At 42.8% G+C, this 72,089-nt stretch overlaps 2 protein-coding genes and 1 long non-coding RNA gene across 4 annotated transcripts; 1 reads left to right on the top strand and 2 right to left on the bottom strand.

The window, feature by feature from the left end:
* Window positions 1-4,390: 4,390 nt before the first annotated feature.
* LOC125293686 lies at window positions 4,391-4,900 on the top strand. The gene is made up of 3 exons (XR_007193397.1): window positions 4,391-4,478; window positions 4,614-4,691; window positions 4,836-4,900. It is a non-coding gene; the product is annotated as an uncharacterized LOC125293686 (long non-coding RNA).
* A 25,946-nt stretch (window positions 4,901-30,846) lies between these two features.
* Window positions 30,847-38,638, bottom strand: LOC125293635 (repulsive guidance molecule A-like). Its single transcript, XM_048241660.1, has 3 exons — window positions 38,405-38,638; window positions 34,964-35,553; window positions 30,847-32,566 (listed from the first exon to the last, which is right to left on the bottom strand). Exons 1-3 carry the CDS (start codon window positions 38,490-38,492, stop codon window positions 31,817-31,819), a joined length of 1,428 nt encoding a protein of 475 aa, XP_048097617.1. The 5' UTR covers window positions 38,493-38,638; the 3' UTR covers window positions 30,847-31,816.
* A 9,734-nt stretch (window positions 38,639-48,372) lies between these two features.
* On the bottom strand, window positions 48,373-69,222 carry hsd11b1lb (hydroxysteroid (11-beta) dehydrogenase 1-like b). 2 transcript variants are annotated; one of them, XM_048241682.1, is made up of 7 exons: window positions 69,034-69,222; window positions 66,776-66,906; window positions 59,640-59,751; window positions 52,342-52,433; window positions 50,656-50,749; window positions 50,082-50,247; window positions 48,373-48,806 (listed from the first exon to the last, which is right to left on the bottom strand). In XM_048241682.1, exons 1-7 carry the CDS (start codon window positions 69,107-69,109, stop codon window positions 48,620-48,622), a joined length of 858 nt encoding a protein of 285 aa, XP_048097639.1. In that variant the 5' UTR covers window positions 69,110-69,222; the 3' UTR covers window positions 48,373-48,619. The 2 variants fall into 2 exon arrangements, with proteins under 2 accessions (XP_048097639.1, XP_048097628.1); XM_048241671.1 differs by lacking the exon at window positions 69,034-69,222 and adding an exon at window positions 68,418-68,597.
* Window positions 69,223-72,089: the final 2,867 nt, after the last annotated feature.

The raw sequence follows: 72,089 nt of genomic DNA, 5'->3' as shown, positions 1-72,089 counted from the left end.
CTAGAAAAAATATAGTTAGGGATAAAGTTCCATATGGATGCAAGGTTATTAATAAATTGTCTAAGCCAGTTTATTTTGAAAGTGTTATTTAAGGTTGTGAAGTCTAAAAAGTTCAACCCCCTTGATTAGAGTTCATTATAACAGACTTTTTAATATTATGTATTCTGTTTTTCCATATAAAGTTAAACAACATAGAATCATTTTTTTTGGACAAGCTACTACTATCTACCGCTAAAGAGAGAGCACCATAAGTAATAAGTAAGTCTGGATATACCATCAGCTTTTGAGAGTAAGATTCTACCTCTGAAAGATAAGTCTCTTTGTAACCATGAATTCAGTTTCCTTTGAGTTTTCTGAAAGGTAGGACTAAAGTTTAAAGAGCACCTAGTAGATTGGTCTTTGGTTATGATAATTCCTAGATAAGTGACCTGATCTCTCACAGGGATGTTATGTATAGGGGGCACCAAGCAATCTTTTACGGTCATAAGTTCACATTTTTTTAAGTTCAAGTGAAGACCAGAAGCTTTTGAGAAACCATTAATTAGGTCTAATGATAGAGGAATTTGGGAGGCGTCCTTCAGGAAGAGTGTGGTGTCATCCGCAAGTTGACTGATTTTAATCTGCCTATCAGCAATTAAGATTCCTTGCAAGGCACTGTTTGAAATATAAAGAGCCAGGATTTGAGAAGCTATTAGGACCAAGTAGGGTGAGAGGACAACCTTGCTTGATCCCACGAGACACATTGAACCTTGGCGATGTACCAAGATTTAATTTTACTGCACTATTGCCATTCTTATACAGGGTTCTAATAGTTTTACAAAAAAAGTGACCAAAACCAAACTTTCAAAGCTTTCAGAGCTTTCAAAATGAAGCCATGTTCAAGAGAGTCAAAAGCTTTATAAAAATCAAGAAACATAAGAAAACTATTATCATTGATAAGATCGTTATAGTCTAGCACATCCAAAATCAGTCTAACATTGTTAGCAATATGACGTTTCCTCATGAACCCAGATTGTGTCCAGAACGTATTTCAATCTATTAGCAAATATGATAGCCAACACTTTATAATCATTATTTAGCAGTGTGATTGGACGCCAGTTCTCTAAATTTTCCTTATCTTTATTTGGTTTGGGAATCAGGATGATGATACCTTGAGTCATATTTTGTTGGAAGAGCTTCACTATGAATGCTTTCTGAGAAAACATTTAGCAAAAAGGGAGATAGTTCTTTGTCAAACATTTTATAGAACTCAGAGGTAATACCATCACATGGGCTTTTATTATTTTTAAGACTTCAATCGCTTTCAATACCTCATCATTAGAGATATTATAATCACATGCATCCCTATCCTCTGCGGAAATGACTCTACAATGGTTGATTGAATCTATAAATGAGTTAGCGGTCACTTCACAGTATTTAGAGGTATATAGATTGCTGTAAAAACGGTGGCAAAAGGTAGAAATATCTTTGGGATTATCAACTATTAATGGAAGTTACGGTACCGATCCACTTGCACGACACGTCATCGCGTAGAGTCGCGCTGCCTCCCCTCGTTCAGTTGTGTGTGGGCATTTTGTTTGAAATGTCAGTTACCAGCTCATACTCAGTTCGTTTTAACGTATCTTAAGTGTTTTTCCACAAATGGACCACAATTTTAGGCATGTACTTAACAGTATACAACACATTAATAACCTAAACAAACTATGCAAGCCATTTGGAAATCTTGTTTTATTTAAACTACTCAATGTAATCTCAAATCCTCACCAGAAACACCAACAGTCAATATATTCATCCAAATCCTAGTTTCGTTTGTTTTATGGACTACTAGGTGGTCGTGGAAGAGATCGTTAAAACATTATTTGTCTTGTAAGCGGAAACAAAGTTTCACAGGCACCGTTGTGGTAGAACAAAGAACCTCCAACCTCGTCCTTTCCATAGACCCGTAAAAGCAGAGCCTGTCTACTGAGAGCCTCCCCACTCTATTAATCCCATACAAACCGAATTTGGCTGCAGTTCACCAGAGTTCACCTAGATGGCGATCGTGGGCGAGTCCAAAATACATGGGGTCCTATGGAGCTACATGGCTACATTTATTGTTTTCACCTATTTAACAACTGAAACCCTCAGATTTTATTTTATTTGTCACAAAATGGATATGGATTATCAATCAAAAATGAAATAATCCGGGAGTCATGTCCTTTCGTTTTCTTACAGGTTGGGTCGTTGTTGCCCATAACATGCTAGCATTGATGCTATGCTATGCTATGATCATGCTAATGAATGACGTCATTGACACATTTGAAAGGCTTTTTAGAACAATTAAGTGACTTTAAAAAATATAATACTCAACCAAGTGTATTGTCTTTGCCTCCCCTTTCGAATACAATATTTAAATTACTTGAAAAAAAATTATATCCCGAGAAAAGTGGATTTTGAGGGGTACAGCTCCATAGACCTCCATTCATTCTGGACTCGCCCGCGAGTGCCCCTAGATGCAGTACCACACCGGAACTTGGTTCCACACCGGTGAACTTGGGAATTTGCCGTTTTTGTCACTTGAAAGCTGCATATCTTTTTTTCACAAGCGTCTTACACTATATTTTAAGCAAATACAGTTGTTTATTTAGGATTAGTGAGTGTATGTTTTAACCTTTGTTGTGGCATCTGTGTTTGTCACACATTCCGACAGCAAAGCACATGAACACAAAGTAGCCACGGGGGCGGTCCTTGTCATTCCCAAGTGCCATGAATGCACCATCAACCCCTAATGGTAAATTAGGCGTATTCGTCTTCATGCAGATCTGTGCAGATCTGACTTGATGTGATGCATGCTGGGTTGAACACAATGGAGCCTATTATGTACTTATTTCCGGAATTGACGTCACTTCCTGGACTCGTCTGAGGCTGGTCTGAGGTCTCTAAATGACTTAACCCCTACTGGGGTGATACTGCAGACTCGTAAAATTAGTTAGAAAATATGGCAGAAAAACGACAAGTTTCCTCATGCTGCTTCCTTATGTTGGAATGTGCAAAAATGTACAAACAGTCAAAAGAATGCCTTCTTGTATGTGATTTCTGCAATTGTGATACTGAAAACATGTTGATAGTCTATAGTTGTTGATGTTTTTGCTGTAAAAAGTAGGAGTCCCAAAGTCTAAATTCGCCAGTAAGGAGCTACTTTTAGCCTTAAGATTCTTTGGGAATACGGCCCCAGATGTAAAAAAGATTTTAAGTGCAAGCTATGAAAATACTATGCAATTTTCCAGTGAATATACTTAGGGCTATGTCCCAGTGCCGTGATATTCCGAGATCCCTGACTGTACCTTTAATTAATAAATAATCTATCAATAGTGATACTCCATACCTGCTGCTTTGTAGAGCAGCCAGTCCCCCGTTAAACCCCTCATCTTAGGGTACTCCTCCATGAGGACTCTGGAGATCTACATTAAGAAATAACATTACATAGAAACCCTGATTCAGAGCAGGTTCAAAGAGCACTTTAAGTACATTTTTGTTGTTGAAGTATAAATGTATAATGTAAAAAATATATACACAAAATAGAATATAAAAAAACGGACTAGGTCTGTGAAATACAGATAAAAAAAAAATGACTGTTGCATCCGTGATGGGGCATCAAAACCCCATTCTGTCTAATTCTAGTGATGGCATGCTGCATGTTTAGTTTGTCTGAAAACCAGTAGTATAAATAACGTATGGTAATACATTCAGAATAACCATATTGACCAATCCATACACTAATCCACTCCTAATTTTTTTGACCGAATGTGGGAGAGCTTTGAAGAAGTCGAGAGGACACCTAAGACCTATTTACAAACAATCTTAAAGGTTGATACAACCTTTAAGCAGCTGTTTGTAGCATTTAACGCCGTAATGCTACAGGAGCTCTTAAGCATGAGGGAATAATTGTGCATCGTAACTAAGGGATGCAATAACGCCGTCAACAACCAAAACCATTCATTGTCAACATGTAAACTAAATGTAAAAGCTTGTGCATGACTAATGATGTCAACCATAGCAACGGAGCTCTTCTATTATGTTAGGAATTATAATTTTTCCTTACTAAGAGTAGGTCTGAGCGGCTTTGTGACTAGGTTTTAAGAGAAAACGCCCTAAAACTTCTAGTGCAACTCTAACAGTACTCCTAGTGGCAAGATAAAATGCTTCCTGAATGCGTCCCCTGAAAGATCCTTCTTTAAAATGATACAAATCTTTTCTGTGAAAAATTGTAGGTGGCAGTGGACAGAGGACCCAGTCACTTCTACCCCAAGGGTCTCAAGGCGAACACGGGCAATGGAAAAAAACTCATATATATTGTCACGCTGCAAGAGACCCTAGACATGACTCCCCTTGCCCCTGATGCGGATGAGTTCAGAAAGATGCCTAAGTCTTGTTGCAAAAATTGCGGGGTGAATATGCCTATCCAGCTGCTGGTGAGCCACATTGGTGCATGCAGCCAGGTAAGTATTTTGTGCATAACCCAACATCAAATATTAGATAACATAATATATGTACTATTACACTGTCATAACGTGTAAATGTTATGGATAGTCCCTATATGGTTGTATGGTTTAATATTTGTACATTTCAAATAGCAGTTATGTTGCCAGGAATCAGCCTCTGACCAGGAGGAAATGGACTTACCTGATGTCTATATAGAGGAACAGGCAAAGGTTAGTGGATAGTAAAGGATGCTTACTTTTTGTTGTATTGCAGTACTATGAACTGTGACTAACGGTACTTTGCATTTACTACACTCACTGTGTATGATACATATATATATATTTAATCTGATTCGAGAAAACTCTTCTTTTCAGTGTACCTGTCCAGTTTGTGGTGGGGAGTTTCCAGTAGAGCTGTTGCCCTATCACGGAAGTTCATGTGGTGAAAGGTAAGCAGATGTAAAAGCCAATACAATTTGAAGTCGGTGTTGAACTGTCAAAATGAATACATACAGGTAATATATTCTATTTAATGAAATACAACTGTTTCTGGTTTAAGTGCACCTGAGGAGCTGCCAAGTACATCCAGCACTGCAGACAGTGTTTCAATGAGTGTAGAGAGACAAGGAGGTGCCTGATCATGTAGAATTGAGTATTTTGCTATTTAAAAGGATATTCCTGAGGATACTCCTGGATGATAATGGTTATGATGAATTACAGGTGCAAACTTTGTTTGGGAGCAAAATTACATTAATTTGTGGAGTTTTGAGCAAGGCCGATGTTTGCATTAATAATTAAATGGCTTATAGTAGGGGGGCCTATGTGTCTAATTTGGGGGCTTGTGGGATTCGCATGTTAATTTTTGGAGAGTATTATATCTTTGTTCTAGGGGTTCTTAAGAGTAAAAAAAAAACATGTCTCCATTTTTTTGAAAGTTTTGAAGGACCCAAATCAAAGGTCAAATTCAGAAAAGGTCAAATTTGGTGTTTTGTCCATAAACCTCACATTGCTGGTATTATAGTATAGGGTTTGGTGCCAAAAAGCAAAGATATTCTACAAGGTAGTGTGCAAAAGTGGACCACATAAACAATACAACATTACAAAACATTTTTAGGCTGATGATTGATCTCTTTAAAAAGAAATTGTGCCTAAAATTCTCGAAATTGTCCGCTTAAAAAATAATACTACAATATCAATACTATCAATTCATGCCTATTAGTGTGCTTGAGTGTAGGTCTAGCCTGCTCTGACAGTTCTTGTCTACACCCATTCAGAGCGCAAAGTGCAGAGATCTCTGTTAAATCAAGTTTAATAGACTTTTACATCTAGTACCAGCTGAAGTCTGTAAGGCCTTCCGTAGCCTATGTAAGTGTGAAGAAAAGAAAAGGATCAGATAGACAAACAGACAGGTGAGTGTCTGTGTGTGTGTGTGTGTGTGTGTGTGTGTGTGTTAGAGAGAGTAAGAGAAAAAGAGACACTAGCAGTTGGCTGTTGATGGCTGTCCGTTATAGATTTTAGAATATCGAATAACCTGAAGCACATAGTGCTCTGTTCTTTATGGTTGGTGATATTAGTGACCTTCTAGCCTTCTACATTTGAGCAAGCACATTTTCATAGTTCATGGTGGCACAGTCTAGTTAGGTTATATTCTGAGGTGTGTCTTTCTGTTAGTCAGGTGATGGCACACATATTCTAAAAGAAACAGATTTTGGGCTATGTATCCAGTGGACAGATATGTGTGGACTTGTGAATGACCCATCACTAGAGACATATGGCAAATTTCTTGTTTTTTGTCCATGAGAGAGTATGGAGATGGTGATCACAGATCAACCAACAATTACAATGTTACAGTGCAGTTATTTTACAACAGAACAAAGCAGTTTGGCACAGGAACTGCTACAAATCCACCGGTAACAGTTAGAATCTGCAGAGTGCTAAGATTCGCTACTAGAAATCATGTGAAGCAGGCAGGACTCAGTGTCTTCAGAAAAGACGTGGTAGACCATCTTCTGAACCTGCACCAACACCTGCAACTGCATCAAGTCCATCTAGAGGGACTACACTTGTTCAGCAGCAGCTGCTGCCAGCATAGATAAGTGCTTCTTCTGTCAGAAGCAGACAAAAGAGCGTCTTCATGAGGTGTCCTCTTTCAATGCAGGCAACCAACCAAGATATAAGTAATATTTTAAAGTCAATGACTTTTAACAGGTAGCCAGTGTAAAGATGCTAGGATGGGGGAAATATGTTCATATTTTTTGTGTGTGTGAGCAGCTGCATTTTGTATAAGCTGTAAGCTCTTTAGACAGGTATTATTACAGCCAGCCTATTGCAATAGTCTATCCTGGTGACAAAAGCATGGATTAATTTCTCGGTATCTGCTAAGGATAAGGACTTCCTTATCTTTGAAATGTTCCTTAAATGGTAAAATGAAGTTTTGGTGATTTGTTTTATGTGATTATTTAGTGCTAGGTCCTGGTCAATTACAACTCCTAGGTTTTTAACACTTGTGGATGAGGTCAGTGGAAGATCACTATATGTAGCCTGTGATGTGGATAGGATATCCCTCATCTATTTAGAACCTAAAACCATGACTTCTGTTTTATCTGAGTTCAAAAGCAGGAAATTATTTGTCATCCATGTCTTTATATCTCTTACACAGTACATGTGTCAAGTTTAGCTAACGGGGTTATTCATCAGGTTTTATGGAGAGGTATAGTTGTGTATCATCTGCTAGTACTGAGCTTTGTGGCACTCCATATGTTACCATAATCTGGGTAGATGGTTTATGGACCTGTACAAATTGTTGATGGTTAGGAAGGTGTGATCTAAACCAAGCAAGTGCTGAGTCTTTGATGCCAAATTTTCAAGCCTAAGTAGTATGTCATGGTCTATGGTGTCAGTCCAGGAGGACCAGTATTGATACAAGGCTAGGTTTTTTGAGGGAGGGCTTAACAGATGTCTTAAACGACTGCGGTAGGGCTACATGCCCTGATAGCATTGAATTATTTGTAATCTAGAGCAAAACATTATCCAGGAAGGGGAGACCAGTCTTAAGAAGGTGAGTAGGAATAGGGTTTAGTAGACTAGTTGTAGATTTTGATGAGGAAATTGTGGAGATGAGATCTAATATGTTGTGTATATGTAAATGAATTAAATGTTGTTCGAGGTCTCATCTATGTTTTTGCTATCTTTCAGCCATGGAGTATGTGTATTTGGTGAAACTGATTGGTTGTTGATCTTATCTCTAATTGTTTGACATACAATCATAATACTGACACACAATACTGTTGAAAATAACTGTTTTGTGAACTTTATTCAACATAGCCAGTGATTTAGGTGAAATGTATGGTGTTAATTACAGTGTAATTACAACAATTTAAAAACAATAGGGTTATAACAGGTAAAAAAATGGAGACATTGTTTTTCTCCATGTTCAATGAACTCTAAGGACAGTCCAACCACTCTCCAAAAATTAACATTTCAAACCCACAGAAACCACATAGGCCCCCTGACTATTATAGTGAAAGCACAAAGGGCAAGCTACGTAGCATGTCACGTAGCAACACATTATACCACTGAGAAGGCTTAAAATCGAATTATACTTCTGTGGTAATGTGATGAGGGTCCCTATAGATAAACCAAAGTATTGTAAACGCTGTTCATCAATAAATAGACCCCATGTTTTTTTAACTCAGTAGTATTCCTGTAAATATTATAATAATGTTTTCCAAAATGAATGTCAATGTCCTGTTTACAAGATTTTTCCAAGTCCAAGATTTTTTTCTAATGAATGTTATAAAAACTGCATAAAACGAACTTGTCCCTAACATACAGAAACAGATCAAGAATTCTTTGTCTTACACTTAAAGTTACAGGTCACAATTTTTAACTATTTCAGATAGAAAAACATCCTTTCTCCCCAAGCGGCAGCGACCCTCTTCACAAGGCAACTTTTGCGGGAAAAGGAGGCAGAACCTCCGATGCGTGCGAGTATAGACATCAGAGAGGACCAAGTATCCCAAAGTAGGGACGTTCTTATGTTCTACAAAAGGCTGGAAGTTGACTGGGCACGTCCACTACACTGTGTCTTAGAGGGTAATTACAATATGAACCATAACTTGTATTACGAACCATTGTGGCCCATGCATACCTATTTTTGTGCTGTAATTCATACTGTAGGTGATCCAGCTGTGGGAGTAGGGGTGCAAAGGCATTATTTTAGCTTGGCGATATCCACAGTGGACAGGCACAGTGACGGGGACTGAGATAGGCACGGTGAGTGGGACAATAAATGGAAAAGTGACAGGAACACAGACAGGGACACTGACTGAAACTGTGACCGGTAAGAATCTTGGAGTGAAAGTTGATTCAGGGACAAATGCACACTTGGGAGGGGAATTGGGTGGATTAGGTAGGGAAGTGGCCTTGGGGGCAGACACAGATACAGGGATGGATTCAGACACACACGTTCCCTTAGACACAGAATCAGGAACAGACAGAGACAAACACTCAGGGACAAGACACAAAAGCAGGCTTTGACACAACAGCAGGAACTGATACAGGGACGGGAACACACTCATGGGCAGAAACAGATGCAGACATAGTCAGACCCAGGTAAAAAGACAGATGGCTTGCAGTCTTGTTCAGCAGCAAGCAGGGCATTGGTTACCTTGCACCAAACACTGGCCTTGGGTGACTCGGAAGAAAAGACAGGAGCCACCATGTCATCGACTGGATGTGCAGCGAATGTGAAGTTGTCAAAGACAAGTGACATTTTGGCTGTGCCCAGGCCTGGGTCATCTGGCTTGGTGACTGGCAAGGCAGAAGTCATCTCATGGCAAGGCATAGTGAGGACCAACTCTGGTGGGTCAGACGTGGCATGAACTGGAACCGCTGGGTCTGGGCAGAATGAGACTTGAGTGGGTTCCGCCTGGTCTCTGGACTAGGCTCCAAGCTGGACATGGGCTGGCGCTGGAAGGGCTGGCACTGGAAGAGCAGACCTCTGAGAAGAGTTGGTCACTGGAGACAATGAAGAGCTGGGTTCGGGATTGGACCGCACTTCAGGGGGTCGAGGACTAGAGGATGCTGGGAGACACGGAGGAGCTGGAACTGGCGACTCCACTGAGTCTGGCTTGGCATGGAGAGACCCCTGACTGGGCATGGCTTGGACCGTATCTAGGAGCTCTGGAGTGGTGTTGGGCACGTTGAGTGGGTCAGGCGGATCAGGAGTGGGTTCAGAAAGTTCCACTGGCTCAACAGTATCTTGAGCAATCTTTTGATCGGGTGTGTCCTGAGCACTGGATGTGGCCTCTGATAGTTCTGGTGGGTGAGGCATGGCACCAGGGCTGTAGTACTCGAGTCCGGTCTTGGACTCGAGACCGTTTTTCTATGGTCTCGGACTTGTCTCGGACTCGCTAGTATTTGGACTTCTCGGTCTCTGCCACTGGTCTCGCCCAATATGGCTTTTGGTCTCGACCGAGTCCAGGTGTATTTAGGGCCATTAAAATGAACGTGTTAATCGTCGCGATTGATTTTGAAATACATAATACGTTACAAAATATTAACGCAATAGTGTTTACTTTTGTGGGGGGCTGATGTCATGTAACGGAAGCCGCAAAACCTAAAACCGCAAGCCTGAGAGTTTATTTTACTGTCTGTGGAGTTAGCTGAAGATGAAAAGAAACCAACATTTAGCCAATAAATAGTAGCTTTACTGCGTTTCACTCTTGTTAGAGAACGTTTACAATGTCAAAATGCACCAACAGCAACAGTTGGGCTACATAAAGATGATACTTTTTGGGTCCTCTCCATTAAGATCCAACTTGAACGTATGCTACTCCATTTAATTGAGAGCGCGTCTGAGCGCACACGAGAGGGAGAGAAAACGAGTGGTAGGTTCCAGCTGGCTTGTCGTTGTTGATGATAATTGATACCTTCTTTTTAATATGAAAAACGTATAAAAGGAAGGCAACAAAGACGAGGTTAGAGGAGATTGCGGATTTATCCGGTTTCCACTACTGACCAGTTATAAACTGTGAGAGCCAGGGCACTTTGACATAGGCTACTATAGGCTGCACTCACTGTGATTTGAAAAATGGACAAAAATATGAAGATTGTCTTTGCCTTTGTGTAATGGGACTGGTGAGTCTTGAAGTCTTCAATAATTTGTTTACATGAACCACATATATGCTGATTGAAACGCATTCCACTAGCTAGGTGACTGGCTCAGGCTCATCATTCACTTTTCATTGCAAACAGAAAATGTCTTGCTAGCATCATGTCATTACATGCTTCTATTTCCAAAAGAATGAAAGCTGTTTATACCAACTTAATATCATGCGTATCATTGTTAATATTGTGCAAAACATGTGGTACAGAGTTTGTGGACTAGCTATAGGCTATATTTCAATGGAGCTGGTAAAAAAAGATCATTATGAGAATGTGGCCACAATGGGCTTAAAGTGACAGCATTTACAAATGAGTTAAACAGCATCAAATGAGTAGTATTTCTTAAGAAATTAATACTTTAAAACACAATTACTGTGTCAGTATTATCATTTAAATAATATAAAAGTGTTTTACTTAAACCTTTGTGGTTACTCATTAATTTTGTGATTTATGTTGTATTTAATATGCCATTTAAGAAGCTTTAGTCTTTAGGAACTTTTTAATTGCGGTTAATCGAGATTAATTCATTTAAAAATATATTTTTTTAATCGTTTGATAGCCCTAGAATAATATTGGAGGAACACACACGTGAGTTTTCGCTCTACATCGTTGGTGCTGTTAAATTGAGTCCACAAAACTTGAAAAATGCTCTGCACTTCCTCTAGTTCCTTAAACTGGTCACTTGTATATGCTGGGTCAATGATGCCTGGATTATTCTGTCACGACCAGCAGGTCAGGGTTGCAAATTGGACCCAAATGCAGACTCAGTGAAACCGAAGTGGACTTAAACAAGATTTTAATGTGTCTTCTTTCACACATAAACTTCTCAGAAAAACTAAACCAAAACACAAACTCCAAACCGTGACAGATTTAGTGAAAAAGGTTGCATGTACGCTCTATTACCTAAGCGACGAGGGACAGCTAAGGAAGACGGCCAACGCATTCGGCTTGTCGCTATCGGCTGTGTCCGTCATTGTAAGACAGACATGCAAAGCTATCACCATCCATTTAGGTCCAAAATACATCAAAATGCCTTTTGTGGAGTCCGAGGCGAAAGAATTAGTTTCGGGCTTCCGTCGTGCTCATGGCATGCCACAGTGTTTGGGAGCTGTCGACGGCACCCACATTGAAATTAAACAGCCATATACTGTACAAACTCCATAGAGTACATCAACAGAAAGGGTAAACATTCCCTTAATGTGCAAGCCGTTTGCGACTACAAGTACAGGTTTATGGATGTAGCTGTAAAGTGGCCTGGAAGTGTGCATGACTCACTTTGCCAATTCCAATGTGAATACTTGGTTTAAGACTGGTAAAATACCTACGCTGCAAAAGCAGATCGTGGACGACGAAGACCTAAACTGAAAAACCAATAGGCCTAGACCTACTGTGCATTAGTTGTCAATGATTAGGACTATGCCAATGTCCATGATGTAAAGTCTGATTGGGTTGAACAAAAATAAACAAAAGACCACTGAATCTTTTACTGAATTGAACTTTTTTTTTATTGGAAAAAATTGAGCTTTTCAAAAACAACATACATAGCAGCATTAAATATTTTAAACAATAAACATGTCTATCAACAATAAACAATCTAAAGATGACTCAATGTTTTTCCTTTCTAACCCAAATAGCTCCTTGCCTGAAGTACTGCAAATAATATCAGAATATCAAAGTAAACCTGACCAAAAGCTAGATTTTTTCCTATGAACAAGCAGGCTAGGCGGATGTCTCTTGGCTCATATCCATTTCAAGTAATACGAGATAGCTTCACTTACTTAGGTGTTACAGTGACGAGTAACTTTAAAGATCTGTATAAAAAAAAAAAACTTTAGGGCCTTGTTAGATAGCACAAAGAGCGACCTGTCCAGCTGGGCCTCCTTGCCTTTATCATTGGCAGGGCGAGTTAACTCTGTTCTACCAAAATTTTTGTTTTTGTTTCAGACACTACCTGTGTTTATTCCTGAGGCATACTTTAAAGATTTAGATCAGTTATATCTTCCTTTATTTGGAACAAAACAGTTCCACGAATCAGGAAAGAGTTTTTGCAAAGACATTAAGAACGAAGGAGGTTTGGTCCTCCCAAACTTTATTAATTACTACTGGGCCGCCATTAGGGTTGCCACCTGTGTCTGACAAAAATTCTGGACATTTTGACCATCTAATCGACCTTTTTGTTTGTAAGCAACGGCGCCTTTCACACATCTAACCCAAGATAAAAACCGTCATTCTAAGCGACAATTGTATAGCTAAAATTAGTAAGAATGACAATTTCTAGTTATTTGTTTAGTTAATTGCTTTATTTAATAGCAGACCTTTATTATTTTGTTATATTTTCAACAGTTTTTAGTTGTGGACACCTGGGGGCAGTATTGAGAAAAAAGGGGGAATACATAATTAGGTTCTGCTTTTTTGCTTATGTGGAATGAACTTTCCTTTCTCTGTCTCTCCTTGTCCCACACACTCTCCGTCTCCACCTTACCATTTCTAATGAACCTCCACGGTGCGTGCCCCCACCACCCATGTTATGCTACGTAATTTTTGTAGAGCCAATAAGGCTGTGCATATGTTTATGGACGTAGGCACGCTTCAATTAAACTGAAATACACATTTTATGATCATGTGTACAAAATCCGGGACATTCAGTGTCCAGGATTTTTATTTTCCTGGACAGACCATGAACATCCTGGACAATCAGGAAAATCCTGGACAGGTGGCAACCCTACATATAGGGAGGGAAAGTAATCTCATCGCCATCTAGTGGTTGCGTTCCTAGGGTTTAACGGAGTGGATGGGATTTTTTTTTTTTTAGAAAAAATATATCTCGGTGCACATTGGGATCCTAATTTAATGCCAAAAATCCGGGACATTCAGTGTCCAGGATTTTTATTTTTATTTTCCTGGACATACCATGAAAATCCTGGACAATCAGGAAAATCCTGGACAGGTGGCAACCCTAGCCACCATTGTACATAAAATCCAATCCTGGACAGCTCTACTCGACCAGGGTTCGACCAAGGGAAAAAAGGTTCTGGGAGGGTGTTTGGCTCTGGGTCATGGTGCAAAGGACCCTAGGGTGAAATTACTCCGAACCATCGCTTTAATTCCAGCATCCTCCTCTTTATGTGTAGATCCTCTTGTACAGCAGTGTCTGCAGGAAGTTTCCTCTTCAGTCTGTCTCCTCTGTGGCTGTTCAGTCTTGCCTTGATTAGAGCAGAGCAAACATCGGTCAATTAGAAGTTAACATAAGTCTTTGCAAACATGTTTGTGCATCCTGTAGGCTAACAAATACACATAGAAGCAGGTGTAACCGATGCATCTGTCTGATGTAAGAACACGATGTAAGAACACGCTGAACATAGGCTACTGTCTGCTGGTATAACAAATATCTCAGTAAACTTAAAACCAACATACCTCAATCAAATGTCTGCGTTGTTGCACAACCGCAAAAGGTAGACCATCTTTGCTGGAGTTTGTGACTCCAAACCCGAAGAATTAGGCTCCGATGAAGGAGTCGAAGGCGACGACGTGGAATCGTCCCTTTCCTCCATCATATCACCTGATTCTAATCCTCCAGGGATGGTGGTGGTCGCAGGCGATCCACCCCAGATTTGTTCACAAAGTTCGAAAAAAATCAGGACCACACATCCGTGGCAACTCTGCCGACCAGAGTCCACTGCCTGTCTTATTTCGAATGGACAGCTTTCAGCTTCGAAATGACGGTGGGTTCGGACACCTGCTCCGGGCTGTGGGGGATTTCCTTCCCCGCAGCCATGTCCCCGGTCGGATATTGCAGACAAAATGATGTAATGTCAATATATTTCGTCTGGCACGACTCCCAGTCAACATTTTCTTGGTATTGTTTCGTTTTGTAGTCGAGGGTGACTCGCAGGAGCAACTCCACCTCATCGTCAGTCCATATGAAAGACTCCGGTCTAGCAGCACATCCATTCGCCATCCTGTTCTTCAGGTCGTCTTGCTGTGTTTGAACTGAGCGCGCACATTAACGAGGAACTCCTTTATGTGCATGCTCCACCCTTTTTCCGGGGTTTTGGAATTTTTCCGTGGAAACCTTACAAGCGCCACGTACAGGCCTGGCATATGCACTACAGCACATTTAGCCGGTTACACCTCTGTGTGTACAGGCAATGTTTTTTTCTTGCCAGTGTTGTTAAAGGTGTGAAAGCGGTAAGAGAAAATTCACCCGGCGGTTTCATGTAGACGTTCCCTAAGTCATATCTAGTGACCTAGAGGGCTGAAATGTGGTCAGAGATGCTTGTTATCCGGCAGAAAGAAAAAACAATATTCTAGCCTCACACATCACACAGTTCTTCTGAATATTTTCTAAGAAACTACAATGTCTGAGCTTTCCTAAGAGGTCAAGCATTTGATTATAGGCCAAACTAAGTGGGAACAGTGGCCTCTGAAGCAGGCGCTGTGCAATCTCAGGCAAAACAACACTGAGCAAACCAGTAGCGGCTCCTGGGTTGACAAATAGGCGGGGCAGAGTCTGATGAACAAGTTTAGAAAAAAACTGGTGTAAGCTTGAGTAATTACTATAATTACTGAATATGTGTAAAGAATTAATATCTTAAGGAATAAATTAGAAAATATAGAATGTTAGTAAATGGGGAAGTTCATGTCTGTGAGTAAATGTTTACGTCACGTGAGGGAAGTGACTGGCTGTGTGGAAGGAGACACGTGTAAAAACTGAGTCGGAATTAAACGGAACTGTTCTTGAGCATATCCATCTCTTTCTTGTGTCTATAAAGTGAGGAATCCACCTGTAGACGAACCCAGGAGTCAGGATTTAGTTTACATTTTGGTGGCAGCGGCGGTGCTTGTGGTGGATTTTTCTTTTTCACGTAGCCCACTGGATTTTGTCAACCGCGAGGCTCACGTTAATTCACGCATAGGCTACAAACGTTTTTTTCCCCTCCCCTCGTTCCAGACGACTGGTAGGCTTGGAAGTTGACATCTTCTGTTTGCTGCCTTGCTGGAGACAACGGACACTTGGATATCTGCAGTTCAATACACAGGTTTTCCCGTTTACCAACAAAACTAGATGCGCGCGCAGCCTTGAGGCAGAAGTCGCTTGGTGGCCGTCCACAACGTTATAAACTTAACCTAAATAGTCGGCTGCTGTAAGCTACAATCGGATTTTATTGTATACCCCTGTTGTCTCAATGATAATAACATCTCATTTCAGACTATATTTCAAAGTTTGACGTTCATTTGGATTATTAATATAACATCGTATTTTGTCATTTTTGGCGAAGACATGCATTCCGTTAGGGATATTGAACATATTTAACATTCTCTAACCATCGTGATTTCGAATTGGTGCAGTTTTCAGCACAAAAACTCATTTTATTCTTTTGCTCTTTTGCATTGCTCTATGCTGTATATGGTGCTTTCTGCCTCTTGGTTGCGCACGCATGTTTTCGTGACGTTCCATAGAAATCCATGTATAGCTCATTCGCTGTTTTTGGTGAGTTGTTTTTTTTTGTTTGTTTTTTTTTTCCCCTGACCTGTCGCTAAACATGTCTGAGGACTAAAGTAGCCCAAACGTTCGTCCTGCTGCTCCAAGTCAGCCAAACGTTCGTTCTGCTGCTCCAAGTCAGCCACCACTTCGTGATAGGCCTAATGTAGACCGGCCTAACAGCAAAAATGCTATGTCAAATAGCCTGAAAATCGAACTACCACCTGTTTTTAAAGGAGATGGCACAGAATTCTTCACACATTGGTCTCGCCGTTTTGAAGTTGCAGTGCATGCTATGAATCCTGAGGCAGACATGGATAGGCCTACTGTTTTGGCAGCAGTGCTACCCACATGCCTAACGGATGCTGCATTTTTGTATTGGGATACCTTGCCACCCAGGACTCAGGGAAATTATGCCCTAGTGAAAAAGCAGCTTGCAGATGTCTTTGGCCCTAAACACACATTGCCATTTTTTCAAACTTATGTGAATGCACGCCCACGCAGGCAGGGTGAATCCTTGGATGTATACTGTGCATACATCACTGGAGCTTTTCATCCAGTGATACTTGGGTGGGATTTCTTACAACAACACCATGCTCTTCTTGACCTCAGTAACAACATTCTGCAGTTATGCTCTCATGCAGCGGCCTGCTGCAATGTTACTGTGCTAGTGCCCACTAAGCTTCCAGCTATGAGTGAAACAATAATCACAGCATGTGTTGCAGGAACAACGGCTGCTTCACCTGTGCCATCCAACTATGTGGGAGTGCTCATACCAAATCCCACCAGTGATGTTGTGGTGGCGCACTCAGTCAGTGAGGTGCAGAATGGCTTAATTGTTGCTCGAGTCTTAAACACTTCTAATGATGACATTGAACTCCGACCAGGCCAGCATTTGGGTGAGTTTATTTCTGTGTCTTCCTCTGAACCCATTGTTAGGGAGGAGAGATGTTGTGCAGCCTCTCCCATAACTGACACAGTTTTACCCCCGGTTAAAATAGATGAAGCAAACTTTTCCAGCTCTCGGGCACAGTCTTTGAGACTACTATTAGAGAAATACTCTACAGTATTTAGTGAAAATTCAGAAGATAGAGGCTGCACAGAAGTGATCAAGCACCACATCCGGACAGGGGATGCCACACCAATTTAGCAAAGAGCATATAGAGTAACACCAGACTGCATGGTTCTCAACCATTGATCTCCAGAAGCATCCCCCTTCCAGACCTGAGGTCATTGGCTGGAAAACCGCAGGCCGCCGGCCGCCATACTGGTGTATGAAGAAGCGTTCGCCAGTAGAGAGAGCATTTTGGCAGGATTTTGACAGACTTACCTTTCACAATGATGTGCTTTGCCGTCAAATCAACAAGCCCTCCCAGTCAGTAGTATATCAGATAATTGTGCCTCAGGCATTACAAGAAAGTGTGCTCAGAATGCTTCATGGAAACCCTGTGGCTGGTCATTTGTCTGCAGAAAAAGTCTTGAAGCGGGCACAACAAATATGCTACTGGCCTTTTATGGCCCGTGACATCCGTGAATGGTGTCAGAGGTGCATTCCATGTGATGCTAGACGCAGCACATCACCTCAGCATAGGGCACCAATGAGAACAATAGTTGCTTCTGAGCCACTACAAAGAGTAGCAGCTGACATACTTGAATTGCCCATGACAAGCTGTGGTAGCAGATATGTCCTCGTGGTCCAAGATTACTTCTCCAAGTATGTCAACCTCCATGCTATTCCAGATCAGCGCGCCACAACTGTGGCCGAATGTCTATTCAATAAATACATCTGTGAACATGGCATTCCTGAAAGTTTACACACTGATCAAGGGCGTCAATTTGAGTCTGATCTTGTCCACCACCTCTGCAAGCTGCTTGAGATTCAAAAAACCTGCACTAGTCCGTACTGTCCTCAGTGTGATGGTATGGTGGAGAGATTTAACAGAACTCTCATCGATCAGTTAGCCAAGGCACTTCTTCAACAACCAAGTGAATGGGATGACAGCCTTAGTCAAGTGGCTCTAGCCTACAACACTAGCCCTCATTTAACAACAGGCTACACCCCATTTTTCCTCATACACGGCCGTGAAGCTAGAATGCCTGCTAACCTGCTGTTGCCAAATAATACTCCATCTGCTTCCACACAAGGTTCACCTGGGGATTATGCAGCACAGCTAGCAAGTAAACTCCATTCAGCTTTTACATTGGCAGCAGAAAACAGGGAACAGGCCCATGTCAAGCAGAAACGTCACTATGACAGAAGAGTCAAACACGTTCCCTACAGCCCAGGAGACCTTGTGTGGTTAAACTCAAGAGGGAAACAAATTAACCGAGAATTTGTTGCGAAATCAAAATTCCACTGGAGCTCCAACCGTAGGCTTCACGCCACCTTACACCACTCAGCAATCATAGTCAAGTTCAAGTGACCCATACATGTAAAAGGGCAGTTTTTTTACGAGCTCCTTGGGGAATGATTTGGAAAATTTGAGGAAGCTTGAACTATCAAATAGGATGGCGGCAGGCAAATGGCCAGTGAATGAAAATCTGTCGGTGGCGGTAACTATTGTCACACACGTCATAGGCAATTTGCGCAAAGTTAGAAGCGGACCTGCACTTATCCTGGACACCGGTATGTTTTGCACAAAGGCACGGGACATCACGTAGGCCTATCGTTCTCATGTTGGCCACAAACTTGTCTGTAACCCTGTGTGCCTCCACTGCATCAATTGCAATTTTCTGCAGCTGTGCATAGAGCACATCTACACGGGGCATGATCTTGTAGAATAGGTCTAAAAGGAATAAAAACTGGGATCTAAGAGCATTCGAGAAAACCCTTTAGCCTCTCTGAGATTGGATCAAAATCTCCAGATGTTTCAATTATATTTTGAAGCTTTTAAATCTTTTCGGAGATCTTGTGAAAAAAGCAGATCCGAGAAGAAGACACGCACGGAGGATGCTGCTGACGCAGCCTTTTCCATCACCAGGTTCAATTGATGTGCATAGCAATTAGGGTACACGTCTTGCACTTTCTTACGCACTCCACCAGATGCTCCTCTCATGACACTAGCCCCATCAAATGTCTGTGCAATCAGCCTTACTTTATCTGTGTCACTCTCAGGTGAACAAACTCGTACACGATTTCGCACTTACACTGTAGCCCTCATCGAGTTGTGCTGCAATATTAGCTTTCCCCAGCATGGCTAATTTGCACAACTCAGATGCTAGCCTCATGTTTTTTGCCTTCTCTGAAAAATGTTTCATGTCACACACACCTACACTAGCCTACTCCAAACATCCCCTTGTCCCCCAGAAGATCGGAAAAGCAGGCATGGAAAACAACATTGTATTGCGTTCAGGACAACCAGAGCTTCTTATCAGACATATGGCCTACCACGAACGTGAAAATGTCTGATTAAATGACCGACTCTTGTCCTTTGTTTGTTGGTATACGATGTTAATGTCCGGCCTTGAAACTTTGTGTGGACTAATAGCCTACAGTAGGCATACTACAGTACAGTAGGCATATAGGTAGGGTTGCCACCTGTGTCTGACAAAAATCCTGGACATTTTGACCATCCAACCTTTTTGTTTGTAAGCAACGGCGCCTTTCGCACATCTAACCCAAGATAAAAACCGTCATTCTAAGCGACAATTGTATAGCTAAAATTAGTAAGAATGACAATTTCTAGTTATTTGTTTAGTTAATTGCTTTATTTAATAGCAGACCTTTATTATTTTGTTATATTTTCAACAGTTTTTAGTTGTGGACACCTGAGGGCAGTATTGAGAAAAAAGGGGGAATACATAATTAGGTTCTGCTTTTTTGCTTATGTGGAATAAACTTTCCTTTCTCTGTCTCTCCTTGTCCCACACACTCTCCATCTCCACCTTACCATTTCTAATGAACCTCCACGGTGCGTGCCCCTACCACCACCACCCATGTTATGCTACGACATTTTTGTAGAGCCAATAAGGCTGTGCATACGTTTATGGATGTGGGCACGCTTCAATTAAACTGAAATACACATTTTGCGCATCATGTACAAAAATCCGGGACATTCAGTGGACAGGTGGCAACCCTACATATAGGGATATCTCATCGCCATCTTTTTTGGTTAAATATATCTCCTAGGGATTTTTAATGCCTTACATATGTTTGTTAGGCACTGGGGTCACCTCTAGTGGATGGGATTTTTTTTTGACTACCGATAAGTACAGCTGCGTTGAAGCGTAAAGTCACGTAATAACGACTTCTTTGAAAGCCTATGTCTGGATAACTGGTTTATGAAACAAAATGGAGCAATTTCAAAACATGATTTTTTTAAAATAAGGCAAAAAAATAGGGTCTGACATTTTCACAGTTAGAAGATTATTGCTGTATAGAGACTGAAAAATATTTTTGGTGGATAACATCGCTGATTTGGCTTCACAATATTTTTTAAAAAATAGGTCTATGGGACTTAACATTGGAGCTGCTCTTCAATAGGAACGCAACCACTTGGGGCGCTGGTTTTCACTTTCCCTCCCTATTACAGTAAGTTCTGACGTAGTATAGGGTGGGCAGTGGCATGCCCACCCGACCTTCTACTAACCGCGCTCTAGCTGCAGTTCCATTATCGGTTGACAGATTTACATAGGCAAACAGCAGGCGCTGTTCAAATTTAAGATTCACTGAACAAAAATGCTGATGTGGTACATGAACATTTAGCTAAAAATGTGGACAATGCAATCAAGCATTTTGGACGATATATTGGCACAAGCTGGCAGAATAGGCAACATGCCGATGTGCATTTTATTTGGAGACTGTTCTGCGAGACAGAGACTGAGTTTGCTGCTGATATTCTGGGGATAGGCTACAACATAGCCAATGTAGGACTTTAGCCTTTTAATATATTTGCTGCATTGGATCAGTCTTTCTAGAACAGACAAGAGCTGTCTAGCCTCACGTCAGCAGCGCTGCATCACCCATATAGGCCTACACTTAAACAACCAGCGGATGGTGGGCGGGTGCGGTTTTGAAAATTGGTCAAAAAACTTTGGTGCTGATGGATGACAGATGGATGATAAGTTTTGCTATGCAGTTATGGTTGAAATAATAGCCCATCAGCGCATCTCTAGTGTGTGTGCCTCTCTCTCTCTCAGAGGGGAGGCTGAGGGGTCGATCAAGCATGGATTCTAAACTCTGTGGTGGATAGGATCTACAATTAGGTGTTAATTGATATTACTACGCTAGGTCGAAGTACTCCCAAGTGCTATTGCGCCACACATTGTAGTTCTCCTGTTTATTCGCTTGGAAAATCGCCATGTTTCATGTTGTGTGACCGTAGACATTTTTATCAACTACTCGTGCAACTGTATTTAAGTCGGGAAAACGTGGATGTTTTTGATTACTTCTACGTCTGGCTACGTCTGAGCCCGCTAGCATAGCAACATGCTAACACATTCGCGCCGCACACTAGAGTGTTTGAGTGCACGTACCGACGCGGGAGAGGTATGACTCAACTCGTGAAAGTTAAGGTAAGAACATATATTACTACTGACTGGGTGGCGTGTTCCTTTAACAACCGACAGGTGAGCGTGCATTTTCTGGTGGCTGACATTGCTGATGAAGAGAGGCCCTCCTCGGCCATCCATTCCTCACTCAGGGCCAAGCACGCCTTGATTTTGGAAATAACCGCATCATACTGTTTGGAGAAGAGGTGCCATATTTCCACACAATGAGCAGACCAAGGATGAACGTGGAGAGAGTGGCCTGGACTGTGGTGGTTGAGGCTGGATTGGAGTATGTTGTAAGAGGTAACACCCATATAAAAGAACACCTCAAAGGGAAAATAAAGCTAAGCCCCACCAAAGGCTTTGGAGAGAAAGAAAGTACTAGTCGCCCGTGTCCTGGTGGAAGCTCAACCTTTTAAGAGCGTGCCTCTCTGCATCTTCAATGGTGGAAATACAGCTGTAACCATAAAACAGGGAGTTATTGCTGGTTTTCTCCAACCTGCAGAAGCCCTGCAGCCGGCCAATATCACAACCAAGGCCAGGCAGTCAGAGCACCCTACTAGCACCTACAAGAACTCTACAACGAGAGTGCAGCAGAGCTTAACCGAGAGGAGCGGCTCCAGCTAGCCCAGCTGCTGCGCACCTACAGCATGTGTTCTCGACTGGACCCAGCGATCTTGACCGCACAAACCTGGTGCAATAGTGATGCGCAGGCTGACCCAGAACCCGCGGAGCGGAAAATGGAAAATGCGGGTGGCGGGTTGGGTCAAAATCGCAATAATCCCAGCTCTAATATGTATCCGTTCATTGGCTTGTCTTTAGTGTAAGGATAAAAGGGAATTTTCTCCCTCTCTTCCCTGCTCTGTCTCACATGCACAGCACACAGGCAGCACATCAGAAGTTATACAGCAGCGAGCTGTGAGCTATCGCCCCTTGTCAATCATTTGTTTAGCGAAAATAATAGCCTGCTTCGCATCTCCTCACAATTATCCTGCATCTGTCTTTTACAACAAAGTGCAATAAACAAGTAAAACAGGATACAATTAGGTAGCCTAATACAGTGTTTCTCAAAGTGTGGTCCGGGGACCACTGGCGGTCCGCAAGCTATCCCAAGTGGTCCGCGAGCAGACATGGTAAAATATAGTATAGATGCAATATTGAACCAACTTGTAAATCCAAACAGTTCTGCAATATTGCCTATGTAAGCTATCCCAGTTTAAATCATATTAATCCTCTGACACAATAAGCAAGGTGCAAAGACAATAAGCAAGGTGTGTTCAGTGAGTAGGCCTATTTTTTAGCTAGGTGGTCCGTGAGGGTTTTTTTTATTGGTTAAGTGGTCCATGGTCTGAAAAGGTTTGAGAAACAATGGCCTAATAGACTGTTTTCCCTCTCTCTTCCTCTCCCTCTCTCACAAGTGGGGTACAACCTGGATGATTAAAACAGGGACGAATGAAACATCCAGTTTTCTCCAAGTGTAACGACGATAGACAGACATCATTTGCAGAGGCGGACAGAGTACACCGCTTCATTACTTGAGTAAAAGTACTTGAGTAAAAAATTACTTGAGTAAAAGTACAGATACCCTTTGCAGTCAGATGTCTACTTAAGTAAAAGTACTGAAGTACTTGTTTTTAAAAGTACTTGAGGATCAAGAGTACAAGAGTACATTTTCTAAATATTGCATTTCTTCTGCCACAGTGCTTACATTTATGTACAGAAACGTCCTACATGGAGTTATATAAAAAAAATGTTAATGTTAATACCTTGGAGAATGTAAAAGGAATTGAAAGTAAAATCAAGTCATTTTCATCTTTTTACCATGTTGCCAGGGATGGGCAGTATTTCTAATACATGTATTTAAAATGCGTATTTCAAATACAAAATACTATTTTGTAATTGAAACACTTGAAGCGAACACTATCATTAACTTGTTCAGAAAATTGAAATAGTCTGGTGAGGTGGGGCCACGGGTTGGCACATTCCCGGGATGGACCTGCTGCATCTTCATTGTTTCGTCCATGGTTTTGTCTCTTATCTAAATCTGACCATGGAGTTGACTTTGGCAGAAAGCTGAAGGTGATTGCTGATAGGCTGTCCCAATCAGTGGTGCCTGCACAATCCAATCACGTTTGAGAGGGAAACAACAAATTGAGGGTTTCCGAGATTTTTCTTTTTTCCTTTTTTCCTTTTTACGGAGTAACGGGTACTCACGGTTATGGATAGAAATGTAGTGGAGCAAAGAGTACAATATTTGCCTCTTAAATGTACTTGAGTAAAGTCATGAGTACTCCCCAAAAATGATACTCGAGTAAAGTAGGCCTACAGATCCCTCAAAATTGTACTCAAGTACTGTACTCAAGTAAATGTACTCCGTTACTGTCCGGCTCTGATCATTTGGACAAAACTTAGAACATATTAACCTCCGTTGCTCAGCCAAATACCTTATCATTTGGACAAAGCATAGAACATATTAGGGACCGTTCGGTATTTATGGAATGGACCACCGGAGGAAAATAGGGGAGGGCCATGTTATATGGCCTTGCACCTGGCCAAAAGATGACAAAGTGTTTATTCTTCATTAACGCCTATTAGCCTAAGCAAAAAGCTTAATGTGGCTTAAAGTCCTAAAACAACGATCAGTGATCACATATTTCTCTCATATTGTTCCTAATGATCATTAAGAACCTTCAAGAAATCTAGCCCGAAGTTTTTTTTTTCTTTTTTGAGCACGTCTGAATCCCAGGACATAACGCACTGGACCAATAGGCTCAATATATAATTCCAAAGGGGACAGATAGGCTACTGCACAACTTACGTAAAAAGACTGAAACAACCTTCCCGAATTTTGAAATTGCGATCAGTGACTGGCATTGGGTGAACAAAGCTTTTTGAAGTTGAATTGGCTATTAAAAACTATTTGCGCACCGTCACAGGAGAGATTGGGCTCGCCCTTCTCTGAATTGAAAAATACGCTATTCGCTGGCCTATTTCATTGATGAGTTTGCAGCAAAGTAAGCAAGGAAATGTTTTTTTTTCTGAGTCAGGATATGGCGAGTCAAAGTCATTTATTTCAATTCAATTTCAATTTATTGTGCTTATAGAGCGCCAAAACATTACACATGTATCATGGCGCTTTACAGAATGTAGGCAATCAGAGAAAAGGGAAAGAGAGAGGCCCATGGGTAACAGGGGCGAGGAAAAACTCTCTAGAATTGGAGATATAAATAGGAAGAAACCTCGAGCAGATCCACGACTCAAGGGCCTGACCCATCTGCCTAGGGTCAGTACAGGACAGTAAGGTCTGTATACAGGACAAATGCATATGATAGTCAGGTGTAGAGAATAAGACATGGTGTTATAAGCACTTGAGCTGAAAGTTACAAGAGGTGGGATGATTACGTATCCGGTATGATAATTCATTAATCCTGATTTAGTGACAGAAAGTTCAAATTTCAAAAATATTTGTCCAATGTTAGCCTACGGACCAGTTCCATAGTGCACATCTTATCAATAGTTTGAAGGTTGTGTGTTTCTGCACATTGACAAATAGCCTAGCGTTCAGCACAATGATTCACACCCAATTAATTACCCCTGTTAAAATGTTCGCCTTTGTTACACTAGTTTGGTTTCGTGATGTAGGCTAGCTAAACGGCTTATGGCCAAATATGTGACTCAGCTAATAGGCTATAGCCTACAATTTTCCGTCTTAAAGACAAGGTGGTGTAGCCTATTAGCCTACTATTAAAATGCACCGACAGTAGGCTACGTGTAGGCTATCCCATGATTTCATGCTCGTAAGTGAAAAGGGCCTCGCACCCCCTTGACAGCGGGAAAAGACAGCCGGAAAAAGTTAAAATAGTATGTGATAAACCCGGAAAAAGTTGACAGGTATGTTATTTTTGTAAAATTGTGCAAACGACAGCCTTTTCAAGGCATTTCAAAGAAGGAGTGGTAGCATGCAAGCTCCCAAACTGACCCAGTAGGTCTTCAGAAGGCATCAATAAATTGTTGGGGAGGGTCATGCGTTTTTTCTCAATCACTTTGGAGGGTCATAGAAACATTTCTTGCTGGCGAGGGAGGGTCACGTCTTTTTTGACTAACGCTCCCAAAACTTCTCCGGTAGCCCCTTAAATAAATAACGAACAGTCCCTAAGGAGATCTGCAGATGCTCAGAGAAGTTTGTGAGTTGTTATTGAGAGATATGAAACCTCATACCCTCAACCCAATCAAGAACATTATAGATCTATATGCACAAAATGTCATTGAATTACTTTTTTTTCAGTACAGATGGAATGTATTGAAGATGGTGCAGTTTTCACTCGAACAGGGGCAGGAGGGGGAGACTCAGTCAGTGATGCCTAATGTTCACCTCATCATAAGGACTCTCCTCAGTTACAGATGACTTTACATCCTGCACAGTGCAGTATATTAAATGCCTACTGGATCACAGTTGAGCAGAAGTCACCTGCCAACAGACACAGAAATACAGCAGCACTGTTACTGACCAAAAGAGAGTCAAAACAATGGAGCTAAAATCAGACAGTGCAGAGAGTCACTATGTGGATTAGTGTTGTCAAATTCTAGAGATATATTGTATTTTGGGGAAGCAGTTTGATTACCGTGGTTTTTACAAAGTCTGTGTGAGCTCCACCTGTACAGAATGAGAACCGTAATCAGTTGTTTTTCCAGCCGTGGTGCTGTTACGTCATGTCTTGGTGAAAGTCATATGATGTTGATGTAATAGGAGTCTCTTTACCTGCTCCCATTTGTTTTCTTTTCCTGATGCACCAGAATGAACCAGCACAACAAGCACCGAAGCCACAATAGAGCCACACTATCCAAACTGGGTTTCCAACAATAGTGGACAGTGTGAGGATAAAGAAATAACAGCATTGTCATACACAAATGAAAAAACACACATACGCTTTCCTTAGTTCAAATTCTTTTGACTCTAATACGTAAGGGATAATGTATATAACGCCGGTCTTTATTGGGAAAATAAGTCCCGACAGGGCGAACCGGACCCCGACGCGCAGTGGAGGGGTCTTGTTCCGCCCTGAAGGGACTTATTTTTCCAATAATGACCGGCGTTCTATACATTATCCCACTTATTACACGGCTACTTGCCAAAACGAAACAATAAACTCTCCACGATGTGACTCTTTAGCCTACATAGCCTAGGCTATAGCCTATTTGTTACCGTTTCATCGTGGCTTTTGGTAAGAAACAAATAGTTTGACAACAGCACACGCTGAACTTGAATCAAACATTCTTTAGAACACAGCTGATCAACCATCTGCTTTCACTTTTGAATGAAGTTCCAGACCTTGCGCAGTAATATGAAAGACGTAAAATAGAAGCACAAAGCCCATTTTCCTTGACAGCGGTCTGTTATACTTAGCAACGGTCTGTTATTTATAATTAGCAGACCGCCGAACGTTGGGAAGGCCCATTCAAGTGAATGGAGCATTCTGCAGCATTATGAAGAGCCGTGTAATAATACTTTAGATATTTACTGTCTCATGTGGTTAGTGACAGAGATAGCCAGGTTCACTTCACAATTAATATTAATCATCAATCAACCCAAATGTAATACTGTAACAATGGTGTGAGTTTGTAAGTGTCTGATTGTGAATTCTTCCCTTTCTTACCTAAATACAACGGACACAAGTGATTGATCTCCATGGTAACATTTCTCCAGCTGACTCAGTTCTTATGGTCACAGATAATTCTATCTCTGACAGAGAAGGTGAGGGTGGAGTCATTGAAGGCTCTTCGCTCTGGACAGCAGGTGATAGTGTTACAGGTGGAGTTTAGAGAGTGGTCACGACCTCTACAGATCACTGTCACATTACAGGAGTCACTGCTGGACCAGTTAGAGACAACAGACAGGACAGGGGCCTCTACAGGATCTGAAACACAAATACACACACACACACGTACACACATTGCACCTTTGGATAGAGCTGGACAGTGCTAGGCCTATTTGTCAGTATTAGAGTAAAGTAACTAAATATAATTGTAATTTGTGTATTATTTAATACAGCATCAGACACTCACCCAGAACAGACAGTATGTGCTCAATTTTAACGTCTGATCTCTCCTCTGTAGAGTCCACTGTCATTCTTCTGCAGGTTCTTCAGCTCCAGAGAGAAGGTCTCATTATTAAACTCCACTCTGCCTTTATGGGTGAATACTGTAACAGTGTCTTTGTGAGTAACATATTTCATTATTTTATGTTGGCCAAAGTACCACTGGATGAGATCCATACTCCCTCTCCAGCTGCTGGTGTTGCTGGAACTCAGGGGCGCCTGCAGAAATTAATGCTATGGTACGTGCACCCTTTTGTATGCACATCGTTGCTGAGAGGACAGCACCTCTGACACACCCACTATACAGTAGAACATATATCCCAAAGCCTGTTCCATCATACAATAGAACATATATCCCAAAGCCTGTTATACCATACGATAGAGCATATCCTAAGCCACACAATATCCTACCAAACATGTTATGCAACCTGGAAAGCATAGCAAAACACTGTGAAATGTTTTGTGTTCTCACAGTGCTCAGAGTGTGTTATATGATTTTTTTACTGAACCTAATCAGGATCGAGTTAAATTAAAAGTTCACAAATTCAACCCAAAATATATGTATTTCTAAAAGTAAGCAAATGAGGGACCTGCTGTATATTTTATCTGATCTATCATTGGAGTACAATTGCTCAAGTTCATGCAAACTAAGTCAAAGTCCAAGTCAAAGAAATAAAATTGAACATTACATTTCTATAATACTGAGAACTTCTGACCACTTATTGTCACCAGAGGGAGCTATTTCATGAGTACTTTTAGTGACATTTTCTTGTGTGATGTAATGCAGCCTATGTTATGTAATTAGGGCCTGAGCACTGGAGGTTGATACTGTTATTATTTGTTGTTTTTCTGTCAGACATTGACTTTTTAGATGCCGAAATCTCTTGAAATGTTGCATCACCCCTTACACTCATTACTCACTCAGGGACTAGTGTCCCCTTATATTACCGAGTCTCGTGGGAGACATGCTATTTCATTGTAAATACATACACACTTGCAAATATTTAAAAAATGGGTTACACTTTCCTTGAAGGTATCTACATAAGAGTGACATGACACAGTCATGAACGTGTCATAAACATTATAAATAAGTCATAAACATTTATGACATAGCGCTTGTCACTCGCTTCTGTCAAGTGTCATTCGGTTTTTGTCATGACAAGTTAGGGTTATGGTTAGTATTAGGGTTATGACAGCCTACACAATAGGCCTACTCACTGAACCACCTTGCTTATTGTCTTTGCACTTTGCTTATTGTGTCCCAAGAGGATTCATATGATTTAAACTGGCATATCTTACATAGACAGTGTTGTAGAACTGTTTGGATTTACATACAAGTTGGTTCAATATTGCAAACAACTCATCTATATCAAATTTTACCACGTCTGCTCGCGGACTACTTGGGATAGCTTGCGGACCACCAGTGGTCCCCGGACCACACTTTGAGAAACACTGCACTAGAGGTTCACTATCACTCAAGTGCTGCAGCACACACACAAACACACACACACACACACACACATTTGTGTAATTAATATAGGCTTATGGAAAGGGAGATGTGTAAACAATATAGGCTTACTGTATGGAAACAGAGATGTGTAAATAATATAGGCTTATGGAAAGGGAGATGTGTAAATAATATAGGCTTATCATGGAAAGGGAGATGTGTAAATAATATAAATCAGATAAGGTTGTTGCTGCACCGTCTCCGATTTTGTTCAGACCTTGTCTATATCAAGAATGGTTCCCAAAACCAAGTCCTGTAAAATATTTCTATAAGTCTTCATATTATTTCCAGCCCTTGGAATTACTTCAGTTTTGCAGCCTGTATCACATTATCTGGGAAGCAATGTTTGGGCATTACAATAATGAAAAGTATCATTCAAAGGCAGCCCAAAATTTTAAAGGTGGAAAACAAACATGTTCTCAGTATGACTGAACCATTACCAGTTTGTACACCATGCTCATTGATTTTCTACAAGGCCATAGACTTGGAAAAAAAGTGCAAAAACAGTGACATTAAGGGTAGTATAAACTTGTTTGTGTACGCATTTGGTACCAATCATTTTTTTCTTTACATACTGTATTTCATTAATGTTGTGCCAATATCTGAGCTCTCCACATAGGACTTGACAATTTTAAGGATTGAACAAGGGAAGGTGTTTTTTTGTCATTTTCATAACATTAAAATTGCATGTAGGGTAGCTTGTAGGCACTTGCAAATGTAGGTGAAAGTAGCTCAGTGTATAGACATATGGTGTTGATGTGGATACAATTTTAATTAGTTTATAAGACCCTCAAACATCACCAGTTTTGCACTATAGTCCATATCTAGGGCCTTATATAAAACTAATGGGCAAGCAGAACCATTTTTTAATCCGACCTCATCTTACTGAGAACATGTCTATCTTCATCCTACAAAGTTTGTGCAGGCTAGGGAGATATTAATGCCCAAACATGGCCTCCAAGATAAGGTATTTCTTGAGTGTAAAAATGCTACAAACAAGGGCCCAAATATTAGGAAGGACCTAAATATTAGGTAGACAAAGTTGAGCAGAATCTGTGACGGTGCAGGAACCATTTTCCTGGATTTTGTCCGATTTGACACAGAATGACCAGTATTTATTTAGCTATTTTTTATCATTTATGGATCGACAAAGCATGCCACAGAGCCTAGCTCAACGATGAACACTTGAGCTCTGTCCTACGAATTGGCAAAACTAAAATGACACCAAACTTTGATGCACTGCTACTTTTTAAGAAATAGATTTCACATATAATAGAGGCCTATTTCAGTTTTTTTTTTTTTTTCCTCATCTACTAGTGGCCCAGTCCATCTGTCAATTTTTAAATCCCAAAGTGGCCCTTGAGCCAAAATGGTTGCCCACCCCTGCTCTAGCAAATCAAAATAACTGCCACCTGTCTGGAGGAGTTTGACCAGGATGAGTAGCACAACAGAGAGACGCATCTTGATCTCACTGAGTGACAATCGACTTACTCGATTTAAGTAAGACAGTCACTACTCTAATCTCTAACTTACTGTTTCACCGCAAAAGAGGAACAACACATGATCACCAGATGATTTCATCATCTTCTTGTTGTTTTGTCTTTAGAGAAGAAAACACATAAAAAGTAATGCAATATCCCAATGTTTGAAATTGCTATTGAACTGATCAGTTTTATTTTTCTCCATTCAGAAAAAGTGTAGTGTTATTTTGCACATACATACATACATACATACATACTGTACTGACATACATACATACACAAACATACGAAAACAGACAAAAGAGTACATAAGTTCTAACCATCTGAACTGTATAGAATGATATTAGTCATTGGAATCGAGTAGAGTTGAGTAGCCAAACAGCTAATGGCTGCCCCCAGCGTATCTGTGCAGCAGAAGCTTCTGGGGAGGCGGATACTGCAGTGATGAGTGATCAGGGCTTCAATTTGGGTCTGGTTCATATCACTTACACCACACTGAATATCTAGACTGCACATCCACACTGAATATCCAGCACATTCATACTGAATATCTAGACTGCACATCCACACTGAATATCTAGACAGCACATCCACACTGAATATCCATACAGCACATCCACACTAAATATCTAGACTGCACATCTACACTGAATATCTAGACTGCACATCTACACTGAATATCTAGACTGCACATCCATACTGAATGTCCATACAGCACATCCACACTAAATATCTAGACTGCACATCTACACTGAATATCTAGACTGCACATCCATACTGAATATCCATACAGCACATCCACACTAAATATCTAGACAGCACATCCATACTGAATATCTAGACAGCACATCCAGACAATACATCCTCGCTTTCTGAAAATACTTCATATCCGTCTATATCTATTCATTCACAGGGTTCAAAGCAGGAGATCTCAATCATAACTGAGGTTTAGGTCTACATATCCATGCATGTGTGTGTGTATGTATGTGTGTCCTTGTTGTGTGTGCGTGTATTGTGTGTATCAGCAATGTAATGGCTTGATTTGCTTCACCTGAGCTTGATGATGGTTGGTAAAGGCACAAGGTCTAAACACGCACACATTCAAACAAAAAGTCTACAGCTCCAGGTGTAGACTATGCAAACAGCAGCACTAGTACCAGGCACACAGACAGAGTGCCCATCGTCGCCGCCCTGGTGTTGGGTCTGAGCTGCGCCCCTGAGACCCCCGCTGTCCTGCTCAGGTTCCGGGGCTGCTGCGGCATGCTGGGAAACAGAGTCTTTAGGTCCTGTGAGGCCCAGAGAGCGGCCCTGGAGAAGCCTGAGTCTGCCGAGGCCTGCAGGTCGAACACACACGCCTGGAAGTAGAAGTCCTCTCGGGGCAACAGCAGGCTGCACTCCAGCCTGGCCCTCTCAGTGCTGTAGCCCCACTCTGGGGTGGCTGGACGGGGCAGGAGGGGTACTAGAGTGCTGGGGTTGCCCCCCCTGCCTCCGTGACCCCCCCAGACGTACTCCTGCAGCAGCTCGGCGCGAGGGCATCCGTGCAGGCAGAGCTGCATCCCCCCCGCCGCCTCCTCCCCCAGCTCCCCCCGCCGCTCCTGCCCCAGCGAGGACTCAGGAAGGCGGGCGGAGAACCCCAGCGACCGGCCCGTCCGGCGCACCAGGATGGACGCTCCAGCGTGGGTCGCCCGCAACTGAACCACATGGACGGGGCCGTCGCCGGGGGAAGTTGCCGCGTCGACACGCAGGCTGTGGCCATCTGTGCTGGAGCGGCTGCCGTCGGTGAAGGCGAGAGGGAGGTCATCTCCGTCTGCGTCCACGTCTGCGGTGGCCTGGTAGACCTTCTGTTCCGTGCAGCCGCTGAAAGCCTTAAAGATCACCGTGATCTGGACCACAGAGGAAACAAACACACAACATCAGTAAGGCCACAGCATCCTGACACAGCAGATTAACACTACCGTTCTAAAGGATATCATTAGAACCTCTACTCTAACCTCTACTTTGGCTAAAAACAATGTGTTTCACAAATGGATATTACTTATTACCATAATAATAGGATTAGAACTCATTAATTTCAAATAGTCCTTCAAAATGTTCTGGCCAGCCTGTGCAGAAGCACAGAAGCCTCACAATGCCCTGACACATGCACTGGCCACAGACTCTACAGTAGCCACCTCATGACGCCCTGAGAGACGCTCTGGCCACAGAATCTAGCCACCTGTGACGCTCTGGCCACAGACTCAAGCCACCTGTGACGCACTGGACACAGACTCTAGCCACCTTATGATGCCCTGAGAGACGCTCTGGCCACAGACTCTAGCCCTGTGACACTCTGGCCACAGACTCTAGCCCTGTGACGCTCTGGACACAGACTCTAGCCACCTCATGATACCCTGAGAGACACACAGGACACAGACTCTGGCCACCTGTGACGCTCTCGAGCCACCTGTGACGCTCTCGAGCCACCTGTGACGCTCTCGAGCCACCTGTGACGCACTGGCCACCTATGACGCTCTCGAGCCACCTGTGACGCTCTCGAGCCACCTGTGACGCACTGGCCACCTGTGATGCTCTGGCCACAGACTCTAGCCACCTGTGCGTTTTAGAAGCCTCATGATGCCCTGAGAGACACGCAGGCTGAACCACACAGTCAAACACAACGCAAGTCACACACAGAAAACATTTATTTTCTTTTGCCAACAGATCCATCAAGGTGCCAGACTGTGAGGGTGAGCTGGAGGGCTTGAAGTCTGCATGCCCTCAGAACCACATACCCTCATGTTTTCACTTCCTTAGCCTTGTATCAAAGATCCTTCTTGACCTCAAGACAAGACAAGACAAGGCAAGTGGGACGCTTCCCTTCATCAGAGCCATTTCATTTTAGAGCATAACACAACAAGACATACACACTGGTAGGGGTGGAAATCCAGAACTGAGAATTGAGCTCAACCGGTTCCAAAATGTTCAATTCATCGGAATCGTACGCCTCCAGAGTTATCAATTCTTCTTATCAATGCTGACATGTTTTTCAGACTATGGTCAATCACCCTTTCTGAGAGTTAACAGAACGTGAAATTGAAACAAAAACACGTCTACCTTATTCTACATAGCTATGCCCACCAAAGTGACAGACAGACAACATTATTATGTGTTTGTCTGATCGCGGCAACAAAGTTTTGTGTGCTCAAACAAAGGTGTTGCAGTTAAGCTATATTTGCTGAACTTAGTAGGCTGGAATACAACTATCAAGCTGAGGGGTGAACAAGAGTAGGCTACTAATGCAGGCCATGCTGCCAGGTATACATGTCTACTTTTAAAGATAAAGTGTTACTTTACTAATCCGTTTTGTAACTCTTTTCCAAGCTAACTGACACAAGGCAAAGGCACACAGGAATCAACAATCCAGCACCTCAGGTCGATGCCATCACACTAACTACAGAGATGCAGTAGCATGAAATCACCAGCAGGTGGAGACATTGTACAGCTTGTAGGACAGTATAGTAATTTATTCTATAGTATAAATTATAACCTCAGTCACATAAAATTAAAACAGTTTTCAGAGATCAGAATATCCCATTGAACTGGGCGATGTCCACTTAATTGGCATTTGACGATCATGGCGGTAGTCTCACTTACGGCTCCCACACACAGCTGCGTTCCGTCAATGCATTCCAGTGGGTGTTCCCGATGGTAGCTATGCAAATGACTTGAAGTAAAACATTAATGTGATTGGTTGGTGCCATCCGTAGATTGGCTTGATTGGCTGGTGCCGTCTGTCGGTGCAGCAACAGCTGAACTCCTCAACGCGAGCAGCGGGAGAAACGCGACGCGACGGACCCACAATTCAGTTCGGCAACGGATCACGTGAGCCCATTTAAAGTGAATGGGATGCGTCTCCAGCAACACGATGCACGCAGCTGTGTGTGGGAGCCGATAGACTAATAAACCTTTTATTTTTGCACTGTTTGGCTGGAAGCCTCTAAAGTACCCTTCACATGCATCAGTTCTAGGCTCAATTTCATTTCAGCAGGAATTAGTGCCTGGCATGTGGGGGCGTGGCATCACGATGGTTGTTTCCCATCGTGATGTCTGTCAACCATCACGATAGGCGATGAAATTAATGAAATTACTCCTTTTGACAATACTGTACAAAGACATGTTATTTGTTTATCTATCTATTATATTGGAAATATTTTTGTAAACTGGTCAATAAAGAATTTAAATTTCAATCAATGCACAAAAAAGATATCACCACACCACCACACGTCGTCACCACTCGTTACCTTGGTGAGGCCAGTGGGGCCCAGGCCCCGTAGCACAGGTGTGTTGGTCACCTGGACGGTCAGGTACGGGTTATCCAGGAGAGGCCAAGCCCCTTCCACTTTACAGGTCTGGAACTGGTCCCTGACGGTGCGCAGGTGAGGGTCCCCAAACATCCCACAGTGGACGTTCATCCCTGTGTAGCCCTCAGCGTCCGGCCTGACGGAGTGGACATCGCCCTCCACTCGCCTCCAGTAGTCACATAGGGTAGCGCCCCCTGGAGGCCCTAGGGGTGAGTTGTGGCTGGGGTCCGCCCCAGGAGGAGGGGGAGGGGGGTACCCGGGACCCTCCCTGGAGCAGTTGAGCTGGGAGAACAGCTCCCGGATGCGGTACAGCGCCGAGTGGAACAGCAGGTTTCCACGGCATCTGCGAGCCGTGCGCTTGGTGCAGTCCGAATAACCGCGCAGAACCTCACACGCGTCGAGCAGGGGGAGTAGGGGGGCCGTGGGACCCCAGTGGGCGGCGGTGGAGGAGGAGGAGGAAGGTGGTGGTGAAGACAAGGCCAGGTACTCAGCATTGCAGTGTTGGATCTGGCAGGGCTGCTGACACTGGGCTGCGCACAGAGGAGACACTGGGGTTAGACAAGACCACTACAAGACCACTACAGCCACTACAAGACCACTAGAGCCACAACAAGACCACTACAGCCACAACAAGGCCACTACAAGATCACTACAGCCACAACAGTGGCTCCTTCACAGCAAGCGCACACACACACGTGCACATACTCGCACACGTACTCGCGCGCACACACACAAGCGCGCGCACACACACACACACACACACACACACACACACACACACACAGGTTAGTGTTGAAGGTCTTGTAAGAGCTTCATGCCTAAAATTACCATTCTGAAAATGTGGTTTTATCATGAGCAAATTATACTGTAATTTCAAATCTCTGAGAAAGGACTTTTTTCACACAGACTGAATTTCCCATTCAGTCTGTGTCATGCTGTCAATCATTTTACTTTGATAATACACAATTCCAAATGCAAAGACCTACAGAAAGAATAAGCCAAATCTATGGAATGGATTTTGAGAACATTATAACGTTATAATACACACTTTATAATGACGTTATATGATTTCCTTATAATGACCTGCGGATCTGAGGTTTGGGGCAGAGTTGTAATTGGGAGAACTACAGTATGCCCACTGCTGGCATGCTCCCAAACATCAGGATGTCCATGTTGTCTCACTCAGAGCCAGACGGTGGTCAACAGTGAGAGGAAGAGGTGAGAGGAGTGCAGCCCTCATGGGGACATGGGGAGTGGTAAAGCACAGATATCCCGCTGATTTGCAGCATGTCAGCAATGGACAAGTAGTTCTCCCAATAACAGATGTAGGCTACCTCTAATCTATTTTATTCTATTATATTCTTAGTGTGGTTCGATATGAATAGTCCATGAGCCAGCAGAGAAGTCGGTTCCAAAAGAGGGCATCAAACCAAACCTTCTATTCTTTGTTTGTATATGCCCCACATGACAAAAATGTGTGATGGACTTTCCAAACCCACAGCTGAAGATTTCTACAGCCTCTTGGAAGCAAATTTCCCATTGAAATGAATGAGATTGTATCAATTTAGGTGTAAAAAGTGTACACCTAATACATTTTGCTCTGTACCATGAAGGAAAGGAAAAATGATTCAACCATATAAACCATTATTTTCTGAAAGTGTATACCCTTAGGATTATAACATCTAATCCTGTGTATTAATGCAATGACATGAGACATGTCCCACCCTCTTCATTAGTATGCTGCCCATGCATAACACTTTGGGTATTGGTAAATAGAGTATATAGCTGATACCTTTTTGGGCTGTACCATTTAGGGAAAACTGATTCAACCACCTAAAGCATATATTTTCTAAAAGCATATACCCTCAGGATGTGATCAAACATAGGTTTTGACATTTCTAACCCTGCCCTTTACTTTGCTGCCCCTTCATAATACATATGGTATGAATAAATCAGGAATTTGGCTGATACCTTTGGGTCTGTGCCTTTAAGAGAAAACTAGTTCAATCACCCAAACCATATTCTGAAAGCGTATAACCTCAGGATGAGATCTAACATGGGTTTTGACATGTCCCACTGCCAATGCATAAAACATTGTATTAGTAGGCCTACATCAAACATATTAGTGAAAAGTGTATGGCTGATACATTTTGGGCTGTACCAGGGAAAACTAAAAAATCAACTTAACCTATGAACTGACACGGGTTTTGACATGTCCCACCCTCATCATGACTTTTCTGCCCATGCCTAATTCATACAGGTATACATTTTAGCCATTTTTGTCATACATTAACTCTATATTGAATTGCTCTACTAAGCCTCAGCTGGCACCGATCGGCCCAAAATGGGTCATTCAGATCAACTCAAAATCAACAGGTTTCCTGGGTGCTGGCGTATGGGGTATCATAATAAATGGAAAACTAATTGGCGAGAGAAAAAAATATTTAGATTGTAGCAGAGACGGCTGATAAAGTGTTCTAAAGGATATTTGATTGTAGCGCACCAGCACAGTGAGATGTGTTTTGCTATTCCAGGATCAAATGAGTTTGCAAAAATAGATATTTTTGTCACGTCTTTATGAACATTACAAACAAATTCCTTACTTTCTTTGCCTATGTTAAGAAGCATTAGACTTTTGACAATCATAGGCCTATAGTCGCTAGAACAAGGTAGAGTAGTTTTTAATCACCACTTGCTTGAGATCACTTTAGAAAAGATGTTTCCTGGGTGCTGCTAACATGATTAGGGCTAATTGATACATAATTGGAAAATAACAATATTAGAGGAAAATGAGCTCACAAAGAACATCAGCATGTCAGTGAGGTAATCAAATTTAACCGTTTAATTCTAGTTTTCAATAATATTTTTTATGAATATCTGCCGATTGCTGCTGCCGCTGCTGTGGTGAACACTGCGCCTCTACACGCAGATTTAGAAACCAGTTGGCGTAGAAATCAGAGGGCACACAACACCGCTTAAATTACCCAGGTCCAAATTTGTATTCTTATTCAGCAAAATGTCCGTTCTTCCCAGACTGGATCACGGCCATCCACCCACCCCGTCATAAAATGCCCTGCTAGTATCCCATCCACCCAACTCTGTTGGTATCCCTGCATGCCTGCCTTCGGAACGTTGTCCATGACTGAACATTGTTTTACACGCGAAGGCAGAGACTTCACTTCACGCAGTGCCAAAAGTTTGTAAACAGTTACCGCATTCGAATTTGTAACCTGCAATTATGACTTATTTTGCATTGAAAAGAGACACATAAATCAACATGACTTTTTACACTTGGCATAATGAGTTAGCAAGTCAGCTAACACCATAAACAAAGAAATGGGGCAACTTCAGCTAGCTAGTAGCATATTCAGACGCACTCACCTTGTCGCGTAAAGATAGCAGTGAGCATGATGACGAAGATGCACCATAGCTGTTGTTTAGCCAGGTTTGTAAATAGACTTTCCCCCATGCCAATCCATTAAGGTGATCTATTTTGAGCTAAAACCGAAGATCTCTTAGGGTATTCCATGGATGCTACTCACTACTCTTTACAGTCGAAGGCAACATTCTTCGGAGTTGAGTTTGCACAAAAGCGCCTTCTGTGGAGGCAGTGGAGTTGCGCAACCGCCTAAGCACGCGCTGAAACGCAATGAGCGATTTCCCATAGTAAGGTTTTTCATCATACAGAGCGAATGTAGCGGTGTGGGTCTATAGACTGACATACGAAAATGCTGCGATATGCTTTTCAAAGTTTCTTCGTTTAGTTTACCAGTAAGAAAACATCCATATACCCTACAAAATGACTGCTGTCATGGGACAAAAAGCCTAGTAGCCTAGGCCAGGGGTTCCCAAACTTTTCCACGACAAGGCCCCCCAAATACCACTAGATTCTGGCCAAGGACCCCCTTGATGTGTTATTAAACCCATCGACAACACTACGGCAAAAACACATTAAGCTAATCCTAATAATTATTTTAGCCACAAGCATTTCGCAATGGAGCGTAAAGTGTGAAAAAACTGCATTTGGGGCTTTCTGCTATATGAGAGCTATCACTCTACTATTATTCTCAGTCATTATCATGGAAAATATAATGTTCAGATATGCCAGACATTATTTTAATGGCATTGTATAACAACCCTCATAGTAATAGGTATATTTAAACAATTTCAAATGAATTTATTTGTTGCTTTTATTTTTCCTTCCAACTTGCTGAGGCCCCCCCATGACACCCCCACGCGGCCCCCACTTTGAAAACCACTGGCCTAGGCTATAGGCCTATTGCAGAGTTCTGAAGTATGGTCTACAATAATTTCATGTCCAGAGAATATTGAATTTCTACAGGGAAGTGTAGAACAACTATGTAGTGTAATTATTTGGTCATTTCCTGCACATGAACTGCAAATAATTCCTGCAGTTTTTTGTAAGGGATATGTTGTGACTAATCAGATTTTCTTTGTATTTTGATTTCGTGCTCTGATGTAGCCTAACTTTTTTATGTTGCTAATTGCCCTTAATTCAGCCTTCATTTTAATGTTTGTGAATGTATAATGTTAAGATGGGCTACCACATGGTAAAAACAGTGCTTCAAATAATTTCCTGTAAAATAGTTTGTGTGAGAAACAGGCCTGCATGTTTGCAGTCAATGGTGGAGTAAGATAGTGACCAATGACAACAATGACAACATCTACCCCTAAACATTTTCCAAATTACATTCTCAGCCTCCACTGGTACTCTACACACACACACACACACACACACACACACACACACACACACAGAGAGAGAGATAGGGAGAAAAACAGAGAGAGAAAGCCCTCATAAAGGCTGTAGGCTTCTAAAAGGCTGCTGAATGAGCCTGTGTGTGTGCCTGGGCTGCTCTCAGTGTGTGCAGGCATGCTCAGTCTGCACAAGGGATGTAAAACAGCCATTCTGTCTGTTTTTACAGCTGCCACACTCAACTAGTAAACCCTAATACCTTTCCCACCTGTTAGAGCTGTCTGTGTGTGTGTGTGTGTGTGTGTGTGAGAGAGAGAGAGAGAGAGAGAGAGAAAGGAATTGGGGGAAAGTGAGACTTAAGGCAAGTTTGTGGAAGAGTTTGTGGAAGAGAGTCTTTTCAACAAACTACTAGAAGGGAGTATAGGAGTTGGTGTGAGTGTGCATATCATGTTGATGTATGATAGATTGTATGTGTGTGTACGTGTGTGTGTGTGTTGAGGATTAAAACATTAAAACATACACACACACACTCCTTAAACACCACACACACACACACACACACACACACACACACACACACAACGTTCTCCTGAATACCACACACATATATACGATGATACAGATATACAAATAAAGAGAGACATTCTGTCTCACACACACACAGAGAGAGAGAGAGAAAGAGAGAGAGAGAGACAGACAGAGGCAGACAGCTAAAGAAAAACACATCCACACTCAGACGACATCAAAGGTGTTGCCTGTGAAAAAACTCTCTCATCCATCAGCTCGGCATGATTGAAGTGACAGATTAATAGCCAGCACATGGATCCTGCTGGATGTTTGGGGAGCCACGTCACTGGTGCTGCTCTCCAGCCTCTCCCTCTCCACAGCAGCAGGAGAGCTCATTCTTTTCTCATTCTTCTCCAATCACACACTTCTCATCTGCGGGCTTTCTCTGGAAAAGGACAGGCTGTGTGAGGGATTATTTGTATATGCGCAGGCAGATGTAGGCACAACATAAGCCTGAAAGAGCAGTGAGTCGACAAAGCAAATCTGATCCTGCTTTATTAAAAGGTTAGGGATTTGGAAATGAAAAGCCCTGATTATCTTGCCATATGTGAAACATCTTCACTGCTCGGGTTCAACATGAGCAGTTGAACATGCAACCCTAGCATGATAGCAACAAGGCTAAAACTCTCCCTGCCACAACACTGGAGGCTATGGTCGAGTGAGGTGTAGCTTACACAGTAGGCATTTATATGCTAATTACAGTGCATGAAAATGCACTGTTCTGTTATCCGAAGTATTCTTCTTCTTCTTCTTCTTCCCACCAAATTTTTGCGTCTAATTCAGCTTTAACCGTTTAACGTAGAAACTTCGTTCAAACTTTGTAACGTAGGTCTTGAAAAGGACACTTGAGGAATGTATTTTTCACTTTTGTAAACTTTATACTTTTTGAGATATTAACAAAAAACAAGCTTATTTTTCCCCATAGACTTTACATTAGCACTATGACATCACAATGGACTAATTAACTTGATTTGCACCTGTATCAACTTCCAGCTGCTCAACTAGGACCCATCAAAGGGCCAGTTAAACTGATTGCACTTGTATCAACTGCTTTCTGCTTAACTAGGCCAACTCTATGTGTCTCTCCATTCTACAAGGATATAAGGCACATTCCATCCAACTTTCTATCCATTCATCCTCTTCAAACCATTCACTCATCTACCCATTAAACTATCCATCAACATCCATTAAACAATCTGCCTATCAACATCCATTCAATTTTCTGTCTATCAACATCCATTGCACTATCTACATTCAACTTTTAAACTATATACTCTGTCTCAGGCTTTAAGCATACAATCTGTCTCTCTTAAGACTACTATTTCCTCTGCCCACAACTGTTTCAAAATAAATGTCCTCACTACAATAATTCACTATTAAATAATTGAACTATTTAAACTACTCAACTATTTAACTGTTCAGCCATTTCAACTGTCAGTTGTTATCAACTATGACCCCTGCCAACTGTTTCCAAATAAAAGTTTGTTTGGCATTTTATGTTAATATACAGTATGTTTATATTTTCATGCACTGGTAATTTCCTCAAAATTACATTTTTTAGTTTAAATTTGTATTCTCTACACTTGCATTATATTACAGACCTGGCTAGTTTGCTGTTTGTAACATAACAGAGAAAGTCCGCACATTGCTCTCCATTTACTTTAATTTATTTGAGAGCAAGAGAACAGAGAGCAAGAGAACAGAGAGCATGAGAACAGAGAGCAAGAGAGCAAGAGAACAGAGAGCAAGAGAACATAAGAACAGAGAGCAAGAGAACAGAGAGCAAGAGAACAAAAAGTGAAAGATGGAGAAACATGGAAGAATTACTTTGAAAAACTTTACAGCAAAATCCCATCAAATAACCTTACAATTGGCCAACAAGTCATTACACAAAAGTTACACTCCCTTGAAAAAATCATAAAAGACAGTCAAAACCCACTTGACTATGAAATCACTCAGGAAGAATTAACACTCACACTCCACAAACTAAAACCAAAAAAAGCATGTGAACCTGACAGCATCAGGACTGAAATGCTGAAACACAGCACCCCTGAGCTGGAAAAGGCCCTTTTAAAGCTGTTCAATCTCGATCTTCAAGCTGGCTGCTTTCCTGAGGTCTGGAACAGGGGGCTTATATCCCCTATCTTTAAGAGTGGACACAAATTCGATCCCAATAACTATCGAGGCATCTGTGTGAACAGTAACCTGGGGAAGGTTTTCTGCTGTATTCTAAACGCCCGTCTACAGGCCTTCCTTACCGAACACAATGTCTTGAGTAAAGGTCAGATTGGCTTCTTACCAAAACATTGTACCACTGACCACATTTACACCCTACACACCCTAATTAACAAACATGTTATTCAAGCAAACAAAAGTAAAATCTTCGCTTGTTTTGTTGATTTTAAGAAAGCATTTGACTCAATTTGGCATGATGGATTATTCTATAAAACTTTACAAAGTGGTGTAGGGGGTAAAATATATGATATAATCAAATCCATGTATATGGACAACAAATGCGCTGTGAAAATTGATAACAGCAGAACAGAATACTTCACTCAGGGGCGTGGGATGAGACAGGGCTGTAGTTTGAGTCCTACCCTGTTCAATATCTATATTAATGAGTTAGCGGTGTTACTGGAACAATCTACAGCTCCTGGACTCCCCCTAAACAATACGGAAGTTAAATTCCTGCTCTTTGCAGATGACCTGGTGCTGCTCTCGCCCTCTGAACAAGGGCTACAGCACCTGGGCCTGCTAGAGCACTTATGTCAGAACTGGGCCCTGACAGTTAATTTGGCAAAAACAAAGATTGTAATCTTCCAAAAGAAAGCCAGATCCCAGGCAACCAGACACCTTTTCACTCTAGGAAACACCGCTCTAGAGCACTCACAATGTTACGATTACCTAGGCCTGAAACTCAGTGCCTCAGGAAGCTTTGACCTTGCAGTGAATGCGCTAAAAGATAAAGCTCGCAGAGCTCTCTATGCCATCAAAAAGAATTTTAATAAAATACAAATTCCAATTAACATCTGGTCCGTCTTTGACAGTGTCATCATGCCAATTGCACTGTATGGATGTGAGGTATGGGGTCCACTCAGTAAGCTCGACTACACTAAATGGGACAAACACCCCATAGAATCCCTGCATGCAGAATTTATTCGGAATATTCTCAGGGTCCAAAGGAAAACACCCACAAATGCATGCAGGGCAGAATTAGGCAGATTCCCATTAGCTTTAAATGTACAAAGAATATCACTAAAATTCTGGATACATCTGAAATCTAGCCCAGAAAATACCATAAAGTTTCAAGCAATCAAAACCCAAGAGGTCAGCCCTGAAACCAGTCCCCTCTGTCAGTTGGTTCTGAAGTTAACTAATACACTAACCCATCAATCTCAGACCAGCACTGCTTTTCAAAATCAGATCAAAGTAAAAGAAATTATGAATCAAATTAAGAAAAAATATCTGGAACATTGGGATGTTCAAACAAACAAAATCACAATCCAAATTAGAATGTTACTTGTCACTAAAACGAAATTATGAATTGGCAGAGTACCTCTCCACCGTAAGAGATACAAAGCAGAGACAGATTCTTACCAAGTACAGGCTAAGTGACCACAGCCTTGCCACAGAGAAAGGCCGGTACAAAAAAGTATGGCTTCCTAAAGAGCAGCGGCTCTGTGGTCACTGTACGACTGGTGAGGTTGAGACAGAGATGCACTTTCTCCTACACTGTCCAAAGTTTGAACAAATTAGAAAAATATATTTTTTACAATTCTCAAATAAAATTCCAAATTTTAGCTCCCTTAAAGACTCTGATAAATTGCCCCCCCTGCTAGGAGAAGGACTGACTGCTCCGCTAGCAGCAAAATACGTTGCAGCTTGCCATGACATGAGGGAGAGTGAGTCGGACACTTTGCTATAATGCCCAACTTAATGTCTGTACTTAATCCAATGTGTTATAATGTGTATGCTGTGTGTGTGTGTGTGTGTGTGTGTGTGTGTGTGTGTGTGTGTGCAGTATGTGTGTGTGTGTGTGTATGTGTGTGACCACATGCCTACGTGTGTGTGTGTGTGTGCGTGTGCAGTACTATGTGTGTGTGTGTGTGTGTGTGTGAAAGAGAGAGAGAGAGAAAGTGAGGGTATACACACAATTTTTCATGTTACATGTTACTGTTTCCCTTAATGCTGTCAATGTTCTAATTGTTATGCTGTTTTAATTGTGCTTTGGCAACACTGTACTTACAGTCATGCTAATAAAGCAACCTTGAATTGAAATTGAGAACAGAGAGCAAGAAAGCAAGAGAACAGAGAGCAAGAGAACATAAGAACAGAGAGCAAGAGAACAGAGAGCAAGAGAGCAAGAGAACAGAGAGCAAGAGAACATAAGAACAGAGAGCAAGAGAACAGAGAACAGAGAACAGAGAGCAAGAGAGCAAGAGAACAGAGAGCAAGTGTGCGGACCTTCTCTGTTATGTTGGATCTTTGACTTTTAGCTCCTGCACATTAATTTGGATGTGCACACGTTCCCAAACTAAAATAGTTTGCTGTTTGTGAAATGTTCATGCATTGATTTCTTGGAAATTGCAAAGAGATATGTGTGCAGCTTCAACTTCTTCAGCTGTTCTACAGAATGTCTGGGACACTTCCTGGTCCCCATGCCCGTTGCCATAGCACATGTTGGCGTGCTGGTGGTCTGTGTGGGCATGTGTGTGTGAGGAGGGGCGGGAGGGGAGAGAGATCTCAAGAGAGCGCAGCCACAGAGTCCTACAGAGCGACTCATGAGGGGGAAAAAAGTTTGTGTGTGTGAGAGAGAGAGAGCGCATGTGAGTGAGTGAGAGAGTGTGTGTGTGTACTGTATGTGAGAGAGACAGATAGTTCAAGCAGAAGATGACTTGTTAGTCTGGGTTTGAACTATCCCTTCACTCTCTGGACTCAAGCCAAATGTGAACAGTTATCAGGGCATCAGTGGACCAACATTCAGACTGTTTTAGTCTGTATGTGGTGACACCGGAGTAGGCAACCGCTCTAAAACGCACCGGACAAATTCCGGTTCTGGCACCCTCCGAGCCAAGATCGCCCGCTGTTGCTCCAATTCAAAGGTGCCTTTCTTTCCATTTATCTCTGTCTCTTCTCTCTCTCTCTCTAGTGGCTGTGCTGTCCTCTCTGAGATGTGGGGTGTGTGCTATATCCCTATGTTCTCACTGTTGTCTGTTATCAGAAGTGACGGGTGTATGTGTATTGTGTGATACGTGGTTGTGACTTTGGCAGAATGTCCTGTTGTGTATGTGTGTAAATGTTTACCAGGTTGTTTGTTGGTTGTTTATGCATCATTGTGTGATGTGGTTAAAAAGAAGCCATCTACCAGGCCTAAAGTCTGTCACTCATACACAGACCACCATCTTGTGGACAGAACGGGAATTGCAACTTAATTAGGCCTATATGTCGGTAAAACACTGGGTTTTATTAAAACAGCACCTATTGACAATACACAATTAATATACAATGTTTTAAAATGTGTAAAGCAAAATCTTGAGGTCTGAGTGTACATAGCATGACACCAAATGATAAACACTCTGGAACTTGACCCGTGTTCCAGTTGGTCCAGGAAAAATGTGACAGCCCTGTGACCTGTGTGACATGTGACCTGTCTTAACCTCTCTAGGTTGAGCAGACTGAGGGAAAAGAGTTCCTGCTGCTGCCGCAGTGCAATGGCTGCACATTAACTCACAGCAGGTAAAAACACTTCTTATTTCAGGAACCGCCCCCTTCAGAGCCTTCTAGGGATGATGGTTGTTGTTATATTGAAAGTAATTCTGCTCATCCATGGCTAAATGTTTCATTCTGTGGATTTCTACACTGAAAGGTGTGTGTGTGTGTGTGTGTGTTTGAGAGAGAGAGAGTGTGTGTGTGTGTGTCAAGCAACTAGCCTAGCCTGTTAAATGGTCCACCTCTGCAGTAAAGCAGCCTACATAAACATGTACACTTACAGTACTGTTCAAAAGTTTGGGGTCACTTATAAATGTCCTTGTTTTCATCATTAATGTTGTAAATGACTGTTGTAGAAAGAAATGGCTGATCTATAATGCAATATCTACATAAGTATATAGATGCCCATTATCAGCAACCATTCATCCAATGTTTCAGACACATTCTGTTTACTAATCTGATATCATTTTAAAAGGCTAAGGGACCGCTCGTTATTTAAAAACGGGGCCACCGGAGGAAAATAGGGGATGGTCATGTCTTTTTATTCTTTGTTGAGGGGAGGGTCACCTAACTTTTTTTTGTCTAGGAGGGGGGGTCACCCATCTTTTGTATTAATGAAAACAGCAAAAAATCAAAGTGGCTTGTTTGATTGTTGATTTCTGATTTTCTGATTTCATATAACGTTATCTTTCGTTCCATAGCTCTGTCAACATTGAACAATGAAAATAAGAGAGATTTCCCGGGTTTCTCACGCAAAATACGGAAAATGTCAACATCCGTCCCCACGTTGGAAGGGTTTGAGCAACAAAGTAGCCTACTTTATTCACGCCTAACAGCCTATATCCATTTGGTCAACTTTATCCAGCCCTAAAAAAGCTAAATTTAACTTTGGTTTACTTAGTTTACCGTGTAGCCTAGCCTAACTTTAAACAGTGTGCATGCTTATAAAGCAGTTTGTGCTTCATTCATCCACACATCCAGCTCCTAACGTTTTGACAAGCATTTCTACCAATTGACCTTGTTCCTGCCCATCTCTAGCTTTGCTGTCTCCATCCTTTCGGTTTTTGTTGTTTGCAAAAAAATATATAGTAGGCCCTATTTATTGGTAACCAGCAACAAGTGCAATTTGTTAATCGCTGTCATTCTCTCTCGTGCCAAAAAAATGTGTTACGTTCCAAGTAGTGCGTAATTCTGCTTCATACAGTTGAACAAATACATTGGTCATATAAATAGCCAGTTTATGGTCTACAGTGTAGAGTTGGTAAGTTATGGTAGGCCAACTTGGGTGTGAATATACAGGGGATTTCTTTGGCTCTTAGCCTGGCAGGTGCGCACATAGACATAGCCTACGGCCGAACACTGCAAGCGCCAATGAATCGTGCTCTCACGACAACCACGTCGTTAACTTAAATAGGCCTACTGTAGGTTAACATCACTCTGAGTTCGCATTTAAGCAAGCAAAACGATTATTTGAATACATCTGTTTCTCTGGAAGGGCAAGGGGTAACAACAGGACAACACACAGGCCAGAATGCAGGACTAATGTTATGAGAGTATTACAGTAATATGGGATATTCTACGGGAAAATATTAAAACGGCAAGACAGCGGGGAAAAGTTAAAATGATAGGTCTAAACCCGGAAAAATTTGGCATGTTAGGTATTTTTCGGTCCCTGTGATTATTTGTGAAATTGTGCAAACGGCCTTTTCAAGTCATTTGAGAAAGAAGGAGTGTAGTCAAGCTCCCAAATTGACGCTCGTCTGAGAAATTGAGTTTTGGACAATGTTCAGCTTCGGCAGCTTTACAATGACTGAGGAAGCCTAGAGACGAGTCCATAGCAACAAGTTCATGTGTTGAATTTGTTATTACCCAGTGTGCTTTGTTGAATGGTCTCAATGTTTTATTGTTTTATTTCATGTGAATACTTACTAGAGGAGTAACTTATTTCAAGTAGGTATGCAGTTGCAGGAAGTGTGCATTTAGTTTCCATGCTTATTGTGTTTCCACAACAATGTTAGTGAGTAAATCTACTATCTTGGTGAAGTGTGATGTGGAAGATCAGAAAGCAGAGGGTGAGTTTAGAAAGATTTGCTTAAGTCGATGTGTTTTCATAGCGCTTTACAGCGTGGGCGGAAGATATCGACAATTGGCCGGGGAGGGTCATGTCTTTTTTAAAAAGACTGCTGGAGGGTCGTTGAAAATTTTCTTGCAGGCTGGGGAGGGTCATGCAACTTTTGATTGAAGCACTCAAAATCCCTCCGGTGACCCCGTTTATAAATAACGAACGGTCCCTAACTGAGAAGACATTGGAGAACCCTTTTGCAATTATGTAAGCACGTGTAAGCACAATGTAATCTGAAAACTGCTGCCCTGATTAAAAAACAATACAACTGATCTCAGCTGGTATACTGTCTATAATGTAGTGGAATGGACATTTCTAACTGACCCCAAACTTTTGAACGGCAGTGTATAAGATCTGTAAGGTCACTGAGTTGAATTTAAGGGTCATTTGAGAAGTCCTGGGAAAGTTCTGAGATGTGGTCCATGTTTGAAACGTTTTGATATGTGGTCCGTGTTTGAAACGTTTTGAGATGTGGTCTGTGTCAGTGGGTGGGGATGGTGAAGGAGCTCTGGATGCAGATGTCCCTGAAGTAGGGGAACCAGTCGCGGAAGAAGCAGGTGAACCAGTGGAACCATGGGAAATGAGACTCCTTCTGACGTGTGGCTCCGGCCTTGATGATGTGCAGCGCCGCGTCACTCGCCGGGTAAGGAGTGACATTGGTAAAACCCCTGGAGGTAAACAATAAACAAACAAACAAAAACAAAAAACATTACACTGATAATTGGATGCTGGTCAGCTGATTTGGAAAAAAAATAGTCGTATTTCTGTTAAACAAGTGTTGGTAATTTGATCTCAGTGGACGTGCTGGCTGCAAGTGAGGTATTTATGGTGTGCCATAACACACATGCACCAGAATCAGCTAATCTCTGGACAGCTCCTGCTTCAGCTCTGTGTGCTGCTTTGGCATTTCTTCCTTAATGCAGATCACTGCAATCAACCCTGGGCGTCTCTGACCCAAATTTGCCTTAGACCTGGGTCTGATAAAACTCGGTTCTGGGTTCCTGTTGCTGAATTATTAGATTGGCTGAGGTTGTGAATGTCGGTTAGAACGGCTGATGTTATCTTAGTGTTAATTGATGGTGAACCATATACGCAGGATTAGTGGCTGCCAAAAACAAAAAAACTATCCTGAAACACTGATCTGGCCCTCAACTACTCATGGCATTCTGACTTTAAAACCGTTCTATTACAAGAACACTCTTAAGCCAGAATCAAAAGTCTAAAAATCACAGAATCATAGAAGAGAAGCTGATGTTGCATGTCTGTTTAACCATATGGACTACAGGGCCTCTGGGCTGTGGGTCTGTAACACAATCTGCAATCTGCAGATTTTAAACATAATAATCCTGCCAACGTAATAATTTCCCACCAACGCAATAACTGTTGCCTGCTGCCAACGTAATAACCCAATTTCCCATCAATGTAATCATTTGCAAGATTTTATTACATTGGTGGGAAGGATAAAAAATATATTACATTAACTTCCAACCAATGTAATAAATCACTGATTTAGTCATATTATATCTGTTTTATCAGTTGTAAGGGAATAGTTGTCAAAAATGTCACCATCTAAACCATCTCATGACCATAAAACAAAACACAATGCCAGAGCAACTTTGCATAAAGGGTCTGGGACCTGTCCCTATAAATATACTAAATTTAAAACTATATGGTTCTAGGGCTGCCACAGACTGCATAATGGCATTTATTTAAGTGAAATAATAACAAAAGAACACAAGGGGTGTCTATGTTGCTTTGCTTGGCTCCTGGTAAAGGTGATGCATAATACGTAAAGGTATAAGTATGTGAGAGGGAGGGATTATTTATTACGTTTAAAACCTGTAGATTTTGTGCAGATTTTTATTACATTGGTGGTTTATTATGTTGGTGGAAAGGAAAGTTATTCCATTGGTGGTGTTCCATGGGTCTGTCTCTGTTCTCACCTTATCTTGTCCAAGGCGGTGGGCGTGTCGATGAGGCCCAGGACACTGATGGTGATGGACACGTTGCTGCCCTGCATGGCCAGCTCATGCTGCAACGTTCCGAAGAAGCCATGCAGGGCAAACTTGGTGGAGGCGTAGGCTGCTGCAAATGGCGTGGTCATCTTACCTGGGGTTAGATAGAGGTCGAAATTGATGTCAATCAGTGTTTCTGAAAGCCCAAGATTCCTCAAATGCCTTGTTTAATCCACACTCTATTTACTTTACTGTGTTAGAGGAGTAAGTAAAGCTGAAATATTCAAGCTTAAAGGCTCGTTATCATAGTAAGCACATTCAAAATCCATTTTACACCGGATTTCCCCTTTAAGAAGCTGCATGAGAATTTTGAATAAATCCCTCAGTAGAGACGACACCACCAGAACAGCCCCTACATTCTGCTCCAGCGCAGGTACTCACCCAGGAGAGAGGACACCACCACTACAACCTCCCCACTCACCGAGGAGAGAGGACACCACCACTACCCCCACACTCACCCAGGAGAGAGGACACCACCACTACAACCCCCCCCTCCACTCACCCAGGAGAGAGGACACCACCACAACAGCCCCTCCACTCTGCTCCAGTGTAGGTAGAGCAGTGGCAGCCATCTGCACGTAGCTCACATAGTTTATCTGCAGACGAGAGTTGCACCATAAACATACAGATACAACATACAGGTGTGCATTATACCTGGATAAGTGTCCTCAATACAGGTGTGTGCACTATACCTGAATAAGTGTCCTGAATACAGGTGTGCACTATACCTGGATAAGTGACGGACTGGTAATCTGGAATTTGGGCAGATGCCAGAAGGCCCAAGGTCCCTCGTGGGCTGTTTAGGCCGTCCGGCCAATCAGAGTGTGGTATGATTGACCTTATGACTCCTTAAGTGTAATCAACGGGCCCAAGATAATTTCTCTCAGCTCTCTTCCAAGCATCAATAATGTATGATAGTCAAGTGTTAGCCAATCTTCTCTAAATCAAACTTTTCTAAATCCTTCACACTTATGAGATAAGGAATCTGATCAGTATTTATACCACACAAGTCTTTATATTACAGTCATGGTTACCCTCTACTATCTACAGTCGCAAACTTTTACATCAGTCTGCATTGTTTCATAGCGAAAATGTCTCATTCAGATGTTCAAAAACTTGCATGGTTTGAAATAAAACAAATCCACATTCATTTTTTATTTGATTATTTGTTGCAAAAGTTTAAATGAAGCAATGCCTTTTGGGAATTTCAAGAGAGAATTCAGTAGAACCTGTCTGCGTCTGTGTGGTTGTTGGAAGTTAAAAATTAGAAGTTGGAAATTGGAAGCTATACTGTTGACTGAGATTAGCAACAAAACAAATGAATGGAGGCATCATGCGACACAAGGGGGGAGCGGAGAAAAAGGGAGAGAAATCTAAGAATGCACTTTTGACTGACGGTGAAAAATGCGGCAAACTGACTGATTTGTTTTTAAAATCAAGTGCAGATTCAGCTAGCACTAGCACTGATACTGATACTCAAGGATAATTTGGAGGCTCTAATGCTGATGGCGACAGGGAAAGAGGTCCTAATGAACTTGGATTCAGATGACGTAATAGACAGGGTTGCGGAGAAAAACAAACTCCTTCGTACATTGTTAAAGGGATATTCCACCATTTGGGGAAATACACTCGTTTTCCACCTCCCCTTGAGTTAACAATTGAGTTTTACCTTTTCCCAGTTCATCCAGCCGTTCTATGAGTCTGACAGTAGCACTTTTAGCTCCAGCTCATTGAATCAGATTAGACCGTTAGCATCTCTCCTATAAGCTAACGGTCTAATCTGATTCAATGAGCTGGAGCTAAAAGTGTTACTGTCAGACTCAGAGAGGTGGGAAACGAGTGTATTTCCCCAAATGGTGGAATATCCCTTTAACTGCATGATGATAAGAAATGTTTTTATTATGGAGCGGCTGGCTCTGGTGATTTATTCATTTTTTATGCATTGGGGTTGTGCATTGATGTGTCATGTTTTGGTACAGTTGTTTCCCGTTCACTATCACGTTCAAGTTCACCATTACTGGCTGGGGCTATCAAATGTGCGTGTTCTTTCCGTGTGTCAAAAGTCCTATCTACTAGTTGCTGTTGTTTATGGCATGGCAGTTTACGTTCACCATCATTGGGGCTATCAAAAGTGTGTGTTATTTCCTATACCTGCATGAGTGTCCTGATGCATAGGTGTGCGCTATACCTGCATGAGCGTCCTGATGTACTCCACATCCCTGTCCCACAGCCCATAGGGGCTGTTCCCAATGTGGTTCAGCACCAGGTAGTCTAGGCCTCCTGCAGAGAGGGCAATGGTCATCGCAGGTCAAAAGCTCACCTAACTACGACCCCAAATCAGAAAAAATTGGGACGCCTGCAAAACTTGTAAACTCATATGTAGTTGCCAAAAGGACACAGACAACATATAAAATGTTGAAAATGACAAATTTTACTATTTCATGGAAAATAGTATGTTAATTTTGAATTTGATACCAGCAACACGTTTCAAAAAAAGTTGGGACGGGGGTGACAAAATGCTGAAAAAGTTGTGTAATGATTATGGTTGGGCACCGAAACACGGTTCTAATATGGCACCGGTGCCGACACAAACGGTAGTAACTACATCAAATAACAACATGGATTTCGGTGCCTCATTTTCCGGTGCTTAAATAGCGTTTTTTTTTATTTTTTTTTTATAATGAGGCATCACTGCATGTCATGCGCCATCTCTAACGTCTTGCTCTGATAGCAACACATCCAGATACAGTTAGCTAACATATTGTAACAAACTGCACAGTTTGCATATCGTAACACGCATATCGTGAAGCACAAACGCACATAATTTGACGAACTTTCCAGCTTCACTCATAGCCTGCCGGCCCACAGCTTCGTAAGACTCCTTTCAGTCTCCCACTGGCGTGAGCTGCTTGTAGTATTCCAGCCCTGGCTTACCTCAATCTCCGCCTCGAGGCGAATTCCAACACCAAGTCCACCGGAGTCTCGTAGCTCTCGCCCGAACATCAGAGCTGCCGGTGTGCATTTCGTTGACTCTTGCACCGCTCACAGCGATATGCCCAGAGCACCAGGGGCAAGTGTAAGTCCCAGTCCTTTTGTCGGCGGTCGGCCAATATGGCCAGCTGCACTGCTAGCGTCCGGTTAAACCGTTCCACCAGCCCGTCGCTTTGTGGATGCAGAGGTGTCGTTCTTGTTTTCCAGATGCCCATGCGCTGGCAAACCTCAGCAAACACCTCCGCCTCGAAATTCCGCTCTTGGTCGCTGTGGAGCTCTTCCGGTGCCCTGAACCGGCAGAACATCTCAGTGACCAGTCTGTCCGCTGTCGTCTGGGCGCTCTGATCTGGCACTGCATACACCTCCAGCCACTTAGTGAAATAGTCCATGGCCACGAGCACGTAGCGATTTCCCCGCTCTGTGACTGGCAGTGGGCCCATGACATCGACGGCTACCCGCTCCATGGGAGCCCCAACTGTGTATTGCTGCAGCGGAGCGTGCGAGCGTCGTGTGGGGCCCTTCTTCGCTGTGCAGGCGTCACAGCAGTGAACAAGCAGTTCAACGTCCAGCCTGCATCCCGGCCAATAGAAGTGGCTTCTCAGCCGACGAAGAGTCTTTGCAATGCCGAAATGAGCCGCCCCCACTGCCCCATGCACATGTTCCAGTACACAGGCTCGTAATCCAGCAGAAACCAGCAACTGGAAAATGTCAGATTGTCTATCGGGAGCTCGCCAGTGTCTATACAACAGTCCTTGACGTGCTACTATTCCCGGCCACTGTGAATAAATCGCTTTGGTCTCTGGATCGAGTGCTGATACGTCAGTCCATGGCGGTCGCTGACCGGCTTCGATCCATGACCACACTCGGCCGAGTGTGGCGTCCTCTGATTGCGCCTTCCGGATCTCCTCCTTCGACATCACATCCACCGGCGACTGCGCGTCCATGGCCCCAGCTGCCGCTCTGCAGTGCTGTGTCGTGGCGTTGGGCTGCGGTGCGTTGTCTCTGGTCTCTCGATCACTGCTGATAGCAGAAGGCGGCAAGACGACATCGGGGTGCTGCTGGGGTGTGTTGACTCTCTCGCTGGCGTGAAGCTGGCGAGCGGTGGCTCTCTTGATGGTGCGGCGCTGGCGAGCGTTGAGTCTCTCGCTGGAGTGCTGTTGGCGAGCGTTGACCCTCTCGTTGGCGCGACGCTGGTGGCGTTGAAAACAGCGACTCTCTCTCTCTCTGCAGCCTGATGCAGCCTGTACCGATGGCGGGCTCCGGTTGAGCGGCGGCCAGGCTCCTCTCCTCCCCTCCGGTCGCAGTGTTGGCACTGGTCTGCTGCACACGGACGCGGACAGGGCTGGACAGGGCGCCCCGACCCGTGTCGAATCTCCATGTCGTAGTCCTGGAGCGCCTCCAGCCAGCGAGCCAGCTGGCCCTCTGGTTCTTTGAAGTTCAGCAGCCAGGTGAGTGACGCGGTGGTCCGTTCTCAGCAGGAACCGTTTGTCGCGTGAGGTAGGTTTGGAAATGGCGACTGCCACCACCACAGCCAACAGTTCTCTGCGTGTCACGCCAGTAATTCTTCTCCCCACTGGTCCAGTGAGCGGCTGAAGTATCGCGACCACTTGCTGCGCCCTCTTTGCTCGCCTGTTTGTGAGGACGGGCGCCGACGCCCACGCCGCTGGCGCGCGGGTGTCCAGGATCAACGGCAGTCGAGGGTCAGGGAAGGCGAGCACCGGGCCTCGCGATAGCCCCCAGCCGCCGAATGCCGCTGTCGCACTCCTCCACTTTCGAAGAGCTGGCTTTTGTCGTCAATCGTTGCAGCGGGCTGGCGACTGTAGCAAAGTCCCGAATGAAGCGCCGGTAATATGACGCCAGGCCCAGGAAGCTCCATAGCTCAGCACCGTCAGTGGAACAGGCCAACGCCACCGCCTCTCCACCTTAGCTGGGTCGGTGGCCACTCCAGCAGCCCCCACGACATGGCCCAGGAACCCGGTTTGCCTCCGGAACAGGTGGCACTTTTTCGGGTGCAGTCCAGCACCTCGTATTGCGTCGAACACCTTTTCCAGATGTCCTGTGGCACCGGTGAAGTCCGTTGCATGACACAGGATGTCATCCAGGTAAACCACGCAGCATGTTCGTGGAATGCCCGCCAGGACACGCTCCATCAGTCGCTCGAAGTTCGCTGGCCCGTTGCATAGGCCGAACGGAAGTACCCGGAACTGCCACAGCCCTTGCCCGATGGAGAACGCTGTCTTCGGGCGAGCTTCCGGGGCTAGCTCAATCTGCCAGTAGCCACTACGCAAGTCCAGCGAGCTAAACCAGCAGAAGCCGGCAATGCTGTCCAGCGCATCGTCAATGCGGGGGAGCGGGTAGGAGTCTTTTCAGGTTACCTGGTTGAGGCGCCTGTAGTCAACACAGAACCGCGACGAGCCGTCCTTCTTCCGGACGAGTACAGCTGGCACAGCCCAGGGACTACTGCTTGGCTCTATTACTCCTGCCGCGGCCATTTCCTTGATATTTTCTTCAGCTGCTTGTCGTTTGGCGAACGGTAAGCGGTGAGGTTGAAGTCGGATGGGCCGGGCATTTCTGGTGTCGATATCGTGTTGGACCAGGCTCGTTCGGGTGCAGTCCTCATCTCTTGCGGCGAAGATGTCGGTGTAGGCTGCTAGTAGCCTCCGCACCTGGCTACCCTGTGCTTCACTCAGCCCCTCACAGCTACGAGTGCAGAGTTCATTTACGGCTTGCCTTGTTTCTAAAGAGGGCTGCACTCTCTGAGCGGAGAGTGGTGATTGTTCAACCCGCTCTCCTGGCTCCTCTCTAGTGGGCGTGAGCTGAGCAGTGGCGGACTCAGCAAGCGGATCTGGATGAGACCCATTATTTCCGCGGGCTTGAGTTTTGCGGGCTTGTGTGGGGAGGGGCGGAGACTCAGCAAGCGGACCTGGATGAGACCTTTTGTTTTCGCGGGCTTGTGTGGGGAGGAGCGGAGTCTTGGATGGCGAGCACTCTTTGCGAGTTTGCTTTCTGCGGGCTTGCGTGGTGCGAGTTGGAGGGTTCTTCGTCGCGCCAGCTCTTCGCACTTCATGCTCTGTCTAGCGTACAGTCCACATAGAGTCCTCTTGTTTGGCCGAGCCGGCCCAGTCGTATGCAGTCCATAGCCAGGGAGGTAGTGAAACCTGAAGGTGGCATCCCTCCCGCCGTGCCACCCCCCTCTAGTTTGACTGGGGCGCACGCGTGAGGGGTGCTGGGGCGGGACAGTACCTTGCGATGTGCCCCGGTAGCATCCGTCTCCGCTGGCCGGCCTCTTCCACTCGCGTGGGCGGCATTGTGGTGGCTGTGCTGTGGTCTGTCGCGTCGTCTCCAACTCCTCCCCGTCTTCCTCCATTGATGTCTGGCGTACGCAATGCCTTGACTCCGTTGTGTGGAAGATGTTTTCCACCCGCTCGCCTCCCTCATGCGCCATGGCCAGCGAAGCTGGGGCGCGCTCAGGCGGAAGGTGTTCTCTCAGCCGCCCGGTGGATGCCTCGCACAAACGCTTCCAGTGCCATTTCTTCATGTAGACTCTGGCTGTACGTTGGGTAGCCCCGCCGGGCATACAGCTGCAGGTCAGCCCTTGAACTTGCCCAGTCTCTCGCCCCTTTGTGGCATGCCTGGAAGCGAGTTGTTCTCGAGCATCGCTGGTGAAGATCCTCTGGCCGAATCGTCGTTGCAGAGTGGCTTCGATTGCAGTCCAGGTTGTTTGCTCTGCCGGTGGCAGGTCTTCTAATACTTGTAGCGCTTCCCCCTCCAGGGCCAACGCCACCTGTACGCCCGTTCTCACCGCCGACCAGCCATTCAGCTCGGCTGCCAGCCGGACCTGCACCAGATATGTCGCCAGCGGGCTCTCACCATTGTAACGGGGCAATTTGGCGTTGGAGCGCCCTTCTGCCGCCGTCGCACCGGGGACCATCCGCTTTCCATCGCTCCCGTGTGGAGCGGGTTCCAGTGGCGGGATGCTGCCATCAGCCCGGTTCGTCTCCTCCTGTGGCCGGGGGCGGGTTTCTTCATTACGGTCACGCTGCAGGCTGGCTCCGTCTGCTAGGCGCAGCAGGTGGCCATGGGCGAGCGCACTGTCGAAGAGCCGTCTTGGCAGGAAACTCATCATCGCCGGGGTATCGGTCGCAGCTTTCTCCTCCCGTCCAGTAGAGGTCGACATCCCACTTCTGACACCAATGTAACAAACTGCACAGTTGTCTTAGAATGGTTTTTATTGGTTACGCACCAAAACACACAAACACATAATTCCGGGCCAGACCTGGCCCTTATGCTCCAGCACTAAACATCTATATGAGGCTGTATCTAAAACACACACCAATCAACCCTAGTTATGAACACTGTAACCAGCTGCAAACCTAAGCACAACAGACAGGACATACAATGTTGTCAACCCACATGGTTTAGAACATGAACATTACACACATACACACACTGCACATCATCATGGGAGCACAGTCATGAACAGCTAGGCTCAGATCATTACAATATGATAAACACTGGATAGAGGGGTGCACCACATAGGCGAGTGGACAGTGTTTGACAGCTTGCGTGAGCCCAAATAGCTTACTTTAAAGCGATATTGCTAGCTTCTGTCAAAATCTAGCATTGGGCCTAACTACACACAAGCAAAAGGCTATGAAACAACATCAACAGTAGGCTAGCCTATACGTTACACAATATCCTTGCTAATACGCTAACTGACATTTATTTGAAATGTTATCAGCAAAGTTGTAAGGTGAAAACTTTATTTCACGGTGTTAAACAACATAATGGCATGATATTAATCTTTCATGTGCATGAGGCCCATATAGCATCACAATGAATATGAAGATCATGTTAAAAGTTAGCTGGCAAAAACATAAATATGTAGGTTACAGCTGTCAAAGAGGCTTTGAAACCATCTTAGTACGTTATCGCTAATTAAACTCATCTGACTGGTGTTAGCACATAGCCATAGTTGCTGTTAAAATGCCTACTAGGCTAGTGCTGGGAATCTAAACACTTCAACACCGACATGTAGCCTAACATGTTCAAAACTACTGCCTGTTATGGGTTAAGACATGACATTTCTTGAAGCATTTGGGAACACACTGAATTAACTGGAAAGTAAAGTCCCTGTTAGATTAGCTTGCTTGCAAATGCCGTTGTCCATGACCTGGCAGTTTTATGGCAAGCGGTTTTAACATTGCCTACCGTATGGCAAACCGCCTACACTGGGTAAACTTGAAAGCAGAGCTTACCATTGTGTGTGCATGCATGGCAAGCTGTTTTAACATTTAAATGTATTATTCGTAGTAGCAATGAGATATTGATAGTAAATTGAATATAACAGTTCAATTTCATGTTCAAATTTGTTCCATCAATTAAAAAAAAGCAATTCATGCTTTAGACCATTTTAATTTAAAACATTTTAAAAACAAAGTACCGGCACCGGCACCGTTGTAAAAGTATCAATTTAGCACCGGTATCGGATAAAACCCAAACGATACCCAACCCTAGTAATGATAAAGAAAACAAAAGAAGGAATGTTTCACAACTAATTAGGGTAACTGGCAACATGATTGGGTATGAAAAAGAGCATCCCAAAAAGGCAGGGTCTCTTAGAAGTAAAGATGTGGCGGTATTCATCGCTTTGTGTAAACCTGTGTGGACAAATGATGAAACAATGTCATTTCAATGCTTCTTAACGTGAAATTTTGAAGTATTTGGGGAGTTCATCATCTACAGTACATAATATCATTAAAATATTCAGAGAATCCAGAGAAATCTTTGCAAACTAGGGATAGAGTTGAAAAACAATATTGGATGGCTGTGGTCCTTTTGGACCTCAGATGGCACTGCATTAAAACCAGACCTGTTTCTGTAAAGAAAATCATTATATGGGCTCAGGAAAACCTCTGATAACCATTGTCTATGAGCATAGTTTGACACTCAATTCATGAATGCTAGTGTAAACTTTACCATGCAACAGCCAAAACTGTATTTAGACATGACACAGAAACCACCGTCTTATCTAAGCCTGAGATTGTTTAAAATAAACTGATGTAACATGGAAAAAGGTCCTGTGGTTAGACCAATCAAAATGTGCAATTATTTTTGGAAATCATGGACTGATATGGGCTAAAGAGGAGAGGGCCTATCCAAGTATCCAACCTATCCAGCTCAGTTTGAAACCCAACATCTATGACGGTGTGGAGGTGCATTTGTGCCTACAGCATGGGCATCTTGCCAGGGGAGCTGCTAGATAATTTGGGCCCTATGACAGACAATAATTCTGGATCCCCTGATAATATATAGTATTATTGGGGGACTCTTTAGAGGCCCCCTGTCAGTGCTGGACCCTTAGAATCATCCTAACACCCTTTAAGTGTGTGTCGCAGATATCAGTCCTGTGTGTGTGTGTGTGTGTGTGTGTTATGGATATCAGTCCTCTGTGTGTGTGTGTGTGTGTGTGTGTGTGTGCGCGCATGCTCCTACCCAGCAGGTCCACGGCCTGTCTGAGGACTCTCTCGGGGTCTGCGGGGTCCGACATGTCTCCCACCACGTACAGCGCCTTCTGGGCCCCAAGCTCCACACAGCGCTCCACCACCTGACAGGTAGTAAACACACACAGAGAGTAAACACCACCACAACAACAACATCAACATACTACAGCATTCATTCAGGTAAACACCACCACCACCACCACAACAACAACAACAACATTAACATACTACATCATTCATTCAGGTCAACAACAACAACAACAACAAACTATCGGAACTCCCCCTATTACCGTCGGTCCCGTATTTCCGCCGTCTTGTGTATGTGTCACTTAATATCCATTTCTATACAAACCAAGATGGCTGATTCCTAAAGAAACGCAAGCACCCACACCAGGTGTATCTAAATTAGCTATGTACCAAAAATGACATTTTACCGTGACTCGAAGAGCTGTAAACAGTGTTGTAAGGCCGCGTGTACACATCCGCTTGGAGTTCCAGTGGAATTTTAATTTCATGACGAGAATTCTCGGTCTAACCGTTCATGTGCCGTTGAAACGGCATAAATAGGCGACCCATCAGGCCAGCACTATAACTCCGAGCGTGGTAAACAAAATTGGATATTTCAGGCAGTAAATGCTCGTGTTAAGAACCAAACCAGATTTTGTTCAAATCTACACACCTATGGCTACTGAAAAATGTAAGGTTCATTTAGCAAATGTTATTTTGAAGTGTTAAAAAACATCGTTGTTTTACAATTTCTGAACAAAAGTGGTGATAATTGGGGGTGTTACGATACAGCATTCATTCAGGTAAACATCACCACCATCACCAAAACAACAACAACAACAACTACATTAACATACTACAGCATTCATTGAGGTAAACACCTCCTTCACCGACCACCACCACAACAACATTAGCATACTACGGCATTCGGGTAACATTTTATTTTAAGGTGTCCTTATTCCTCTAGGCCTACATAATGAAGAACAGTCTAACAACCTATGTAATAGTATGTAATATCACATACTTAGGTTGTCCAGACATTATGTATTTTTTGTACCTACTGATCATTAGTACACGTGTAATAAAAAGTGATTGTTACGATACTTTGCCAAAGTGGCCTTTTACTTTCTGAAGCTAGACTTTTCCACTTCTGCCACCACCACAACAACAACAGTCACATACTTAAGCATTAATTCAGGTAAACACCACAACAACAACATTAACATTAGGGTTGGGCACCGAAACACGGTTCTAATATGGCACCGGTGCCGACACAAACGGTAGTAACTACATCGAATAACAACGTGGATTTCGGTGCCTCATTTCGGTGCTTAAATAGCGTTTTTTTTTATTTTTTTTTTTATGCGAGGCATCACTGCATGTCATGCGCCATCTCTAACGTCTTGCTCTGATAGCAACACATCCAGATACAGTTAGCTAACATATGATAAACACTGGATAAACCAGAGGGGTGCACCACATAGGCGAGTGGACAGTGTTTGACAGCTTGCGTGAGCCAAAATAGCTTACTTTAAAGCGATATCGCGAGCTCCTGTCAAAATCTAGCAGTGGGCCTAACTACACACAAGCAAAAGGCTATGAAACAACATCAACAGTAGGCTAGCCTATACGTTACACAATATCCTTGCTAATACGCTAACTGACATTTATTTGAAATGTTATCAGCAAAGTTGTAAGGTGAAAACGGTGTTACGGTGTTAAACAACATAATGGCGTGATATTAATCTTTCATGTGCATGAGGCCCATATAGCATCACAATGAATATGAAAATCATGTTAAAAGTTAGCTGGCAAAAACATAAATATGTAGGTTACAGCTGTCAAAGAGGCTACGAAACCATCTCAGTACGTTATCGCTAAGCATTTGGGAACACACTGAATTAACTGGAAAGTAGAGTCCCTGTTAGATTAGCTTGCTTGCAAATGCCGTTGTCCATGACCTGGCAGTTTTATGGCAAGCGGTTTTAACATAGCCTACCTTATGGCAAATCGCCTATGTAACGGATGCCAGCTAGCTTAGCTGTGCTTGTGGAACGTTGGTAAACCTCACTCCCCGACGCCTCAAGAGTGCTGCTGGCATGCGAGCCAGTAGCCTGGGCTATTGGCTCAATTGTTAGCGCGCTCGCCTCCCGATCTGAGGTGCTGCTGTTTCGCGGGTTCGAGTCTGGGCGTGTTCAGGGCTGAATCGTATGGCAAGCCAAGAGTGCCACAATTACGTCTGGTTCTTGCACGTTTTAAGACACAAACGGCTTTAATAACGGCGCTTTTACGCCGCTTTTTACGGCGCGATTGGAGGTGACGCCGTGAAATGCGTGAAAATGCGCCGCTTTTTACGCCGTTCTGGAGCTATTCAAGAGTGCCGTATAATACGCCGTTGTGTGCATTCATTACGCCGTCTTTTATGCCATATTTGTGTGCACAAAGCGGCGTCAAAGACGGCGTTCAGAAGCTAATCAAGAGTGCCGTATAAAACGCCGTTATATATATACATTCATTACGCCGTCTTTTACGCCGTATTTGTGTGTACAAAACGGCGTCAAAGACGGCGTTTTCCTATGATAATTTCTCCCCACTCGTTCCCTCCCACTGAGTCATTGATTTAAGCACGATGTGGTTCAGCAAAACGAATGATAAAAGGCCTAGGCTATTCTAAATGTGTCTGCCATGCACTGTTTCGTCTAATACTTTCTTCGTTTCGATGAAGCACACCGTAATATTATTACGGCAATAGGCTACAGCCCCCATCTTCGTTTCGATGAAGCACACCGTAGGCTAATATTATTACGGGGTGCTTACGGTGTGCTTCATCTAAACGAAGATAAAAGTATATTAGACGAAACAGTGCATGGCAGACACATTTAGAATGACAGCAAAGTGCATACAGGGGGTAGTTTTTAGGCTACCCAAACAAAATACATGGCAAACTACATAAAAGTTAGTCAACTTTGCAGCATGAGGATCTGTGCTGAATTGTATCGTCTGTTTTGGCGAAAGCAGTTAAAATTTAGTGACTGTGGGAGGGGCCAAGGGAGGAGAATCATATATGAGGAAAACGCCGTCTTTGACGCCGCTTTGTGCACACAAATACGGCGTAAAAGACGGCGTAATGAATGCATATAACGGCGTATTATACGACACTCTTGAATAGCTTCAGAACGGCGTAAAAAGCGGCGCATTTCACGGCGTAACCTCCAATCGCGCCGTAAAAAGCGGCGTAAAAGCTGTAAAAACGCCGTTAGGAGTCATTAGGAGTTAACTATCTCCTAGTGGGCATTGGACTTGGGAGAAGGATGTCCCCCCACTTGGAGCATTGATTTGACCATTTGAATAGGCGTTTAATAATAGGCTATAACGTTGTTACCAGTGATAACAAGTGCATGCATCACGCAAATATCTCCAATTAGGCCTCTTTGTCATACAAGTTGTTACAAGATTGACCGTCATGCTGTAGCACTCCACCATGCATTAGGAAACTGAGCACATGAAACTAAACTTTAGATTTTATTTTGCTCATGACCCTTAGGGGCTCCGTACTAACAAAAAATTTACTTCAAGAAATTTCACTTTTGTGAAATAATACTCATGGGGCTTCATTCGCCCAACCCTAGCGTTCCCATTTGAATTATTAGAAGCATATCAAAACGCCGATCAAAATGCCTCGGACGCAGTAGGAGAGGCCAAAAACCAGAGCAACGAAAGAAGCAGGAAGAATTAACCACTTTTTAATTAAACTTAAATTAATTTACAAAGACATCGTGCCACACTGAAAGCTAATATTTTGTCACTAGAAATTTACATCTGTCCTCGGTCAAACACAATTGCATTTTCAGCTCTGAACAAAACCGTTCACGTTCAAACGAGCATTTTGTTTCATTTGTCCTTTCTGGCTGACCGGGACATATAAAGCAGGAATGGGGGACAAGAGACTGAAACGTTCAAAGCAATTATGCCCGAATTGTTTCAAGGCAAACACTGAAGTGTTAGCCTGGGTGTTCCCATGCTGCCTTGCGCGCGATTTGATTCACGCTGCTAAGGCAGCCTGGAGACCATGGAGCAAATTTTCGCCTGAGATAGGGAACCAATCACAGAACAGGTGGGAAAGCAAGACGATGATGAGCTATGCACAGACGCATTTGATAGACATCCGTGGCACCCAATAATCGGATCTGGGCATTTTTTTCAAATACGAGAAAATGAACGTTTGGTTCCCAGACCACGTCTCATTGAGAAGTGGTGGCGCTAGCCAAGCTACTGAAGTGTAGCATTCGAGTTATGCTCGCATAGCACACCAATTCCAAAGCCTATGTGTTTTCTGTCGGCTACATGTCCAGCTACTGTAGGCCTACATGAACAGAATATCAAACCGTTTTCAGTAGCCTACCACTGTTGCAGATATCACATAGGTACCCCTTACATGTTTGTACAATGTTGCGTTATTCCAACATAGAGAAGCAGTTCAGAAACGTCTAACTCCCTGTCTTAAACCAACGTGATAGCAGCTTCAAACAAGCGGCAGCAGCCATCGTTGATGTTATTTTTTAAAAACCACGGCTTCTTCAACATGGTGCGCTATCGTCATTGTGTAAAGCCCGCCTCAAGGGTTCTGATTGGTGCCTAGATCTAGGAAAATTGGAAATGGTCTAGAATGGGTTCAACTGTCTATGGTTCTTGGCCAGACGGACTTTTAGAGTGAATCTCGAATTTGCCGGAAGTACGTCTGGGTTTTTCCCAGGCTAGCATATTTCATTAGATAATAGCTAATTTACATATGCCTACATAATATTCCAGAAAACATCCAATACCAAAAAGTATTGACATAATGTAAATAATCATCTACGGAAGTTTTGTGGGGATATCTATAAGTTAAGATGTTTGGCCTACTCACCTGTAACATATCCCCTCATAAATGGGTGGTTGACGTTTTAGGCCGAAAAAAAGTTTTTGGAAAAAAAAACAGATTTTAGGCATGGAAATCACTTAGTCCTGTTGTACTGACCCTTCCATTCCCAAAAATATGTATGGTCTTTTAGATTTTGTGTTGAAATTCATATTTATTCACTAATTAGTTGTGGTAGTGACTAAAATTGTGATATGGTGTGACATGAAAGTTATTGTTTGTAAAATTACAATGGGGTATTTTGTTTTTATTATGAGCAATGTATTGTAATCTTCTATCATTACTTCATCAAGATCTAGGATTTCCTTGCGCAAATTTATTACATTTTACACTATATTTCTTATCAATACACAGAGTAAGGCATATGTCCTCAATCTTTTAATAAACGTCATATTCATTTTGACATACCTTGATATAAAAGAAAGAAAATGCTTGTGACTTTTGCTGACCCTATTTTCTATCTGTTGATATTTGTATGATTTAGACCCCAAAAGCCTTTTTATTTTCATAATTTCTTGATGTCACACCAAATGATATGGTGTCACGCCATATGATAAATAACACCACAAAACAATGTATTTATTATGTGTATTATATGTATTTATTATATGTGTTTATTATATGTATACAAGCAACAAAAGACAGTTTAAGACAGGCATATCATGTAAAGGTTCACTTTTAGAAATCACAACTATGCAAAACAGAATGCCACCAAATATTGTATAGCTCTTGGGTTCCCTGAGTTTTTCTCTTCTCAATAGTGGGCTTCAATCTGAATGTTTGTAGTTCCCCTTTGAGTTTATTCTCTTTGTATCTGTTAAAAGACAAATTCAACAATTTATTCAGATAATTTAAAAAGTTTTTCTGCATTATAATCAGATTAAATTGTTGCAATTTCTTATAGTGCTAAAGACAACATTAATATTACTGTTTTCTTTAACATCAGAATTTATTTTCTCAGACTACTATTGATATTTAGAATGTCAAATATGTATATTTTGTACCCAAGGCTGTAGAGTGAGTGAGTGAGTGTGTGTGGGGGTGATTTCTGTATTTTATGTGTGTGTGATTCGCAATACATTCAATATTTGCACATCTTAAATAATAAATGTTAAATCATGTTAAATATGTCAAAATATATATTACACTTAATTATGAGTTAAACATATGTATGAAAAAAACATTATTTATGCAGGAAAATGCAGTTTCTATCATACAGTGTGACAAATAAATCATATGGTGTGACGAGAAAACCCGGTCACACTATATGATATGGGGTCACACCATATGAGGTTTCATGTACTTAGCATGACATTAAGCAATTTGCTTTTAAGCTAACATCCTAAAAACATGCTAACTGCAATATGACAATATAGTTTTAAAGGTAATATTGACTGAAAAGTCATTTTATTTGGGCATTTTTGCGTAAAATGCGTCACACCAAAAGACAGTGCAAAAGGGAACTGAAGCAGGAGTGCCGGATATACTTGATTTTTTTGAAAACATGAAGAGAGAAAACTCACCTTGTAACTTTCAGTGTCCTTCTGAGGTGTTGTTCTTCCTCCTGAAAGAAGGAGGACCCCTACTCCCCAAAGGTCTCCAAACAATTGCCCGTTTAAAAAAAGTAATATGGCGTCACACCATATGATATCCATTTCTGGGACAAAGTGTTTTAGTTAAGGGTGGCTTCACAATATTATGCCTGAACTTTTAGTCAAGCAGACTCACAAGTAGGCATCTGGGTTATCAATATATGATTGAATAAACAGAAAATAAATTAATTTTCTTGTTTTTATTCAAAATCAAAATTTGTGAAATGTGACTGGGACAGTCACGCCATATGAGCTTTTTCTGGTTTGGCTGAAAATTGTGAAAAAATGGAAGATTAATCCCATGAATGCTCTGGATGTTCATATAAAACAGCATTTTCTGAACAATATCACCATAGTTTTTGATATATTTTTTTTATAATTTACCTATCTTTGACACATTGGACCAAAAAAAGGCCATGTCATGTCAACCACCCACATGCATAATAGACACAAACAGGGTGATAACACAAAGCTACTACCAATGCTATCACTTATTTTCTAATTCAAGGGTGCAATACCTTGCCAAAAATCAATATGAGACTTAATTCCCCTCTGATCGTACCAATCTGTCTCTCTGGCTTAAGGAATGTGTGTGTGTGTGTTCACACTGACTTTCTGTAAGGCACTCTCTCTCCTGGCAGTGATGATGAGCTGGGCACCCAAGCGGGCGTAGTGGTACGCCATTTGCTCACCAATGCCCATACTGGCGCCCGTCACCAACACTCTGGCCCCCCGCACACTCTCTGCAATACACACACACACACACACACACACACACACACACACACACACACACAGCTTAATAATTTGCATTGAGACCAGCATATAATGACTTGAGTTGGTAACTTTTAGTAGGTCATTGAGACAGGACGTAGTAGTTCACCCAGATAGGACGAAGGAGAGAGAACTCCAGAGAATATGCCGAGGGCAGGCATAGGTTGAACCTTTGTAAACTTTGTTAACCTTTCTGCCATTTTGCACTGGAATAAACCACTTGCTGTATCAATCAAAGAAGAGAAAACCTTTCCTATTTTTTCTTACAGTGTAATGAGCTTACACAAGTCACATACTTTCACATGATTAAAAACCATTGGCAGTTATGTAAATAATAGTGCATATGTAGGCTACAATCACATATTGCACAATCGTCATTAAAACATTGTAGGCCTAAAACATCACACCATGCAACCATGACCAACAGGCCCTAAAGGAGCTTTAGTTACCTGATACCTTGAGACACACCCTGTTCTGTTATCTGTTGCCATTCATCTGTTATCACTGTTGTTTATCAACAGTCTAATAAACCAATTAGCATCAGCTAACGCTTCAGCACTGGAGTCTTCATAGCGGTCCAAGATGTGATGCCTATAGCCTACCGTGTGTTTGTTAATCACCTCATTCTCATTATGCTGCAACCATTTTAACAAAATACTGTACATTATACAGGAACAGCAAGCTTTACTTAACCCTTACAAAAATGAAAGTCATCCCTAGCCTACCACCACCACCACTCCTAATCGTATTGAACTCAATGGCACCTATGATAAACCTTAAAGCAACACCAAAGAACTTTTCCTCTGTCGCACGCACGCTATTTGTTTATCCAGCAGCGGCTTTGCAAATAACGATGTCCACAGACAAGGTAGAATATGTTGCATGATTTTATGAAAGTACGATGTATTGCGACATCATGCAAGTCAAATTTGTAGTTTCTTTTGTCTCATTCCATCGAACTACAGATCCGCTACCCGATCTGACAAACTTACATAGTGCGGTTCGATAAAGGGCTGCGAAGCGAGTGCAGAAGTGCCGTTCACCCTGTTAAGAGTTGATGAACCACTGAAACAATTTTGGAAACATCGTTTTAAGGTACAAAAAAAAAATGTATTGAAAGATTCAGCCAGATCTGCGCAACACTGCAAGGTTACACTTTAAATGTTTCAGTTTGCTCAAATGTTTTTACTTCATTGAACATGCCTGGGTTGGGTAGACTGAGTACAGTTGAGACACTTTTTAACCACACAAAATCAAACAAAAAATAGATACTAAAAAGAAGTGATTTTCCACAAGACATTCCACATGCCATTTCCTTAGCTTGTAGACTAAAATATTATCAATCAATAATACCCATAAGTAGTTTATATTTTCCACAATTAGCTCATAAACATAAGGTGTGTTTTTGTCTTGACTGTGTCTCAACTGTACCCTATAAAGTACAGTTGAGACACCTACCTGGTACAGTTGAGACACCTACCTGGTACAGTTGAGACACCTATTTTTAATGATGTATAGTTAACTAACCGTTCGTTGGAAAGTTGAATAAATAAAAACATAGCAATTGCAGTATTGTAGTTCAAATTCATTAATTTCATTTAAATTAGCGTTGGTTAAAAGGAATACATCATGAACAAAATGTGACACAGGAACAGATATGGCGAACAGTAACCTAGCCTACAAATGGAATGTTCAAGTAATAACACAATCCAATGTGTGTCTCAACTGTCCCCCGCTGACCACCTCACAGATTTCTCTAGATTTTGCAACAACCTTACATGACACAATGCCATAAAATATTGGCCATGCCATAAAATATGGGATGGGAGATACTTGTGTCGTTCAAATTTTCCATGATCAAAGAGGGCACTAATATGCATGTGCATAGCAAAAATCACAACTTGGGCTTGCTGTGCAAGCAAGATACTGTATGTACTCAGTCTACATGATAGAGTTGTGTAAAGCTTCCCGTTGTGCAAGTAAGTAATAAAGTTATGCAATGCTTTAGGGTGTGCAAGTTAGAGCATGCATTTGATCTCATTCACATGTTACATGCATCCTTTCACTCTCTTTGATAAAAATGAGCTCACACCTACCAGGGTCAAACGTGTCTCTCCATATGTACGCCGTCACCACCGCAGTCAGCACAGCCAGCTTCACCTTCAACATCATGGCAGCTGTAACTAAACACGTATGCGGCTACCAGATGCCGTGCTTAGCCTTTTCCCTGTTAAAGAAATGTCAGAGAATGGGGAAGCTGACCTACTTGTTGGACGTGTAGCCTATAGTCCTGCGAGCCCAGATATGCCCCTCTGGCGTGAGTTTTATAGGCTGAAGAGGGAGGGGCATTGAAGAGAGATAAAACAATGGACCCTGGCCTGAACACATCAAATAGCAGGCCAAGTGCCTCATGCACATCTGGACCGTGACCTACTGGTTAGGGAAGCGGACTTGAATCCAAAGGGTGGCCACTTAATTTCCTGACTGGTAGGATAAATGAGTGTGTGTGTGGGGGTGTAACTAAACGGCACTCTACCATCAACGGGTGAGGTGCCCACCTAACCCCCTGGGTGCTCCTGAGCTCTGCTTCTAGTGTGTCTGTGTGTGTGTACACTAATTACGAATGGGTTAAATGCAGAGGACACATTTCCTTCAAGGAGAAATAAAGTCACTTAACATCTCTAAGTTGCATGCTCTGTATAGCTATTTGCAATGCAAAGTGGTTACTGGGTACAGCTGTAACATCTTTTGCCTTTTAGTATTTTCTCCTCTCTTAATTTCACCTTTAATTCTAACATGTGCACTAAACCAATTCTTTCCTCTGTATTTACTTCAAACAGATATGCTTTACTTTTTCTGCCATTTTCATTTGCAGCGAGTGTTTCGTGGGACAGTTGTCAGTGTCAAGGACAGCTGTAACAAAAAATTAAGTGAGTAAACATGCTTTCTCCCGACCACATTGGTGAAGTTTAAGGCGGCTGTAAGTTGTAGTCTTCACAGTATTTGATTTCAGGATTCCAGAAAGATAATAGTTTACGCTAACATAGTTGCAACCAACTGCAATGTGTTTAACTTTAACCAATTTGTAATATTTACACCAGATAACAAAAATAGAGAACAACAGAAAAGTTAAAAGTTACTGTCTACCAAAATCAGTGATGATAACAATGTGTTGCTTATGTTCCTGTCAAGTCCCATCAAGACTGTAGTCAAAATCTTAACAACTAGCAGAGGATGAGAGTTTAGAAGTTTAAGTACTAGTCAAATGAATTGCAGGAGATGGCAGTGGAGGGAGAATGAGGTTGAGGTAGAAGTTAAGTCTATGGTAATTGGTAAGTGCATGTTAAGTGCATGTTGTGTTGGATTGTTAGAAGTGTGAGGAGGTACACTTGTACTCTTCTTGTTTATTAATTTCATTCATTCACATTTGATCAACTCTGTGCAAATGCACAGTGTAGTGGTAAAGACAACAGGTTTTATCAGAACATCTGCAAACAGTTAAACACATTTGTCACCAGTGCAAAAAAATATCGTCTTTATTTTATTTCATGGTAGCATTGTTACAGAAACATGATGGGTGTGGATTTGACACTCCTTGATGTAGTCGCCTACAGAAAAGTGAACTTTGGTAATAAGCAGCGAAAATGGATTCAAACACACAAGCACAAGTGTGTCATCAACGTATACATGGGCAGCTGTGCATTACCAGAAGCCAGCAGACGGCACAAGAGTAAACACAAACAAACAAACACACAGGAGCAAGAGAGAGAGTTATTCACAAAGGAGCCGTGTGGCTAAACAAACCGCCAATCAAAAGAGTACAACATAGGTAAGCCTATGCCATCAATCTCTGCTTTGACAGCCAAGGAGAAAACTAAATAGCTCAAAGACGTCCTCAAATTTAAGCATTGGCTTGGTTTGTTTGGAACAATAGAACATCTTCAGGAACTTAAGAGTCTGTCTTTTTGGGGGGAAAAAATCTTGTGTGCTTTTAAAGAAGGAAAAACATTTTTGTACAGACCTTGATGATATATCTGTATTTATTACAAACATGGTCATTTTGATTCAAAGGGGATAAGTACAATATATAGTTTCCATGAGCTTCACCCAAGATCCAGGGTCACTCACAGTTTATATCTCACTTATTAATATCTTAAAACACAGTTTTTAACTCCTGGTTTAAAACCCAAAACTGAACCATACAAGTTGATTACAAGTACAACTCTAGTGCAGGTCTTAGCCAAGCCAAGTTAGCAGGAGGTGCTGGTGTGCTGGCAGCGTTCTCTAAAAGTAGGCTACCACCTGGACAAGTGCTGGCAGCTTTAAAGTTCCTTCCCCGATTTCACACCTGTGCTGTATCAGGACTGAATTATTACTTAATATTACACCTAGCGACTGGGCTTCCCAGTCTAAAAAATATCACATCAGTACAGCCAAATGGTGGATTGTGTCCAGTCAAGCACAACACACACACACACACACACACTCCTCTGGTGTGTTTTTAAGACTACCCTGCCCTGCACGCTCGTTGGCACTCCTGTGGTAAGAGCTTGGCCACGGCCGGTTCTGGGCCAGCAGAGGCTCCCAATAAGAACCAGAACCAGACACAGGCCTGTTCCACTCGCAGCTCCTGCCTGGCTAAGACCCGCTCCAGCACCTTGGCACTTATGCAGACACTCCTCCACAACTTCAGACAGACAGACAGACAGACAGATAGGCATGCAGAGCCAGAAGAGGCAGCGGAACCCTAACAGGGCAGAGACCAATAAGGAGAATGTCCCCCACTGGTCAAATCTGTACAGTGTACACACACAGGACAACAGCAACACTGGGAATATATAGACTCAAAGACGTGTGTCCAGAATAAGAAGAAGGAAGAAGAAGAAAAAAGCCAGCAAAGAAGTATGAGACAAAGTCTTGGGGTCTGTACAATTCACAAGCCCACACAGCAGCTGGATAAAACTGATTCAAGCCAAATCAGAGCCAGGTTGGCATGAACAGGGCCAGTTGCTGTTAGGGCTGCTTCACATCTGTCTGTCTCTCTAGGAGAAGTCATCCTTTTCAATGGGGTGTTTTAACACCAGGTCCCTGGGTCGCCCTCAGCTACTGTGCATGAAGGGCAACCAGAGAAACCCGAGGATTTCACTGAGGG

The sequence above is a fragment of the Alosa alosa genome, chromosome 1 (assembly GCF_017589495.1).
Source record: "Alosa alosa isolate M-15738 ecotype Scorff River chromosome 1, AALO_Geno_1.1, whole genome shotgun sequence".
Classification (NCBI taxonomy): domain Eukaryota; kingdom Metazoa; phylum Chordata; class Actinopteri; order Clupeiformes; family Clupeidae; genus Alosa; species Alosa alosa.
Note: the sequence above shows the minus strand (reverse complement) of the source record. Positions and strands in the feature narration are given on the sequence as shown.

Excerpts from the sequence above, each read along its gene's own strand:
- LOC125293635 (XM_048241660.1), bottom strand. The coding sequence starts at position 38,492 with ATGGGGGAAAGTCTATTTACAAACCTGGCTAAACAACAGCTATGGTGC. Across the intron at positions 35,554-38,404 it reads TGCTATCTTTACGCGACAAG|CCCAGTGTCAGCAGCCCTGC; the intron begins GTGAGTGCGTCT and ends CTCTGTGCGCAG. Across the intron at positions 32,567-34,963 it reads GCCCCACTGGCCTCACCAAG|ATCACGGTGATCTTTAAGGC; the intron begins GTAACGAGTGGT and ends TCTGTGGTCCAG.
- hsd11b1lb (XM_048241671.1), bottom strand. The coding sequence starts at position 68,535 with ATGAAATTAATGAATTTGAACTACAATACTGCAATTGCTATGTTTTTA. Across the intron at positions 50,750-52,341 it reads ACATCAGGACGCTCATGCAG|ATAAACTATGTGAGCTACGT; the intron begins GTATAGCGCACA and ends TCTCGTCTGCAG. Across the intron at positions 50,248-50,655 it reads GGTGGTGTCCTCTCTCCTGG|GTAAGATGACCACGCCATTT; the intron begins GTGAGTGGAGGG and ends ATCTAACCCCAG.